This window comes from Coptis chinensis, chromosome 7 (genome assembly GCF_015680905.1).
Source record: "Coptis chinensis isolate HL-2020 chromosome 7, ASM1568090v1, whole genome shotgun sequence".
NCBI lineage: Eukaryota > Viridiplantae > Streptophyta > Magnoliopsida > Ranunculales > Ranunculaceae > Coptis > Coptis chinensis.
Window position 1 is genome coordinate 56,731,884 of NC_141462.1, and position 72,089 is coordinate 56,803,972.

At 37.6% G+C, this 72,089-nt stretch overlaps 2 protein-coding genes, 1 long non-coding RNA gene and 1 pseudogene across 3 annotated transcripts; all 4 read left to right on the forward strand.

Annotated features, from left to right (window-relative positions):
* Positions 1 to 20,721: 20,721 nt before the first annotated feature.
* On the forward strand, positions 20,722 to 21,168 carry LOC147488094 (uncharacterized). The gene has a single exon (XM_086574257.1). It carries the CDS (start codon positions 20,722 to 20,724, stop codon positions 21,166 to 21,168), a length of 447 nt encoding a protein of 148 aa, XP_086430383.1.
* Positions 21,169 to 21,777: 609 nt separating this feature from the next.
* On the forward strand, positions 21,778 to 22,359 carry LOC147488095 (uncharacterized). The gene has a single exon (XM_086574258.1). The coding sequence runs from the start codon at positions 21,778 to 21,780 to the stop codon at positions 22,357 to 22,359; it is 582 nt and encodes a 193-aa protein (XP_086430384.1).
* A 26,583-nt stretch (positions 22,360 to 48,942) lies between these two features.
* Positions 48,943 to 49,037, forward strand: LOC147488096 (small nucleolar RNA R71; annotated as a pseudogene).
* Positions 49,038 to 52,573: 3,536 nt separating this feature from the next.
* Positions 52,574 to 53,399, forward strand: LOC147488097 (uncharacterized). Its single transcript, XR_015201557.1, has 3 exons — positions 52,574 to 52,728; positions 52,772 to 52,876; positions 53,367 to 53,399. It is a non-coding gene; the product is annotated as an uncharacterized LOC147488097 (long non-coding RNA).
* Positions 53,400 to 72,089: the final 18,690 nt, after the last annotated feature.

Sequence of the window (72,089 nt, forward strand, 5' to 3'; positions counted from 1 at the left end):
TCATAGAAATAAATACAACACGCCTATCTAGAATTTCACACACTACACTTGCATCAATGGCTAAAGAACAAGAGACTCCTCTCTCTCGATTTTTATAAAGCCCTAAACGATGGCCCTAAGTCGTGCATCGTTCTTGCAAACCTAGTGGGGATTTTCGAATCCCCCTAATATATTTAACTTGTTACCGGTTTTCATGGTTTAGACCACGAGAAGCCTTACCAGCATTATCATCGTAGGATAGACCAAGTTCTCACTACATTCCATCATCCTAGTGTAAGTCCGATCAAGTTAAACTTAGGGTGTTTCCTTTCACCCTTAAGACAAAGGCTCTTGGTTAACTGCCCAAACGCCAAACTCTGTGGACTCATGGGCTCAACTTGTTCAATTGTTCATGGAACAATTTTACCCACCATCAAGACAGGATGAAATGCTTCACAAAATTCATTTCTTCACCATAATCCTCATGAATCCTTTTGGAGGCACGGAATCGTTTCATCGATCTTCTCATTGAATGCCCAGCATCATAATCTTGCGAAAAGACACGCTTTTGTTCGTTTGCTTTCTTCAAGGGGCTTTCACATTATCATAAGGAGGTTCTAGATATCATGTCCGGGGTAGTTTTCTTAGTAAAGGAGCCTTGGAGGCTTATACATTCTTAGAAGATCAATCTAAGAGGAACAACAATTGGGGAGGTAACGATTCCTCCCGCTCCTCTCCTTCTTCCTCGAGGTTAAACATGATCTCGAGCTTAAAACTCTTATCGATGCCCTCACTAAAAGGTAGATGCCATCTCGTTCAACAACAACCCACTCGGTCATGAACATTAACTCTACTTTCGTTGTAATGTCTGTTTGTAGTCTTGAGCATTCCGACTTCTATTGTCCTCTTGTCTATGCACAAACACCACCACAACCATCACACTTCAACCCGGTTAACTCAACATCAAGGACAAGGGAACTTAGGTGACCAGAATAGAGGTTTAGTACCCATAACCCAGAACTATCAACATCAAGATATGAACGCTCAACAAGCTTTAATTCCAATACAACCATCTACAGACAAAGTAGTAGTGACCTTGTTGGAGAAACAAAATCAAAATATGCAACAAAACTCCAACTTGATGAAAGATCAGCATGATCAAAACTCTAATATGATGAAACAAACGATGCAAATGATGCAGTCTTTGTGCCAAAAGGTTATTGACATGTCTTCTAACCAAAATAATAACCAAACCGGCGTGTTTCCAAGTCAAGCAATGCCTAATCCTAAGTCAACAAACACCGCCGAAATAAAAAGTATTGATGTAATGGTAATATAAACCAAAGGGACCTCTGGTGATCACTACCCCCGTTCGAGGTAGTAGTTGATAACCAAGTGACTATGCCTAAAGATTACCCACAAAAACTAAAAATGAAACCATACCACATACTATAATAGAAACCAAGACCCTACAACCGTAGAAGTACCCGTTAAACCACAACCAAAAAGGGAAAACATTACAAGATCCAATAATAGAAAGTGAAGACCACACCTGTAGAGGTTCCAATATGGATACCTAGATGGAAAAGCGGATAGAGATAAAGCAAAGCCTAATAATACTTTTATCCCTTACATTAAAAAATAGCGATAAAGCACCATATCCCCAAAGACTAGTTGTGTTTAAAAAATGGCGAAATTTTGATGAGATTAGGGAAGTGTTTAAAAATTTGACTATAAACCTACCTTTTCTAGAAGCTATAAAAGTCTACCGACACGCTAAGTTTCTAAAAAGAGTTGTGCACCAAGAAGAGGAAAACCAACATACCCCACGAAGCATTCTTAACTGAACAATATCCCTCTTTATCCGAACATAACGGAATTGTTAAGTACAAGGACCACGGTCGATCCTCTTGTATAATGCACCTTAGGTGATACCTTCATAACAACCTTGCGTTATTAGACACGGGGCGAGTGTTAACTTACTCCCTTATTATTTATATAAACAACTAGGTCTAACAAAACTTCAACCAACTAAAATGACTTTGCGGTTAGCCCGATCGTTCTATTAAGTATCCCAAGGGTGTAGTTGAAAATATTCTCGTTAAAGTTCGGGATTTTTTACTATCCAAACAGACTTTGTTATTCTTGACACGAAGTTGCTCTCATGATTCCATTCCCATCATCTTAGAATGCCCTTTCTTCGCAACCTTGATGCCCAAATCAATTGTCGGGATGGCTCAATGACTCTTTCTTTTGGAAATCTTTACGTAGAAGTTAACATGTTTAGACAAAAACAAGGACAACTAGGTTTGCCTGTAGAAAGGGAAGTGAAGTCCATTGAGAGTGTTGTACCTTACATTAGTCGCGGCCGACACTTTAGTCCCCACACTAGTAGATACCCTCTTATGGAAGAAGACAAGGATCCGCGATTTCTACTCCCTAGGCGTAGATAACATCAAGGAGGATTTCCTTCACTCTTTTGCAACCCTTCTTTGCCTCGAAGTTCTCTCCCTATTGACATCCATTCATCTCTTGGCCATGGCGGAAGAAGAATTTTTGCCCTTTATCCCATGATTCTTCTTACCCACCTATTGAGGAATGTCTTGCATATCTCAAGGCCTCGATGATATAGACTTAAGAACACTAGTTGAACACCATTCACCCACCTCACATCCTCATGTCACTCATTCACCTTCCATCACGCGAATGTTCCCGCCCTCTACCTTTTCAAAGAACCATTAAGTTTGTACTTGACCTTGGCGTTTCTCCTATGCTTCATAACTATCTAAAACCAACTAGTGAAGAAGTAACACCCAAGGACAAGCCACCGGACACTTTTTCATTTTTTCCATTTTTCCTTCTCACAATTATCCACATCCTCACGATCTTCCACAACCATCAATTTTCTCATGTTCATTTACTTGGCATTCCCTTCGTAGGAGGACAAAGAAGAAACTGTATGCTCGATTAGGTTTTAGATCTATAAGGCTTTACTCTCATTCCACTAAGCTACATCATAGGAAATCTTGGTGCTTAATTCTGTTTGATGGTGCTTTCCATGTTAATTATTTGTGGAAAGACCCACAACTTTTTAGATTATTGATATATGGGGAACTGCATGTAAATACATATATATCACTTTAAGTCTAGGGAATCTGACTTTAAAAAGACCCGTTTTTAAAACAAATTTTTACAAACCTGTTTTCAAAAATTTGTTTGGGGGTGGGGTGTTTGGTTTTTCCATTCTTGATCACTCAAATTCCTATTCTTACCCCCACCTCACTCCCTTTAAGAGTAGCTAGATTTCTTCTTGTTTATTGTTTTGATGTTGTTTTTTATTATTTTTAGTATATAGGATGTTACGTTGTTAAATTCCGTAGTTAACTTTGAATTTGGTAGTTAAATGTTGTTTGAATTTCAATTTTAATATAATGTGGTTCTTTTCAAATTGTGCATGGATTTTATTGTTAATCCCACCTTCCCGGAATTGTTTGGGGTGATATTATTTATTATATCATGATTTGTAGAAGTAGTCATTTTTAAGTACCAATACCCACCCTTGGTTGTTTCATCCTCCGGTTGCCCATTTCAGCTCGGGACAAATTCGAGAAAATACACCGAATAGCGCCAAGTAAGCGCGACCAGCTCAAACATAAATCGAAAAATATCAATCCGGCGCCTTTTCAGTAGAGCGACCGGCCAAACATCAAACAATCGGAAAAATTCACTGAAAAATTCCACTGCTTTCTGTAATTCAAAAAACTAAAGAGCGCGACTTCGCTCTATCTGAAGCGCCAGCTTCTCCGATAAGCATGCGAAATTTTGATTTTCTGAGTTTTCTTCCAGGTTTTCGCAGCTGTTCTACAGAGTAGTTTTGAGATGACATCTCCTACATTGATACCGGAACAATCTTTCGAAGATTTGTTTCAAAGCACTACTTATGGTGCTTGGTTTCGCGAGGTGATCACACACGTAGGCTGGGAACCGCTTATGGTTCTTGCTAGCATTTGTTCTTGGACTTGCCATGCCCGCTGAAATACATTACCCATGATGCTATTGGGTAGATAATATGCATGTCTACATTTATGACTTTTTGCATGAGGCTTATGGGTCCGACAATTTCCGTGTAGAGGACCAAGGGACATATAATGTAGCCCTTGGTAACTTGTCCCTTAATGTGATCTGGTAATGTTCTTTATCATGCTAAACATATTAGGGGAGTGACATTTTTCTTCCGCGAATAATGCCACTTGCGATGTTTTCCTTGCTTTAGCCGAGGAACGCTGCTATATGACCTTCCTAAGACCTTAATGTCTAGTTTAGCACGAGCCCATAGCATGAGGCATAAGTATCTTCTTATGCCTATATTAGTTTGCCGTATTATACTATGTTTCTTCCCTCGTGTTTTTGTGCCCGTTTCACGGATTTGGGTTAGGGCTTCGACATTGTGAGACCCACCAATTCTATTATTCGACCTTTCCGTAAATGACTTGGCAAGGGTGGAGGATACAACCTCATCGGGTTGCACCTTACACCCCATCCGACCAAGTGGCTTAATAGGTTAGCAATCATAGATGATAAATGGCGTGAAGCATGGCAAATTATCATGGCATGGCAGGGGCCAAGGAACCTCACTTCTTTATAGAAGAGGAGGATGACGAATGCTTATTTTGGAGTGGAGGTAAGTTTTTAGTTTCAGTTAGTGTCTGCTTATGTCCCAAGCAATTTAATTCTGCTAACCCCATAATGGGTGGAACTCTTATAGAGTTGGGGTCATTTTTTTTTATTTCCTATATTAGTATATTCTAACCTTGTTTTGCAGATGTTCGAGAATTTCAATGCATTTCCATGGTATTTTTCTACCCTCTTTATTTAAATGCTTTGAGGACAAAGCATGCTTCTTGTTTGGGGGCATAGAAACACGTGTAATTAAGACATCTGTTAGGATATAGATATGTATAATGTGCACTTGTTTTCTAGTTAAAATTTCAAAAATTCAAAAATATAAATAAAAAGTATGCTATACACTTAGGAATATTGGTATTGTTTTCTTTCTCCATGCTCTTAACAATCTAGAAGTCTCACGTAGGCTGTTGCATCGAATAATTGTTAGAAACTTGGGTTAATATGTAGGTAATAATCTTTGCATCTATCTATAAATTTATTACATGAGTATCTATGATTGTTAGCGATGAAGTTTCTGAAATCTAGGCTAGAGTACTTATTCTACAAATCCTGTGAGAATATAGCCTAAAAAGCCTTATATGAAGCGAAACATTTGAGAAATGACACAAGGGAGAAGTAAAATCGGATAGAGAAATCACACGTCCACTTGCTTGATCACTAAACCATATCCTAAGCGAGAATTTAGGCCCTCTTTGGATCGATATAGCCGAAATTCAAACCTATGAATTATTTTCCGCTAGTAAGCCCCTCGAGCCTTTCTTTAGCCTTCCATAAACCACAATTCCTTTACCCTGTTACAAAAACAAAACAAAATAAAAAATCAACCTACCCAATTTAGAATAAGTCCGAGAATAGAATGAGGAAGAAAGAAGAAGAGAAAAACACATTGTAAACAAAAATTAGTTAGTTGCTTTCAGAAAATAAAGAAAAGAAGTTTCCATCCAAAGAGAAAAGAAAAAAAAAAAAAAAAAAAAGAAAAAAAAAAGAAAAAAAAAAAAAAAAAATAAATAAAACTCCAAAAAATAGAATAAAAGGGAGTCAAAGGCCAAAGAAAAGAAAAATATGGCTAAGGATGGAAACAAAGTGTAGAAGCAAAAGTAAATAACAAGGTTTTCTCTAGTTACATAATATGAAGACTCTATTATCTCGGACTTGTCCTCTAGAATATCCATTTCCTTCCTTCTTAAACCATCTCCTAATCCCCTGACACCTAATAAAGACCTCTAGCTCAATTAGGAATAGGTTAGTGTGATAGTAAGTGGCGATGTGTTTGATCGACCCGGCTTCCTTGTTGTCATTGAGATTATAAGGTAAAAGTGTGCCCACTGCACTCGGAGTGCTTAAACTTGAGTGGAAAAATCAAAAGTGGTTTTGTCTTGACATTTATGTGAGGACCTACTTAAGGACGCTATTCCGAAGTTTTCAAGGACTGCTATTACATTTCATAGTATTACTCATTGTTATATGTTTATTTTAGATGATTGATTATTATGCATATATTAGCTTAGGGTTCTGACTGGGTTATTCTTATGTAATTGCTAGAGAGATGTATAGATAGTTGAGCATGAATAAGGAAACAATAGTTTTATTTTCTTAGTCGTTGTAGTATAGATGAAGTTTGTGAGTACCTTCATCGAAAAACTCTCACGAGGGCTATAACTTCGTCCACTAGGGAATTCCTAGTGGTTTAAGGCCTTTGCATATGGTCAATGCAATGCGCTCAAATAAAGAGAGTAGTTAGAACTCCATTTTTGGTCACTTATTCTAATTTCTCATATTTGCTTGAGGACAAGCAAAATCTTTGTTTTGGGGGTGGTTTGATAAGAGCCCAAAACTGTAGTTTTAACCCCTTAATAATCATCTTGTTAGACCAATTATGTGAATAATAAGTAAGAGTTAATCTTGATTACGTGTTTTTATGCATTTCAGGCTTCAAAGTCCATTACGTGCAGAAATGTGCCACTTTAGCGAGATAAAGGAGCAAAAGTCAGCAGAACTTCCGAAGGCCGTATCTTTGGACTCAGACCTCGGAATTGGGCCTACCTTATGTCAAAACGACCGACTCGGAAAGAGCTTTCCAATGGTCTAAGCCTTGACCCAATCAGAGGAGCATAAGTGGACGAAAAGTCTGTTGAAGTCAACTGCAGCTGAAGAGGCCATTTTGGACTAAAGAAATTGGGTTTTGGGCCCGATTTTCCGGCCCAAAACATGACTCCAAGCCCATGCACGATTTTTGGATCTGGAAGTATAAAACAAAAGCTTGACTCTTTGTTAATGGCAATTAGGTTAGGAAGCTAATGTTAATGGAGTTTAGGGTTAGAAAAAGATAGATCTAGATTAGTTTTAGATCTAGATCTAGTTTTTACATTCATTCCATTAATTAGTTTCATTCTTTGTTTTAGATTAGTTATTTAAATCATTGAATATCATTCATTAGATAAATAAAATAGTTGTTATTCATTCAATCATGACTTGTTCTTATTGTTTTATTAGATCAATAAAGTTAATTATCTTTATTCACAATCTTAGTTTTAAATTCAGTTTAATTTAATTATGTCTTATTGTTATTATTGTTCTTGTGTTGAGAATGGTAGTATAGAAATTTCACACCAAACACATCACTCTCACCATTGTTCCTTGTGTTGGATCAATTGAATTCTATTTAAGTCTTGAAGGTTTAAGAGTGGAACGAATTCCTTACTCATTATATTGCATGAATATGTTTTGAGAGTAAGAAGAATTGATTTAAACGTAAGAACGGTAGGATTACGTATTAGTGTTCTTGTAGCATTAATATTTAGGGTTCTATTATTTTACGGGTTATCACTTACTGCCACCATTTTGAGCCCTTGCTCGTGTTGTGTCAGTTTTAGAAACTTATTCAGGAATTCCTTTTGGATAGTAGTCTTGCATGAGCATGAACACCTACTTAGTTTCACTCACCGTAAGTCGGGGAGAGTTGAATTTTGGATGATGCTCTTTGGAGTAGTGAGTAAATATAACCTCCGGTTAAGTAAAAGTGTGCGATCGATGCATGCATGAATGAATGACAAAGCGTTTTGCTATTCCATCAAATGCTTCCGGTCAAAAATAGAATCAGATATCATTGTCTTCAAGAATGACGGGCGAGGGAGTATGTCAAGCTTGAATAAAAATTGTAAAATGAACTAGGTAAAAGAGGTCCGAGATTGTTGTGGTTCACTTGAGTATAAACTTGTAGAGATTAATGGTAAAAGAAAATAGTAAGTGTATTATGAAGTGTTCAAGCTTGGTGGAAAGTGTGTAATAGCTTCGTTTTTCGTTGTTAATATAATTAAGTGATAGCTTCACTATTTGAAGAAATAACTATTTGTAAATTTGTACAAACAACCAATAAGATAAATTAAAAGGCTTGCCTTCATATCGGAGGATTTGTAAGCCGTTGAAGGGCATTTCCTTGAAGCCTTAATGGAGATTCATAAGCTTTGCCTTCTCGCAAGTCATGGTGTAAGCCTCCACGCCTTCTAAATAGTTGTGCATTCAATTAAATTTCGACAATACTTGATGGTACTTTCGGTTTTCGAGGAGGTATTAACTATTAACTCACCTATTAAGGAACAGTTTACAACCGCAATTATGTAACGGTTCTCGTTATGCATCCTTGTACACGGACACCTGCACCTTAGTTTCAATTCTTGATTGTGTGACATCTAAACTCTCGGCAACTGGTTTCTACTCGACGGATCGCTGCGTGAAAGACAGTTTGCACAGGGTTGGGACTTGGGAGTTTGGGACATGGGGTTGGCCAATGCTAGGCTTCGAATGCAAGTCTCGCTCGTTGAAATGTGAGGTCCTAGCCCGCCCCAAACAGCGGATAACAACCTTGTATGGATTCAAATCCTTTTACCAACCTTAATAGTTGAAATGGAAAACTACCCTCAAAACCACAAATGAAGTAAAAACAAAGAAAGGTTATATTCATCCGATTGCGATTTCGATGTCCGATTTGTTTTCCTAAATCACGTGTTGGACATCGAACTTGATTTTGTTACAATTCTTGGAAAATGACTTGTTTTCTTCTTTTTGAGTTTTCTTTTTTCTGGTAATCAAGGATCACAATAAACTCGTTTGTTCTGAAAATACAAATTCAGATTCAATTGTAAATTAGTTTTCTGAAGCAATGTAAATTCAGATCTCATTGGAATCTAATTTTTGGTGCATTCTGATTTAAGATTGGCCCCCAAGCTAAATATTTTTGTGGTATGGTTAGAACTTAGAAGAGGGTGACAATGTGTCATAGCATCAAGGTGCACTGCTGTTATACGAGGCTTTCTCTTTTGAGGATCAATACATTAGGGTTATGTATCATAGATCAAAGACTACTTTTCGGATAGGTGACAAGCGAAATACATTAGGGTTATTCTCTTCTTTTGTCTGCTTCTTTATTTCTTATTTCCTTGTTTCTGTTTCTGGTGTAATCTACATGTTTGAGTTTGAGTTATATGTGCGGATAATGAATTTAGGGGGAAAGGTGCTAGTGGTTGGACTTTGCTAGGATTCTTAGTATTGCTAAATTAAGCCACCGCGGCGCAGTTTTGGTTTGCAAAAATTCAAGCCCAAGAACTTATTCGACTTTCTATGTAAAGAAACCTTTTTCTTTGATCATGAATGATGAATATGAAGTTACTACTTGGGGGAAAGCTACTTTGATCATGAATGATGAATGATGTTATAAGAGAAGATACTTTTACCATTTTATGATTAGTGTTTTTCGTACATTACATTTACTCACCTTTCATAATCGCTTATGTTCTTGAAGTCTTGGCTAATGAGTAATGACCTTGATCACATGCAGCTTTTTACGAAGTACTTGCTTAAGGTGCGGATCTGAGGGAACAAAACTGAAGCGGTAAAGCATTATAGGTGAGAAGCTCTTTCTTTGGTTATCAAATTTTACTGAATGTACAATCAAGGTGGTTTTTTTGGGTGGTTTCCCCTATACTTGACGAGGGACAGTCAAGTTCATTTTGTTGTAGAGAGAGTCCAGTTATTTTGTTGTAATACTTGATGTACATAAATGGCGGTTCATACAGAAACAGTCTTATATATATATACATTTTGCACTGTCGTGTAAAAGTTAGGTTATATGTACATATGGTTGTTGGAAGGATGTCATTATTGATTTCCAGGTTATGACAGGTTTAAGTATACGAAATGTTGACCAAACAAAGGAAACTCTGCCCAAAATTCGATAGAATTTGGATAAATATAACTTCATTCTATTTCTTCATATATACTTGGAGTTATCATAGCAAGCTTATAAGTCTATTAGTTTTACGACTGAGATGATCTCTTTTTTCTAGTGGTTTTCTTTGTACATTGTTTATTTAAATATGGTTTACTAATACTTGTTTTATTTTTCTTTGTAGCGATAGGTCCTCGATCAAAGAATATGAAGAATGTAGCTAAAACTACATTAAAGGGTGTTAAGAAATTGTTTGGTGGCGGTTCCTCTAGCGGTGATGCAGTTGGAAGAAAAGACATAGGGCGGACGGCTTTAACGGCATCGGCGTAGAGGGGGACCATTTGGAAAAAGAGGTTCTTGAGGTTCCCCGAGGTTGATTCGTTTAGTGAAGATAGTGTAGATAGTGTAGATAGTGATACTAATGTAGGTTTAGATGTAGGTTTAGATGTAGGTTTAGACAAATGGAAGAGTATAGTAGAAGAGGAGAGAGTGAGAGGAGAGGAGGAGAGTGAGGAGGAGGATGAAGCGGGATGATGATGTTGAAGAATATGTGGTAGAAGACGAACCACCACCAAAGGAAGAAGCACCTCCGGTATTGGATTTCGTAAGAAAATCCAATGATGATTTGGAGTTTCAAAGAGGTGTGTATGGGGGGAGGCCCGTATGAGTCGAGTTGTTGTATGACTATGCGGTGCATGTCGCCGCGATGTTTGGGAGAGAAGGGGTAATATTTTGTTTTTCTTGTGTACTTTGATTTTCTTTTTACAAAATATTTTGTTTCGCTCATATATATCTAATGTGTGCTCGGTTGTTTCGGGAGGATCGCGGGCGTTGAAGTGTGTTTCACACTTAGCGAAGTTATCCCAATGGAATTTCAAAATGAATGTGAAAGGTCTCCCAGATTTGCCGTCGCGATTGAGAAAGGATTTTTGTTTGATCTCGTGGAAGGTTATCACGAGCATATGGATCCACCATTGATCTCGGCGTTTGTGGAGAGATGGCATCCGGAGACCAACACCTTCCATATGCCGTTAAGGGGAGATGATGACTTTGGGCGATGTTGTCCAAATCTGTGGAGTCACAGATTAGAGGAAGAGCGGTGCAAAGGGGACAATGAAATTTGAACTTACAACAATCGATAAATCTCTTACATCTTGGTCTGGGGCTCCCTATTGATTTGATTAGGGCGGAGATGGAAGCTAGCAAGTTCACTTCAAAAGTAAGGCTAGAATTCATCCGGAAGCATTTTGCGAACAAGATTCATGATAGCCCTATATGTGACGCCGGAATAATGTGGTAGAGAAGGCCTCGAGTTTCCAGGATGTTCAACGGACTGTTAGAGCTTTTATTCTGTTTTTCTTTGGATGTGCCGTTTTTACTGACAAGTCTGGGACTGGAGTGCCTATATGTTATCTGAGGCCGTTGTTGAAATTCAGTGAGATAGAAGAGTATGCATGGGGTGCAGCAATTTTGGCGTTTTTATATAGAGGTCTCGGCTGCCACATGCGAAGGTGAAAGGGGTTCACGGCTATATGACTCTTCTACGGGTAAAATTTGAGTATTTTAGAGTTTATTTTTTTAATGTTAATTTTATTACTCTATCAATATGTTAACTATTTGTGTATATCTAGGCATGGATCTATGAGTATTTTCGGTATTCATGATGGTCCCAAATTTCAACTATATCTCGTCTCACCGTGCTCATAGACATATCCCGGTCGCTCCACACTATTACGACCTGGCGTATGCATTGCAGTTTTATCGGCGATAATTGATGATTTGAATGAGTTCAATGTAAGTATTAAATTCAATGACAATTTGGTATTTAAGTTTGTTTATATTTATTTTTAGTAATTGATCATTAGAGTTGTTAATGACATATTTGATTTTGTTTCAGGTTGTTTGGCATCCCTACAAAAATATCAGAGATACAAACCCGATCGATGACATTGCATTTTTTAAGGGATTGTTATGTTTTTTCAACATTGTCGAGCTTTACGCTGTCGCAAGGGTGGTGCGTCAGTTAGGTCACGTGCAACTTGTACCTAAAGATCCTCCAATGCCAAATTGGAGAACAAGAACTGTGGCAGGACGCGGGTATGAGGTGAGCTGGACCAATATTGGGCCACTTTACTGGGAGTCGTGGCAGAATCACGTGATCCAACTCTGCAACCGAGGACCTATTTCATCTTATCCATGGGAGTGTCATCAAAACTACATGACTTGGTATCGAGGAATTCTCATGTAGTTTTGGTGAATCCCGAACTTCTTCCTATTCATCCCTCCCCGGAACAACGCCCTAACCGTTCACCGATTGTAAGTATTGTGATTTTTAATTGAGTTTTCTCTAACCGTGATTTTTGCATTCGATTGGTAACTTATCTTGATTTTTCTTTTTTTTTCGTGAACGGCGTCATCGATGAAACCAGTCGTTTGCTAGAGAGAGGTCTGCAATTGGTGGGAATGATATGCCGGAGGAAGCAAGGTCCTCCTTGAACAGCAAAGTACAACTTGACTAGGTGCAAGTACATTGGTGGGCACTATAGTTGATTTGTTTCCAGTTTAGGGTTTGTAACTTTGTAGTTTAGTTTGATGGATGTAATTCATACATTGATGGATATGATGTTTGCATGAATGTTTGAATGGAATTTAATGTTTAGGGTTAGGGTTTAATGTTTGAATGTAATTTGTTTTAGTTTAAGGTTTAATGTATGAATGGAATTTTATGTATGGATGAATGTTTGATATCTGATGTTTGAATGGAAAAGTGGAATTTGATGAATGAGAGTGTTTGATATTTGATGTTTAAATGGAAAAGTGGAATTTGATGAATATGAAAGTGTTGTAAAACAAAACGAATTTTGAAAAATTTTGCTTCCAAACGCGACCCGCCGCATCGTTTGGCATAAAGGCCAAAACGACCTCGGCAGATCGTTTTGTATCAAAGCTAAACGACCATGGCAGATCGGTCTCTTTTAATCTCAAACGACCCACGAAGATCGTTTGTTCTAAAGGCCAAACGACATGACCATATCGTTTGGTCTAAAGTACAAACGACATGACCACATCGTTTGGTCTAAAGGCCAAACGACATGGCCACATCGTTTGCCCTTTAGACCAAACGATCTGGCTGGGTCGTTTTGTATTAAAGCCAAACGACTTCACCGTGTAGTTTCGGTCATTATTGACAACATACGAACGTTATTTCAAATCACTCGATTGAGGTCCGAATCAACTAGTCGATCACTCGATTGCCATCCGAATCAACTTAGTCGATCATTCGATTTCAAAATCACTCGATTGACGTCCGAATCAACTTAGTCGATCGCTCTATTTCCAAATCACTCGATTGCCGTCCGAATCAACTTAATCGATCACTCGATTTCCAAATCAAATCAAATAAAAGCCCTAACATTATTTCCAAATAACAAAAAAATAAAATAAAATTACATTTGTTCCAAATTACATCAAAATATCAAATTACATCAACATATCACTTAGTCGATCGCTCGATTTCAAAATCACTCGATTGCCGTCCGAATCAACTTAGTCGATTACTCGATTTCCAAATCAAATCAAATAAAAGCCCTAACATTGATAACATAAAAATCAAATCAAATTACACTTGTTCCAAATTACATCAAAATTTACATCAAAATATCATATCGACAACATACAAACAACTTAGTCGATAACATGTACTTTGTTGGGTCTTCAACGAGCTCATTTTCCCATATTAAATTGGGAATGTTCAATGCCATAAATTGCAATTGCCTTCTTCATCAAGGCCAAATTCCAACTTTCAACAATATCATATCGAGCTCTAAGCCATTGGACATTCTTTGGAACCGGACAATCTTCAACAAGTTCAACATTGACAAAATGATTTCCACCAACATAATGCGCTACCCAACACTTGGGTCACTCTCGAGGATTTGCTTGGGTTCTCAGGCATGATGAAAGGAAGCAATCGACGAGCTCCTAAATGCATAAGGACAACATTAAATCTTGAAGCAAATAAGTATCTAGCAAAAGGCATGCTCATCCACTTATTTAAGGGTCGTAACCTTCTTCATGTAGGATTTCCTTCATCGAATAAAAACCTCACTTTGATTGTACAAAGTACAATAAAGGGGAGGTTGTCGATAAGCTCTTCGCATACAACTCCCTTCTCATCTGCAGTGGCCATTCTTCTTGACTTCTTCCTAATGCAATGCAGAAAGCTCTATAACCGCTAGCTTGCCATCGCCAACGGGGTCATGGACTCTAACAATGTATTTATGCATTTCTTCGGAATATCCAACCCGTAATCCTTAGGACCCTTCGTCTTTCCAAAGTCTAAGCCATCTCTCACATTTCGTGGTGTGACCGTTTTGGAGAAGGCTTATTTAAATGGGTGTGGTTGTTTTGGTGTTTTGGGAGAAGGTTTATTTCTTGGTGTGGTTGTTTTGGTGTTTTTGGAGAAGGCTTATTTGTTGGTGTGGTGTGGATGTTTTGGGTTGGTAGTTTTGGAGAAGACTTCTTTCTTGGTGTAGTGTGGATGTTTTGGGTGGGCTTAATGTTTGGTTGTGACGAGACCCACTCTTCATGGTCACGTTGAGAATGTTCAAAATGAGATGGATCTCGCTTTGAAGAGTTATCATCTCCAGTTTGAAGCTTTCTGCTGCAGCTACCTTTCGGCCGACCTTTGGTTTTTGCTTCCTCACAAGGCGGTACTAGCCATGTACTTTTCCGGTACGGCAATCTCCATAAGCTTCCTAATCATAACCCTCTGCTCTTCTTCAGAAACCATTGCAAACCTATTCATGAACAAGTCCATCGAAGGTGCAACATCGGGACCAACACCCACTGACACATTGGGAGAAGCAGACAATGTTTTCCAAAAGGGGTCGATAGCAGTCAAAGGGATGGACCGCTCTTGCTCTTCAAACTCAATTAATTCATGAGCACATGGTAGTCCATGGCTCGTGCCAAAAATAGCACCAACACCTTATCTCTCCATCTTTAACACGCTTTTACGGGTATCTATTTCTTCAAATAACAAGTCTAAACACTTGCGTGAGACAAGGCCTCCGAGTTCCGCGAAACAAAGGAATCCGGTGGTGGTCTTTGAAGTTACAATCATACTTCTCTCGAAAGTAGCTCTAATTTCGGACATCCGGATCTCTAGAATCGGGTGGATTAAGCTAAACATACTCAAAAATCATGACGGTTTGCATTTCCTAGTACACGCTTCACGGCATGAGACCCTTCAACTCTATTGGTCGTTTGTACTCCCAAAGTGAATGTGTTGGTCAGTCCAACAACATACGAATCGATCCCCGTGAGGAAACCAAGTCTCTCGCAAATAACAAACAAAATTGGAGTACTTTCAACCCCCGTAATATTTTTCCAAATCATCCCATCTACTGAAAAATAACCTCTCGTCTTCGATTTGACTACGGTGTTCCACGAACTGGGCCTTCTCTACAAGTTACGTAGTTGGAAAAATATCGTAAACATTTTGAAAGGGCGACGCGTAGCGATATGCCATCTACATAGATGCTTGTGTGCATTAGGAAAAACTCTGTCGGCCGGCACTCATCGGGCTAAGTCCCTGCCGGACCGCGATCCGCGGATGGACTTATGTCACCAAGCAAGCCACTAAAATGATCAGGGGCCCACTCATAGTCGATTTGTTGTTTTTGGTGAGAAGGCTGACACACGGTGAAAGATTTCCATGTTGAAGTCACCCCAACAAACCTATGCGAAGGCCACCGATACTGTTAGTTTTGTAGGTAGCGTCTAACATGAAAAAAAACTGTTGGAAAAGTCCGAGCCAACTTAACACCTTCCTCGATGGGCCCATAACAATCCGTTATCTCCTCGGTATTCTCATCCTGTCTCAACTCCTCAAAATAATGTTCTTTTGCTAACAACTCACGCAATCTGTAATTGTGTGAGACCGCTCATATCCATTTCCTCACCTTCCGCGCTTGCGGTGTAGACTTAGGATATACTAGAGATGTTATCATGATACCTATTCTTGATGGAATCCAATATTTGTTTAGGTTTTATTCCACAGCTACTCATCTATGACAAATACTTTCGAACTCGAAGCGGTTAGTCGAGTAGCAAATGCATGTCCTTCAAGGGTCTTCGCCAATGGATGGTTGTGAACACCATTAAGAGCGACAATTTTCCAACTATCGGCGGTCTTGGCGTTGGAAAATACCTTTTAACTTAAATGGACATCCCGATTTCTTGGTTCCCACCTTCTCTTATTAGCCTTCTCTTAGCCTTCCTTCTTGTGTGACCGATACACACCCGAGCACTCGCAAAAGCCAAATTCAATCTTGCTACTCGGTTTCCTTTGGCACACTCCGACTTTTTCAATGACCACAACAACATTAACTTGTCTTCCTCTAGCGGTTGCCCAATCGATTGCCTCGCCACGTGTATGAAAGACCTAAACACATAAAAAAAACAACTATTATTAATACACTAATAAAATTATATTTAGAAAATTTAAAAAAAAAAAATGAATCAATGCCTACTCAATCATACCTCTTACGTAGTAAAAATTTCTGTTGTATCACTTAAAATCGGTTGACAATCCACATCATTCGAGTTTGCAGAAGATCGGTTCCCGGATAGCGGCAAAGAATTCTACATATAGAAGAATAAAACAAGAGTCTCAAACAATGCATTTAGTTTCAAACGACCCAGCCATGTAGTTTCATCAAGAGTCCAAACGACCCGGCCATGTAGTACTATAGTGTAATGAAACGACCTGGCCATGTAGTTCTATAGTGTAATGAAACGACCCAGCCATATCGTTCTGTAGTGTTCTCAAACTACACCACCATGTCGTTCCATAGTGTTCTCAAACTACACCGCCATGTCGTTCCGTAGTATTCTCAAACTACAGGCCCATGTCGTTTGATAGTGTTCCCAAACGACCCAGCCATATCGTTTGGGCTCGGGTTTTGCATTCATTCATTTTGTATCCATTCATTCATTCATTCAATCAATCAAGTGTTTTGTATTCATTTTAATCAAGTGTTACCTCATTATTTAGGTTTGCATTTTGTCGTCGACGATTTCTCGGAATTTCATTTGCTCGACTTGTCGCATCTTCAAATTCTTCACCTTGACCTTCAACATTTTGTTCCACTTCTTCACTTTCAACATATCTTCTATTTTCTCCTTCTCTAATTTGTTGTTCTTCTCTAATTTGTTGTTGTACATCAAACATTACCTCAAATACTTCTTCTTCATCTTCATGTTCCATTTAGAGAAACTTGAGTGTGTAGAGAAACTTGAGTATGTAGAGAAACTTGAGTATTCTATGTAAACCCTAAACTCTAAACCGAAAGAATGAGTATTCTATATATATTTGAAATTTTGATATATTTGAATAATTGAGTGAAATATATTTGTAAACCCCCAAACTAGTTTATTATTTACAATTGAATAAAAAATGGAAAATAACAAGTTTAGATATAAAACAGATTATTATTTTAGATTTGGATAATTTAGTGAAATATGTTTGAAATTAAATTTTTTTTTATGTCGGTACGAAATTTGTAAACCCTAAACCCTAAACCCAAACCCCAAACCCCCAAACTAGATTATGATTCAAAATTTGAAAAAGAAAATAAAAAATAATAAGTTTATAAATAAAACAAATTATTATTTTGAATAATTAAGTAAAATTTGTTAGCACAAAATTTGTAAACAACTCTAAACCCTAAACCCTAAATCTCAACCTAGTTTATGATTCACAATTTTAAAAATAAAATAAAAAATAACAAGTTTAGATATAAAACAAATTATTATTTCAAATAATTAAGTGAAATATGTTGGTAATGAAATTTCTAAACCTTGAACTCAACTCTAAACCCCAAACTAGTTTATGATTCACAATTGAAAAATAATAATAATAACAAGTTTAGATATAAAACAAATTATTATTTTAGATTTTATAACATGTTTGATTACATGTTTTAACTTGGTTATAAAGATACTATGTCATAACAGATAAAGAGTGTAGAGTGCATGTAGTTTTATTGATGTAATTGTGTTGTTTCTAACCCAATTTTTTAAATCGGATTTCAATTTTTCTAATTCAATTGAAACCGTTTGAGTGCATTTGGAATCGTTTGAGTGCGTGTCCACGTCGAACACGTGACCAAGTCGTTTGAGTGTATACTCAAAAACTACATGGACAAGTCGTTTGAGTGTTACTCACACTAACACACAAACTACTGGCGACCATATCGTTAAGGCGGCCATGTCGTTTGAGTGTACACTCAAACTACGCGACCATGTAGTTTGAGTGTACACTCAAACTACTTTCGCCATGTCGTTTGAGTGTATACTCAAACTACATGAACCCGCCGTTTGAGTGTTACTCACACTAACACTCAAACTTCTGGCGGCCATGTAGTTTGAGTGTACACTCAAACTACGCTGCCATGTCGTTTGAGTGTACACTCAAACTACTAGGCCATGTCGCTTTGAGTGTATACTCAAACTACATGAACCCGCGTTTGAGTGTTACTCACACTAACACTCAAACTACGCGGCCATGTAGTTTGAGTGTACACTCAAACTACGCTGGCATGTCGTCGTTTGAGTGTACACTCAAACTACGCTGCGACCATGTAGTTTGAGTGTACACTCAAACTACTCGCCATGTCGTTTGAGTGTATACTCAAACTACATGAACTCCCGTCGTTTGAGTGTTACTCACACTAACACTCAAACTACGCAGCCATGTAGTTTGAGTGTACACTCAAACTACACGCGACCATGTCGTTTGAGTGTACACTCAAACTACATGAACTCCCGTCGTTTGAGTGTTACTCACACTAACACTCAAACTACTGCGGCCATGTAGTTTGAGTGTACACTCAAACTACGCTGTCATGTAGTTTGAGTATACACTCAAACGACATGGCCGCGTAGTTTGAGTGTAAACTCAAACGACATGGACACGTAGTTTCAGTGTTAGTGTGAGTAACACTCAAACGACTTGTCCATATCATTTGAGTATACACTCAAACGACTTGGCCATCTAGTTTGAGTGTAACTCAAACTCAAAGTAACACTCAAACGACATGGTCACTCAAACGACATGGTCACTCAAACGACATGGTCATGTCGTCTGAGTGTACACTCAAACGACTTGGCCATCTAGTTTGAGTGTAACTCAAACTCAAAGTAACACTCAAACGACATGGTCATGTCATCTGAGTGTACACTCAAACGACTTGGCGAAGTCGTTTCTGTTTTCACTCAAACGACATGGTCATGTGGTTTTACGTTTACACTCAAACGACACGACCATGTCGTTTGAGTGTAAACAAACGACTTCGCCAAGTCGTTTGAGTGTACACTCGACGACACATGGTCGTGTCGCTTGATTGTAAAACGAAAACGACCCGGAGGGTTCGTTTTGGCAATACCGGTTGAATTGGTTGCTGGGCTTGGGCTTTATGGCAAATTTGTAATATGGCAAATTTGTAAAATTTCTTTTTTTTGAGGGGTTGCCCAATCCAATTTGATGAGTGCCCAATGGAATCACCTAAAAAAGAAGTCACTCCGGTTTTGAGCAAAACGAAAGCAAATAAAGCCAAAAGAACTAGTGGGTGGAAGCAAGCTCATGGTTCTCCACCAAATACTAGATCGAAGTTACAACCTAACTAGGTTAGTAACTAAGAGGAGATGGTCAAGATGCTAGAACCTTATGGTGTATGAAGGGCGATCATATTTGATAAAAGAGAGACCCTTCTTTGCGTACTATAGTAGCTTTGATTAGCTTTTTCCCAAGGTGGTAGTACATAATACACTATGCAATTACCCCTTGTTTAACTCGGATTTGATTAGTGCTGTATGTATTTTTTTTTCCTTTCTTTTCTTATTTCTTAATAAAAAAGTTAGCTCAATTAGAAAAAAAAAATGGATTTCTTGCAAAAATTGAGAATGTGGAATTATCTCAAAAAGCCTCTAATGATTGGTTTACAAAAGGTGATAAAGGAACTACTTATTTCTTTAATTGTCTTAAAGAAAAAATAAGCAAGAACTATATCTGCTCTCTTACAGCTATGAATGGTGAACACCTTAACACTCAACAACAGGCGGTTACTGAGATTCTAGACTTCTATGAAGGCTTGTTGGGTGATAGCTTTGAACTGCAGGTATCTTATGAATTCTTTCAATCTTTTAAAGTTACTAATTCTTTACTAACTGATGTGTCTATAAGTCTGGAAGTAGTGGTTACTCCAGAGGAGGTAAAACTTGCCTTGTTTGCTATGGAGGATTCAAAAACTCTTGGCATGGATGGATACAATGCCTTCTTCTTCAAGCATTGTTGGGAGACAGTTGGAGATGACTTCACAAAAGCAATTCTGAATTTTTTTATTACCAATAATCTTCCCAGGGGTGTGAATGCTATCTTAATGTCTGGTTCCCAAGACGAAGAATCCTACAAGGGTTGATGAGTTCCGGCCTATAGCATGTTGTAACATCATTTGTAGGTGCATCATGAAGATTCTCACTAAAAGGCTCAAGAATGTGATTGATTTCTTGGTAGCTCCAAATCAAACTATCTTTATTCCAGGCAGAAATATTCAAGATAATCTATTACTATCTTCATGAACTCCTTCGAGGTTATTGCAAGAAGAGACTCTCTCCTCGGTGCTCTATCAAAGTTGATCTAAAGAAAGCCTACGATATGGTTAATTGGGATACTATCTCTGCTATGCTGACCGAGTTTGGATTTCCTGAAAAGGTTATCCAGTGGATTATCATTTGTATCACCACTCCTCATGCCCCTATCATGGTCAATGGGTCAGCAGAAAGTTTCTTTAAAGGAAAGAGGGGACTCGACAAGGAGACCCATTATCTCCTTACCTTTTTGTGCTTGTAATGGAAATTCTGGGAGTCTTCTCCAAAAAGGCATTGATTCAAAAAATGTTAATATGCATCCTAAGTGTAGGAAAATAAAACTTTCTCACTTGTGTTTTGTTGATGATTTGTTAATCTTTGCTAGAGCTGACCATGATTCTCTGAGGTTGATTAGGCACATTCTGAATGAGTTTAGTTCTGCTTCTGGCCTCCAAGTTAATAACTCAAAGACAACTATCCTTAATGGTGGCTTACAAGACAGAGATGCTGAACTGTTAGCAGACAATGCCCAGTTGAAGCTTGTTACTCCTCCTGTAACTTATCTCGGTGTTCCCCTTGTCGCCTCAAGACTCAGAATCAAAGATTGCCTTCCCTTAGCTCATTGAGAAGGTGACTAGCAGAATCACCGGCTGGAAAGCAAAAATGTTGTCTCATCCTGGAAGTGTTCACTTGGTTCAAGCTATTCTCCAATCTTTCCATGTGTAATGGGCAAAGTCTTTTATTCTTCCTAAAACTAAAACGGTATTGGACAATATTACTTGCATATGTGCCAAGTTTATCTGGAGTGGCCCTGAGATGGAAAACAAATTGCACCAAACTAGCTAGGAAACTCTAAGTAAGCCCAAAGATGAAGGTGGTTTCAATCTTAAGAACTTGTACAGATGGAACCAAGCTGCGTACATGGGCTTGGTATTCAATATTGCAGCGAAGGAAAAAAACTTGTGGGTTCTTTGGGTTTATGAACAACATATTAAGAACAAAAGATTTTAGACTATGAACTGTCCAAAAGACTGCTCTTGGACCTGGAGAAATGTTCTTAAATCTAGAGCTATGGCTGCCAACTTCATAAGGTCTAGGATAGCAAATGGTCGAGACACTCTTCTATGGCACGACTTGTGGTGCTCTTCTGTCCCTCTTTCTCTTAATACTCATGCTTAGCTTGCCTGGAGCACCTTCTTTTCTCTCGGACGCCAAGGTGAGTGAGTTATTGAATAATGACCAATGGAATCAGCACATCAATTTTGTCTAAGATCCAGATTCTATCTACTTGCATCCATTCTCATCTCCCTGAGGATACCGTTGTTTGGACGCCTAGTACCTCTGGTAAATTCTCTACTAAGTCGGCATATGCCGCTATCTCAAGGACACAACAAAAGGTCAGATGGGCTTCTCTTACGTGGGGCAAACTAGTCCACCCTAGGCACTCTCTCTGTGCATGGCTATTATTTTTTGGGAGCCTTCAAACTCAAGATAGGCTCATGTACAAGAAGGTATTAACTCACTCTGAATATTGTCTATGCCATGGATCTCGGGAAAATTCTAAGCATTTGTTTTTTGAGTGTCCGTATCCGAAAGAATTTCTTAAAGGAGTGAACCTTGTGCTCAATGTCACGAAAGACTCATCCAATGCCAACAGAGAATGGTCAAGCTTCTTCAGGTTATGCAAAAGGAAAAAGGAGCTAGCTGATGTATATAGAGCCTTCTTTTGTGCAACAGTAAGTGGCATATGGACAGAAAGGAATCAGAGGAGATTTCAAAATGTTCCCCAACTCTCGCCTGACAAACTTACTCAGTAGATTATAAGTGAAACAAGGATATACTTACAAGCTGAAATAAAGGAGAGTATCGACACACTTGAAGTTAGAGTACTAATGGCTAAACTGAGAATTCAAATTCCATTGGTAAGCAAAACTGTTAGATATTGTATATGGTCAAACTCGGAAGAGGGGATAGCTAAACTGAATGTGGATGGATCGGTGAGTGACAATGGAGATGGGATTGGGGGTACAATCAGGTTGAGAAATGGTGTAACTGTCTTGGCTTTCTCTGGCAGTAGCAACAAGGAGTCGGTTCTTTTCCAAGAGCTGAATGCATTTCTTATAGGTCTTCGAGGCTACCTTTTGGTTGATCAAAAGAGGGTGCTTGTTGCATCTGATAGTTTGAGCGCTATCAAGGCTATAATGAGGATTGAAAACCCTCCCTGGTAGTATTAGAGTTTGGTAGTTTCCATTCAAAAGATTTGTCATTTGTTTGATTCAGTAGAGTTTAAACAAATAGGGTGGCGGACTATTTGGCTTCCCTAGCTGTCCCTAATGATAGAAATGAACAAGATGTTATAACTTATTTCCTTTCACCTCTCACTGAGCGCCTTCAGAATATTGTAAGAGAGGATGTAGAGGGAAAAGTTTATATAAGATGATATATGCAGGTTAAGGGTATGCCATAACCCCAGCTTATCTTTTAAAAAAAAGGGGATTGCTATATATAGACCGCATATCTCTCAAGGCAGACCCCATTTAAAAAAATTTAAATACCGGATATGTCCCCAAATAATCTCTTAGGGCAGACCCCACTTAAAAAGTGAAAACACTCAAATTTCAACTTTTGTCTTTTTTACTCTCTCTCAAGAAACCTTTCTTAAACCCACACTTTTTTTTTTTTTTTTTTTCCACTCTTCTCATTTTCCAATCCAAATAAACTTAACCCACACATCTCTTCTTTCTTTACACATATTCATCTTCCTTTTCAAGTTCTTTTGTTCTATTTCTATTTACAACCCTAAAACCCATCTTTTTGTTTTTCATTTTTTTTATGACATTGAGTGAAATGGAATGGGCATATGATGCTTGAACTATTTAATGAAGAGAAATTTCAATCAAGTGACCAAGATGGCGACCAAGACGAGGTAACTCCATACACAACTATTGTCCATAATGATTCTAATATCAATTTATTATAAGATCATTATGAGGACGACTTGTACAAAATGTGATTACAAAGTATTTATGCAAACTCAATTCATGAGGACGATCTCTTCCGTTTATGGTTGATTTTAATAGTGAGTGTTGGGAAATGGGAATAGTTTTACGTTCGAGACGTCCTAGGCCAACTAACTTTCTAAGACTCCGGCGCCTCAACTGGAGCGACCTATGAAGCATTAGACGGTCTAATTTGGCCGTCTCTTAGTTACTTTGATAAATATTTTTCTTGTGACAAATTTTTAGCTAACATTATAATTCACTATAAATGTAATATGATCCTTTATACAATCACAATGAGGTACCAATTGATGCATTTCAGACTTCACAAAATTCAAATGCATCTTCGGAGGAGCACTACATAGATCAAACTGAATATTTTAACACCAACATGGTATGTATGGATGAATATACGTTTTGAAACTTACTTATTTGATTTAATATCTTCTTACCCATGGATTAATGAATACTTAAATTGATTTATAGGTATTTGATAGTCGTCAAGATTTGATTGATTGGACACAACATAAAGGAAATGAAGTGGGAGCTATTATCATCACTAGGAAATCTCAAAATGCAATTGGTGGGAAGGCTCATAGACTTATTTTGATATGTGAGCGTGGTGGTAAATTTCGATCTCATAAAAAGGTAGAAGCAAAAGAGAAAGACTAGAACAAAAAAGATGAATTGTTCTTTTAAATTAAAAGCGTGTTTTGAACGTGGTAGTTTAGATAGATGGACACTAAAAGTTAATTGTGGTTGTCATAATCATGGGTTGGCAAAAACTATGGAGGGTTGCTCTTATATAGGAAGGTTTAATAAGATGGTGATAAGCACCCAAAATTGCAATATGAACCCTGTAGAGACATTACATATTGGTTAATTTTGTGTCTAATAAATGCAAATTAATTGTATTTCCATGCTTTTGCAGGTTTCAACATGTAAATGATGAAATTTCAACAAAACCTGCATTTTGGCATGGAAACAAGGTGAATATGCTAATTGGAAACAAAGCCTTTTTATCAAGTCCAAAAGAAGCCATTGGAAGTTGAAAAGATCATAATCAAGCCCATGAAGCTTGGTCAAAATAGTCAATTCCGGGTCAGTCCTGGTCAAATCTTGTAGAAAAGTCAACGAAACTTCAAAAAATCATATCTTTTGACTCCGAACTCTGTTTTGGGTGTGTGACCTGTCAAAACAATCAGTGTGACAAAATCTACATAATGGTATATAGGTTCTATCAATTTACTAGATTGAGAATTAAAACAGGTCGGAACCAAGACAAAGTAAAAATCCAATTACTATTCATCATGATATCATTAAGTGGAAGCTTATGTAATCACCCACTTTCTCCATTTAATACATGCACAAACCACTCCTAATTATTTATCTTGTAATGGGAATTACTATTTACCCACTTTCTCCACTTAGATTAAATAAATTCTATTATAAAAGTAGATTAATTTGTAACCTTTGGATTTAAAATGTAAGATGTAATCTTGGCCACCCATTTCACTCCCTTGAAACTATAAATAGGAAGGCTGGTGCTCTAAATAAGCTGGCCAGTTCACTTAAGGCCTTGTAGCCAAATCTTATTTCATTCTTCTCTTTCTCTAAATTAGCAAGTAGCAGTAGGATTAAATTAGTTGTACAAGTAGTTGTAATTTTAGTAATAAAACTTACTTCTTCTTTTTCCATTCTCATTCTCTTTTCATGTTTACTCATTTGTTATTGATTAACTTCCAATGACAATGGGATAATACTCTTAATTGGAGAGTTAAATGAAACCCTAAGAGGAAGTTTGATGTAATAGATTTAGCTAGTTTGATTTCATTAGGAATTATGACATTTTTATGTTTGGAACTAAAAGAGATTTTATTTTCCTCATAGAAATGCTAGGGATTTTATTGCATACATATAACTATGATGTTAATGGAGTTCCATATGCTTGTAGTTGGTTAGTAGAGATGATAACACAACTATAAGGGATCAATTATAACTAGTTGTCTATGATTAGTTACTGAAATCAAATTAGTAACATTTATTGCATTTGAAAGAATCTTAAGGTAGAGTTTAATTTCTTTAATCTCTATCACCTTCCATAATCTAAACCACCTTCTTTTATTTATTTTTTAGTAATTAGATTTATTATCTTTGTAGTTTAAAGTAGTATAAAACAAACCACAAAAAAAATCATTCTCTCATCCCTAACTATTTGTCTTCAACTTGATTTCTTTTCCACTTGTTTTGAGCGTGTTTGATATCCCTCACCAAATACTAAACATCAGATGGAAATGATTCTTGTATCTGAGATGAGTAGAGTTCGAGTCAAACCAAAAGAGGTTATGAATGTTGTCAAAGCAAGAGATATATTAAACTTGTTCTCCATGAGACAAATGTATAACACAAGACACAGAATTAGACTTGATGAAATGGAAAATAGAACACAGTTGCAAAAGTTGGGTAGATTGTTAAGGGAAAATGGATATATGGAGTACAGTAAACGTCGAGAAGGTAGCAATGAGGTTTGTGAATTGTTTTGGGTCCATCCGAGTTCGATCCAAATGGCTAAGACTTTTAACCAAAATTTTCTCATGGATTGTACGTATAGGACAAACAAATATCATTTCAAGTTGTTGGAGATTGCAGGAGTGACATCGACCAATATGACTTTCACTGCATGTCATGTGTTGATGGAAAAGGAAAAAGAGTATGACTACACTTGGGCATTGGAAAGGTTTCGAGAGATACTCATGCCTGAAGTTCCAGTGTTGATTATGATTGATAGGGAGCTAGCTTTGAAGAATGCAGCCGATGTCGTCTTTCCAAATGCAAAGAAGCACTTGTGTCGATGGCACATTTCCCAATGTGTCTTGAAAATGGGAAAAAACATTCTCAGTGATGAGCAAAACATAAATAAACTTTGTGCCATGTGGACTAATGTGATAAAGTCAAAGACACATGAGGGTTTTTTGAGAAAGTTTGCTTCTATGGAATTAGCTTTTAAAGACTATCCTGTGCTCATCTAATATTTGTGTAAAACATGGTTGCCTTACAAAGAAGCATTTGTTGCTTACTGGATAGACCAACAAAAGCACTATGGAAACACTATGACGAATAGGGTGGAAGGATTACATGCTCGATTGAAGTCGAGCTTGAAGGGGACATGCAAACATGATTTTCTTGGAATGTGGAAATTGATCCATCCAGTTATCAATATTGAGATGAGAGAAATTAGAGCCTCTTTTGAGAGGAGTTTAACTAGATTTCAGCACGAGCATAATAACGAGTTTTTTAGTAAGCTCAGAGGATTTATTTCAAAGAGAGCTTTAGATTTGATTTTGGAAGATATGGGACGTATAGATGTCATTGGGGTAGATGATAGTGTTTGCGACCACACTTTGAGTACTTCACACGGTTTACCGTGTGCACATGAGCTAGTGATACGCAAACAAAAAGGGTGCAGAATACCTCTTTCTGAAATTGATGAATTTTGGAAAAAGTTGTCTATTGAATCGAGAGCCAGTGATTCCATTGGTGTTGATTACAAACAAGTTATGAATTTATTTATTTAACGACTAGGATCGACTTCTGAAGACTAGCAGAGATTTATGATAAAGATGCTCATGGAAATTGCAACGCCTGAAAGTTCATCATTGGAGCCACTAAAGGAGGATGTTACACCAAAGGGCCACCCTAAGGGCAGTACTAAGAAGAGGCTAGCAAAAGAAGAGTGGTCAACTACCCGAGATCCATCATGTTTTGAGTACCCTCCGGATGCTCCACCCGTGACTCCACAATCCATAACGAAGCCCAAGGCCAAACCATTTGTTCCGAAGAGGAAGAAACCAAATGTTGATGTTGGTTGCTCCATTAATAAAACTCAACATCCTCCAGATGCTCCACCCGTGACTCCACAATCCATAACGAAGCCCAAGGCCAAACCATTTGTTCCAAAGAGGAAGAAACAAAATGTTGATGTTGGTTGCTCCATTAGTGAAATTGAACATCCTCCAAATGCTCCACCCGTGACTCCACAATCCATAACGAAGCCCAAGGCCAAACCATTTGTTCCAAAGAGGAAGAAACAAAATATTGATGTTAGTTGCTCCATTAATGAAATTGAACATCCTCCAGATGCTCCACCTCTGACTCCACAATCTATAACGAAGCCCAAGGCCAAACCATATGTTTCAAAGGGGAAGAAAAAACTGAGTTTTGATGTCAATTGCTCCATTGCTCAATCTGGATATAAAATGTGTTTTCTGCGTGAATTGCTATAGTTTATTGTTGGTTTTGAAGACCCTGTCCGCGATGGAAATTGTGGTTTCAGGGCTCTCTGCTTGGCTTTGGGAAGAAAACAAACATACTGGTTTTGGATGAGACAAGAGTTATTAAGTGAGTTAATGTCAAATGAGGAATATTATGTGAGGATATTTTCCCAGGAAGCTGTTGATGGATTAAATAAAAGGATAAGGAAAAAGAAGAGAGCTCGTGCCAAGAGAAACAAATGGATGGATATGCCTATTACTGGGTATTTGTTTGTGTCGAGATTTGACGTTGTGCTTGTACAGTTCTCTACATTATATTGTTATACCTTTCTCCCTATGAGATCCCCAGTGGATCTAAACAATGTTAATGTGCTTGGGATCGGTTATGTTAATAGTAATCATTACATTAAACTAGATTTGGAAGATGGTTGCCTGATAAGCACCCAAAACTGTAATATTAAACCCCGAGAGACATAGCATTTTGCTCGATTATGTGTTTAATAATCATGTAATAATTATATTTTCATACTTTTGCAGGTTTCCGCATTTAAAATGAATATAATGATAAAACATGCATCGAAGTACGGGAATACTGAAATATTTGAAGTTTCCCACTCAACCCTAGTGAAGCCCAACAAAGCCTGACTAGAGCCGAAGTTTCCAAAAGAACAAAACCAGTGCATAACGGGTCCATATATAAAGAAGCAGCAAACTTCCAAAGTTCACATCTGATAAATCTAGATGCCGACGTTGGCTAGTGAAGCTGCCATAGCGACCCGGGCGACAAACTCTACGCAAAGACAGAAAGTTATAAAAATGCCAAAATTAGCGCCGCCACTGGACACACTAAGTGGACCCACTCTGCGGGCCCAAAGGCATGACGAGTTAGCATAGGCAGGTGGCAAGTGATGGGTTCAATTTGGTGCCACCTTGCAAGAGGAAAGACACATACCAATTCAATGTTTGAATTGAATTGGGCTAAAAGACGAAACCAAAACATAAAAAGACAAAACCTTATAAAGAAAAAGACAAAGCTAAATTAAACTGGGTAAAACCAAAACTTTGTATTTCAAAGTTTTGAATCTCTCAATTCAACAAAAGGCCAAAACTCAATTAAACCGTCTCCAGTCTCCAGCCTATATATATGAGGGGGTAGCCTTCATTATTTTTCCTTCAGCATTTTCATGCTTTAGCTTCTGTTTAGCAGATAGTTAGTTTTATTTCAGCACTTACATTCCGTCATTTTTATTCCAGCAGCTTAAATACTGTAAGTCATTTTACCTTTAATAGCAGTCAGTTCTTTTCTAGTTTAATCTCTGTCCTGCATTTATTTACTTAATGTATACAGCAAGTTTTATTATTCCTTCTATGACCATGAGCTAATCCCCCCCCTCAGGGGGAGGGTTATGCTGCTCGTGTGAGAATCCGGATTGACTCTTTAATATTCTAGAATCACTGCTTAGGAATTAGGCACAGGTTAGACATCCGATCCCAAAATGATTGAGACTGTAAAAATTTGGAGTGCTGATGCTCCAGAACAGTCTCGTGCGCGACTCTATGGTGTCAGACACCTCTCCAATTTGTCCAGCTGATGTGGAATCCAGCCAGGAGCTGAAATGATATTCCAGAGATACAATATTAGTTCAATTCCTTATGCTAGTGCGATGCGGCTCAGAGATGTGGGCATGCGCTAGGGATCAATACTCGATGTCGTCTCTGAACACGAGACAAATTAGAGATGTAGTGATGTTGTAATATAAACTGTTGAAAAATGATTCTTGCATGAGTATGATTACCCCTCTCCCTGTTTCTCTATTTTGTTTATTCACCGTTAGTAATTTACATTATTTGCATTACCGTTAATTTAATTAAACCAACTAAAAAACCTAAAATCCTACTCACCAAAAGTTATAATTCCAGTTGTGAACCTTTTCCGAGCCCTAAGGTTTGGTCGATCCCTTACTCGACCTATCCTACCAAATCCACGTGAGTAAGGTAACTTGACTAAAACGTACGACTAATACGGACTTTGGACTTTGGACTTTGGTCTTCGGACTTCGGACTGTGGACCTCGGACTTAACTAAGTATAAAACCAATAAACGTATTAAGAGCGTTTTTATCATTGCCCAATTCCAAAAATAGTGTTGTTTTGGAGCAGGAATAGTCTAGAAATAGCAAAAGGCTGGGAAATTCTAGTGAAAACCCATGTGGAGGCATTCCAAGGGTTGAATGTTCAAGAGATTGCTCAAGCAGAGGCTTTTGAAGAAGATCCAATTTTTGTCGATTAGTGTAGTTGGGCAAATGGATGTTTGAAATATTTTAAACTTTTACAGAGGATACATGAAGAAACATTTTTTGTGATGAAGAATTTTTGTAAAGACTTTGATAGAATGGAATTGAGTTTCTTATATATTTTGGAACCAAACATTTTACATGTTTTAATTTTGATGTTTCGACTTTCATTGTTTACATGTATTGGTCTTATAAAGAGAGAAGATTGTGTTGGACCTGTATTAAGAACGGTTTATTGGAACCAACTTTAAAATAAAAGACATTCAAATTAGGCTATCTCTGTCTGCATTGGATGGTTGGATTGGACCGTCTTATAAAGAGATGAGATTGTGTTGGACCTGTATTAAGAACGGTTTATTGGAACCAACTTTAAAATAAAAGACGTTCAGATTAGGCTATCTCTGTCTGCATTGGATGGTTGGACTAGACCATCTTATAAAGAGAGGAGATTGTCTAAAGACTAACCTATCTCGTTTTGGATAGCTGATATGAACCGTTTAATTGGTCAAAATTGGGCAATTTTAGTAATTCACTAAAATTTGGTTTATTGTGGCTGACAAAATCTTGATTTTAAGACAATAATTAAAAAAACATTACTAACCATTGTTTGTACACCTAAATGTTACATATTCATTTTATGGTCTTCCCCACTATACTATATGAGTTCAGGGTTTAAGGTTTATGGGTAAAGTTTTGTACTTTACAGAGATGTGAATGAAATTGAATTTGAACACATATTTTTTTTTCTTTAATTCAAAATTTATTATTTAATTTTGGCTCTCAAATTTTTTTTTGGAATTTAAATACACGACTCAGTTTAGGGTTTTGGGTTTATAAACCATTTAGTTGGTCAAAATTGGCCAATTTTTTAGTAATTTACTCAAATTTGGTTCACAGTGGCTGACAAAATCTTTATTTTAAGACAATAATTGAAAAAACATTACTAACCATTGTTTGTACATCTAAACGTTACATATTTATTTTATGGTCTTCCCCACTACACTATAGGTGTACATATGAGTTCAAGGTTTAAGGTTTATGAGTTAGGTTTTGTACTTTACAAAAATGTGAATGAAATTGAATTTGAACAACATTTTTTTTTCTTTAATTAAAAATTTATTATTGAATTTTCTCTCACAAAATTATTTTTAAAATTTAAATACATGACTCAATTTAGGATTTAGGGTTTAGGGTTTTGGGTTCAGAGCATATAGTGAAGGAAAAATTTGATTCAAATTTTTTGGTAAATTAATTTTGTAGTTTTTGTTTGTTTGTTTGTTTGTTTGTTTGTTTGTTTGTTTGTTTGTTTTTTTTTTTTTTTTTTTTTTTTTTTTTTTTTTTTTTTTTTTGTTTTTTTTTTTTTTTTTTTTTTTTTTTTTTTTTTTTTCATATGAAGTCTTGAAGTCTTGAATATGAAATTTAAATTGAAATTTCCCACCCAAATTTTAAAATTTGAAATTTAAATTTTAGTAAAATTTCAAACCCAATATTTTGGTAATTTGGTTTGTATTCTTCATTTCATGTTCAATACAATATGAAAACATGAATTGAATTGAAATTGGAGTTAGTGATAACACAAAACCAATTTGAAATTCAAAACATAAAATTTGAATTGAAATTTCTTGCCCAAAATTTCAAATTGGATTTTAAATTTCGGTGAAATCTCGAATCCCGCCCAAAATTTGAATTTGAATTTTGAAATCCGACCTTTAGTAAGTTGGACTAAAATATTTTGTCAAAATTTCGTTAGAATGGTTCAATTTAACTAACTTAAAAAGAGTAGATGTTCACATTGGGCTATTCTATGCCCCCCTTTGTTAGTTGGAATGGACTGTTTTATACATAGACGAAATGTGTAGGTCCTGCATTAGGAATGGTTTAATTAAGCTAACTTATAAAAACAAAAATGTTCCAGTTAGACTATCCCTTTATGCCTCTATTAGTTGGACTGGACTGTCTTACACTTATATTAGATTTTGCTGGCTAGCCTTGTTTGCTTTAGTTGGTTGGACTGGACTGTCTTATACTTATATGAGATTTTGCTAGTCCTACATTAAGATCGGTTTAAATAAACCAATTAACTTAAAGCGAAAAGATGTTCTTACCAGGCTAGTTTTTTTTGCTTTAGTTGGTTGGACTGGACTGTCTGACATTTAGATTAGATTTTGCTGGCTAGCCTTGTTTACTTTAGTTGGTTGGACTGGACTGTCTTATACATAGATTAGATTTTGCTAGTCCTACATTAAGATCGGTTTAAATAAACTAACTTAAAGCAAAAAGACGTTCTCACCAGGCTAGTTTTTTTTTATTTAGTTGGTTGGACTGGACTGTCATACACTTAGATTAGATTTTGCTGTCCTTGTTTACTTTAGTTGGTTGGACTGGACTGTCTTATACTTAGAGTAGATTTTGCTAGTCCTACATTAAGATCGATTTAAATAAACTAACTTAAAGCAAAAAGACATTCTCACCATGCTAGTTTTTTTTGCTTTAGTTGGTTGGACTGGATTGTCTTACGTTTAGATTAGATTTTGCTAGTCCTGTATTAAGAACGGTTTAACTGAACTAACTTAAAGAGAAAAGACGTTCTAACCAGGCTAGCCTTTTCTGTTTTAGTTGGTTGGACTGGACTGTCAAAAATCCTTACCTTTTCAGTTTATCATACAACCTCAGAGGCTGAGTGGCAATTTACTTACCAAAATTTCTTGGACTTCATTTTGTGACTAGCTTTATTTTTCTTAAGGATACCTGATAGTCTAAATCATCTGAATTCAGTTAATTAATTGTCTGACTTGAAGTGGCAAGAGTCTAAAAGTCAGCAGAACTTCCACAGGCCATATCTTTAGACTTAAACCTCGGAATTGGGCCTACCATATGTCAAAACAACTGGCTCGGAATGAGCTCTCTAATGGTCTAAGCCTTGATCCAATCGGAGGAGTAGACGTAGACAAAAAGACTGTTGAAGCTTTTTCCAGCTGTGAACTGAAGTAACGAGGTTTTGGGCTCGATTTTATGGCCCAAAACATGGCTCCAAAGCCCATGCACGAAATTGTAAGACCTAGCCTCTCCTATATAAAGAGGACTAAGACTTAACCCTTAAGTATCTAGTTTTAGAGTGAGTATTGATAGGAAATTAACCGGCCTAAATAAATAGACTAATTAAACCCTACTTTAATAATAATAATACTCGTAAGCGCACGAGGTCTATTGTAATAGGTGCGCAAGAACAAGGTCGATCCCACAAGGATTGCTATCAAGGGACAATTGAATACTAAAATATTACCTAACTTAATTCGAACAATATTTGTTGATTTGAATTAATTACTACTAATTAATTGGGTCTAAAAAAATATTACCTAACCTAATTAATTACTATTTTACTTAACTACGGTCTAAAATGGAAATAAACTAAATAATTGGGTTTCTGTTACGTGGAGAGAATACTAGGACTATGACTCCATCTTAAACCATTATTTGTATTTGTATGATTGGATTCTCTATTTCAATTTTTATACGAGCGGCATTGGCAATGAGTATTGACTGCCGTCTCGATGATATGAACGTGGTAACTCTTAATCGATAAGTGTCTTTTAACGGTTCAACACTAAGGTCAAGGTCACATAAATATTCGTTTTCTTACAGCACGAATAGTACACAATCTGGACTTAAATAGTAAAAACGTGTTTAACTAATAACAAAAGTGACCAAACAATATCGCATGCATCGAATACCACATGAAAGACTAAACCTTTTGCTAATTAATCATGAACAGTGAAGAGTTCATATAAATATGAAGTATACTGAAAATCAGAGAACCAATCCCAAACACAAACAACTGGGTTCGGACTTCGGCCGCATCCTAGTCTAGAGTTAGCTACGCATGGTATTTCGAACAACCAGGATAGAAGAAAATAAAGTCATTAGTAAAACCGATATCCTGATGTGCTCATCTGGCTTCGTCCTCGTCTATTCTCGATTTCGATCCTAAAGCGACTCTAATTTTTGGTGTTTTGTTCTCTGTTCTCCAAAGATCGGTCCCCCCCTTTTTTGTTGTGTCTTTCCCTGCTTATATCGTCACCTTTTAGGTCACCACCAGTCGTCCCCTTCGAATTTGGAAAGTCGAATTGAAAAAAGGAAGGTTTCCTTCTGTTCGTGAGATGGAGAAGGAAGGAAACAAAAGTCTGATCCGGTGCATCCCGGGTGGACAATGAGCGGTGTGCCCTTTAGCTTGTGGGTGTGGGCTTTTAATTGGTTTATTGGTTGGTTCGAATTTGGAAGCTTGAATTGCTTTGAATGGAAGGTTTCCTAGTTCTGTTCGTGAGAATGGGAGAGTGGAGACTGATCAGGTGGTCCAAGTAGCTGGGTTCATAATCAGCATATGATTTGGTGAGTGCGGGCTTCAATGCCTTGGGTGCATATGGGCTGATGGAATACTCAATTTAGGCCCATATTCCCACTATCAGATCCTTGCCTTCTTTTGATCTAGCCATGTAACTTTGAGCACATGACCATAGCTTTGTTTCTCTATTACTGATAAGGCGCTCCACTGAACTGCACAATCAATTGCCCGGCCAACCAACATAGAATTCCCGCATTGATTGGAGTTCCAATCTATATGCAAAATCTCCACATTTACGCCATTTGAATACGTTGTGCCTATTTTCTGCACATTCACATGAAACATTCTAACTAAATGAAACAAATAAAATAAACGGACTAACTGATATAAAATTGGGCGTAAATAATGTAACATTTATGTGCTTATCAAGTATCTAGTTTAGAATCCCCTTAGTTAGTTATTCAAAAAACTTAGTTTTGAATTCAGTTTTAATACAGTTTGAATTCTTAGACTTTTTCAATTAGTTTAATAAAGCAATTATTTTTCTTTTCAGTTTTATAATTGACAACTTTCATTATACTTTTTTTTTTTTTTTTTAAGTGGAAATTTTATTGATACTGATAAAGAATTTTACAAATAATTAGGACATGCGTGCAACAAGCTGCGCCGCAAGTCCTTTCTGAATAGCAAATCCTATTCTTCTAAAAACAAACTCGTTAGAACCAAATGTCATAACATTACTCATCCCCATAACTTTCTCAAGTCTCTTGAGAAGCTCAATGATCATGTTGTTCCAAGAAACCGAAAGTGTCGAAACTAAACGGAATGAAACAATGCTTTGGTTAGCCGTGCAAGCTTCCTCATGCTTCTCCATCTTCCCTGCCGCTGCTCTCTTAGCTGCTCCCCCCGCCTCAAAGACTCCATTCCCAAGCCCTACCAACGGAGAGGCTCCAGTTACATCAACACATGCATGTCTCCCCTCGGACCAATCAGATATCAATATATCCGCAGTCGGCGTGTGGATCTTCCCTCATTCGGATCAGTGAGAAAATTCACAGGAGCTTCCTTCTTCACTTGTACCCCAGCCCTCCAAAATGCATCACATACAATATCTCTGACATGATCATGTCGGTATTTGAAACCTGGAAAATATCTACGATTGTCTTTGCATGGTCTCCAAAAGCATCTAGTCTACTTTTTTGCAAACAGGGCATAGACCACCATCGAGTACAAAGGAATCATGAGACGGTATGCAGGAGAATAGAACGATACTCTACATCGACGACATATGCTTTGCCCAAGTCCCTCCATCGAATAGCAAGTAGAAAGTCCTTTTATGCGTGTTCTCGATTTGCAAGCATCCAATGACCGCTTTTACGAAAGCGGATAACACAAACTCCCTCAAGAAGACCCGGCCAGAAATCTTACTATAGAACGCTTCCGCCAAAACTTTTTGTGGTTTTGAGGGGACGGTAGCATTCTCAGCCATAGAACTGAGGTCAAAATCGGGTAGACAAAGACTCATTGCACTGCTAGCAACATCAAGAATCTCATCCAAAGGCACTGGCCCACAACTCCTAAGAATGTGGTTCTGAAGCTCAGACGTCTGACAACGGGAGGCCACAAAAGCAAAAGTAGAAACATCAGTGGCACAATAAATACCTAACCCACCCAGACGTAATGGGAGTGTCGATAAACGCCACTGCAAATCACCGAAGTTAGGACCATCAGAAACCACAATGCCCTGGAGAACACTGCGGAGATGCCGATCAAACGTCTTAGCTGCCTCTCTAAAAAGGGATGGTGGACAAGTACGAATCGCAAATACCAACTTAGAGAGCCCAGCACAAGCCCGTAAGAGAGCTAACTCACACTGTGGATCGTCTAATATAGCTAAACGGTCCATCAAAGTCACAACCTTTTCAACACGCTTGCAAGCAAGGCCCCTAACAAAGGATGGATCAAGATCGATCGCACCTCCAAGCAACCGACTCCTGGCGGGACAAATCTGAAAGAGACCAGAGTGGAGGGCGGCGTGGATCCAATGATGGCCAAAATAGCTCGGGTTTTAGCCACATTAAGAACCAGCCCATAAGAAGGTCCTTCTTCCCCGATCATACTCAAAGCTGCCGCCACTGCTCAGATCTCCAATCGAGTCCCATCATCTAGATACCAAGCATGTAGCAACAACTGACAACCGGACTGATCCGCTAGAATCGGGGATGCAACACCGGTGCAAATAGAAGGGGACCCAAAGTGGTCGCCTTTGTGAACCCCATGAGCGCACCATATGTAGCTATCCCCATATATAACCTCGCAGTTGACAATACAAGTACTCAACCCAAGGGAAATAGTTGGGCAACGGATACGAACCTCTCTCAACATAGTAGTCCGATCAACCATGTTAAAGGCGTTCTGAAAATCTACAAGCAGCATCGAAAGAGAGGTACTGTCACTGTTAGCATACACTATGCGGTTGACAGCGTGCAAAATCGCTTCTGCACCACCAGAAACACCAACCCCATACTGAAAATCCTGTAAGTATCCTACCACATCTTGGGAAACTCCTTTCATTGCAATCTTGGAGACCAAACGGCGCCAAACCATCCCTACAAACTATATAGATCTAATACTATTATCCGGCGAGAAGTGGAGTAAGCGGAGCACTCGCAATGAATTCCGCTTAACGGTGTGGACATCGTCCCTCAGAATCCAAAGATTCACCACAGGGGTCAATGCATCTAGCAAATCGAGAAGATATAGTTGCAAAATTTTCCCACTCATGGCATCCAACAAATGCCGAGCTCGAAGACCATCACGACCACAAGAAGTACCCTTTGGAAATGACCGAATACATGACAATAGGGCATCTCTCTCTACCACTAAAAGGAGGCTCAAAAAAAGGAAATCTCCGGGTGGTTGTGGTTGTCGGTGTTTCTCCTCTAATGCACATATAGTCTCTCGCAGTATTGAGGCAACTCTGGCGATGATAACACTTTGACCGCTGCAAAATGAAAATGTCCATCGCGAACTTTCTAAAACAAATGACTCACATTCTAAAGTGGAGGCAGATTTCCGGTCGGTCGGATTTGGGGAGACTCGCTTCGGACTCTAAGAGACGAAACATACCGCCAGGCTCATTCCATGTCGTCAAAGCATGGAGAATCTGTTTTTGCTGAAAGTTTTTCCTATTGCCAGAACGACGTTCCTGACGATTCTGTGGTCGGAAAACTTGCAGAGTGCAACGCGGCAAGAGGAGGAGACGAACCCAAGACATAACTGAACTAGGATCAGTTGTAATATCCCAGAGAGCCGATTTCAGTGCACCTGAAAATGCCAATCGACAAGCACGTGGTATACTTTTCACGGTTCGGAAAGGTATACGAAATGCATTATCCAGTAATTTCTCATTAAGAGAAGAAGGGACAACAAGCGGATCAGGGGTATCACCAACACCCCTCTGTGTCGTGGATGCAAGATCTGTAGTGTCGGGCTTAGGAGGCGGCTGTGGTATGCCCACAATGAAACATGGGGATTCCCCATTCTCCAACAAAATAGGTGGTGGTATGATAGCATCAGGAGATTGATTATGTAAATGAAGGGGAAAAATCTGCCGCCATTCCGCCGGGATTTCGCGAATGTAAAAAGTGGGTCCATGTACCGGTATGTAAGTAGTCAATTTATTGGATCTAACAACTCAATAGTGGAAAATTTGTTAAAGGGAATATCACAAAAGGCATCCTTTTTCTGGTGTTTCTCTTGTAGGGGGTCTTTTGGGATTATACTGCCACAAAAGTTTTAACCTTGGAGTATGTTCCAGGTTTCTTTCTCAAAACTATATACCTGTTTGTTAGTGTTCTTGTTGTGTGCTTGTTGCAACACATGTACAACATGATTTTAAAAATTAAGTTTCAATGGCTTTTCCATTGTTTGTGTTGATTTTGAACTTTTTGCTGGCACTAACAGTATTCCTTATTGGCAAATCTTCTAATAGGCATCAAGATTAACAATTTGGAAATTATTGATGCAAGGGGATACAACCGTTCTCTCATTTCTTCATCGTTATTGAAGCTTACTTGATTGTAAAACGGACTTCCTTATTTCAAGAAAATTGAGCCGCTTTGTTAGCATATGGTATAATAACAACCTTGAATGAGATAAACCGACTCCAGTTTAGAATATTAATAGTCTAAAGAAGTCATCCATAAGCTTTAATGCTTAACTACTTTTTCTCATGATTACCTTGTTTACCGTGCATGCAATTTTTGTTTATTGACATTTCACATGTGTACTATTTTAGATATTGCTTAACCGATTCTTTCATCTTGATCCACATCCCGAAATCTTGCTATCGACCGGATGGGGCACTAATTTACTATGACTTTGGTATGATGGGAGAGATCAAATCATTCACTAAGAAGAGATTGCTTGACATATTCTATGCCTTGTATGAAAAAGATGCAAAAAGGTTGGTAGCTCCCCCACCCATTACAATAATGCACACTTTCGCATTTTGAGTGTCTTATTCATTTTTCATGGGCAACGCTCAATGCGTCTAGTACAACTTCCTAACATGGGTAATACCCACCTATATCCTGACCAGTAAGGTACGTAACTCGGGATTAAGTTTTACTCATGTGAACCTTCCTTTATTTTTCATGAGTCTTGATAATCAGAAATGTATAGTTTACCTACTTAAATGAACTACTTAATCCAAAACGCAAGTAAACTAAACTTAATGATGATTGATGCTCTCTTGTTTATCAAAGATTTATTTCTACTCTCAACCAATTGAGATATAGGTGAGTAGATAGAGTTCGTTCCACTCCTAGTACTCTAGCATGGATGTTTTCTAATCTAACTAGTCGCTTTTAAGTCTATGAGAGTTTTACTTAAGGGAATTATACTACGGTGCAACTACCCACAAGATGCAACTAGTCGGGTTATCTAATACTTAATGAATGCTACGCTGATTCTATGATAAGGAGTTAGAGGGGGATTGATTCCACCTTAACTCAACTTAATCCACTAACGACGACCGTCAGAAATCCGAATTGAATCGCTGGCGAGAACAATTGGTTATTCCTAATCCCTAATCATACATGGCATTTCTACCAATTTATAACTAGCATGTGAACAATTAAACCCATTCTCATGGTGAACTAATCATTTCTAGAGTGGAATGGAAATTACTTACTTTACTACGATAATCGAATCAAGCTTTCATCAAGGCTTCACAACCCCTCTAATGGAGGTTTAGCCTTGAATCATTCCTAATCATTTCCATTTATATTAAAACTAAACATAATATAAAGCATTGAAATTTATTTAATTAAACAATAATGAAATCTAATTTAATGACTAAATTGAACTAAGGACATAAATTGAAATTAGATCTAGAATTGAATTGACAAAATCGAAATGGATAAAGAATACTACTTTATTGATCTAATCAAATGAAGAACAAGATTCAAAGGTTTAATCTAATGAGGGATTTGAAACTAAATTAAACTTAATTAATCTAATGAAAACTAGATCTAGAATTAAGGTTTAATGGAGGCTAACTAATCTAATTTATTTTCTAACCTAACTATCTACTATATGCTACCATTAACAAAGACTTAAGCTTTTGTTCTTATACATTCAGATCCAAAATTCGTGCATGGGCTTGGAGCCATGTTTTTGGGCCGCAGAATCGTGCCCAAAACCCAATTCTTTTCAAATTCAAAAGGCCTCTTCAGCTGCAGTTGACTTCCACAGACTTTTCGTCCACTTCTGCTCCTCTGATTGGGTCAAGGCTTGACCATTACAAAGCTCTTTCCGAGCCGGTCGTTTTGACATAAGGTATGCCCAATTCGAGGTCCGAGTCCAAAGATACGGCTTTCGAAGTTCTCACGACTTTTGCTCCTTTATCTCGCTAAAGTGGTACATTTTCGCACACATAATGGACTTTGAAACCCGAATGCATAAAACGCCATGAATCAGTGTTAACTCTTACTTATTATTCACATAATTGGTCTAACAAGATGATTATTAAGGGGTTAAAACTACAGTTTTGGGCTCTTATCAAACCACCCCCCAAACAAAGATTTTGCTTGTCCTCAAGCAAAGATGAGAAATTAGAATAAGTGACCAAAAATGGAGTTCTACCTAATCTCGCTTTTATTGAGTGCGATTGCATTGACCATATGCAACAAGGCCTTAAAACCACTAGGAATTCCCTAGTGGACGAAGTTATAGCCTCGTGAGAGTTTTCCAAAGAAGGTACTCACAAACTTCATCTATACTACAACGACTAAGAAAATAAAACTATTGTTTCCTTTATTCATGCTCAACTATCTATACATCTCTAGCAATTACATAAGAATAACCAAATAAACCCTAAGTTAATATATGCATAATAATCAATCATCTACAATAAACATATATACAATGAGTAGTACTATCAAATGTTAGCGTGTTTGTTTCTCGGTGAACTCTAATAGCGGCCCTTAAATAGGTTCTCACAATAATAGTCAAGAAACAACACTCTGATTTTTGCACTCAAGTTTCGCTACTCCAAAGGTACAAGCAAGGCACACTTTTTACCTTACAATCTCAATGACAACAAGGAAGCTCGGGTCAATCAAACACATCCGCCACTTTACTATCACACTAACCTATTCCTAATCGAGCTAGAGGTCTTTATTAGGTGTTACAGGATTAGGAGATGGTTTAAGAAGGAAGGAAATGGATATTCAAAAGGACAAGTCCGAGATAATAGAGTCTTCAGATATGTAACTTAGAAAACCTTGTTATTTTCTTTTGCTTCTATACTTTGTTTCCATCCTTAGCCATATTTTTTTTTTTTTTCTTTTCTTTGGCTTTTGACTCCTTTTTATTCTATTTTTTTTTGAGTTTTTTTTTTTTATTTCTATTTTTTTCTTTTCTTTGATGGAAACTTCTTTTCTTTATTTTCCTCAAGCAAGTAACAATTTTGTTTACACGTGTTTTTCTTTCTTCTTCTTCACTCATTCTATTCTCGACTTATTCTAAATTGGGTAGGTTGATTTATTCTCTTTTTTTTTTTTATTTTGTTTTTTGTTTTTTTGTAACAGGTAAAGGAATTGTGGTGTATGGAAGGCTAAAGAACAGGCTCGTGAGTGGTGACTAGCGAAAATAATTCATAGGTTTGAATTTCTGCTATATCGATCCAAAGAGCGCCTAAATTCTCACTTAGGATATGGTTTAGTGATCAAGCAAGTGGACGGTGATTTCTATCCGATTTTACTTCTCCCTTGTGTCATTTCTCAAATGTTTCGGCTTCATATAAGGCTTTTAGGCTATATTCTCACAGATTTGTAGAATAAGTACTCTAGCCTAGATTTCAGAAACTTATCGCTAACAATCATAGATACTCACATAATATATTTATAGATAGATGCAAAGATTATTACCTACGATTAACCTAAGTTTCTAACAATTATTCTCGATGCAACAACTATGTGAGATTTCTAGATTGTTAAGAGCATGGAGAAAGAAAACAATACCAATATTTCTAAGTGTATAGCATAAACTTATTTATTTATATTTTTAAATTTTTGAAATTTTAACTCAAAACAAAATGCATATTATATATATCTATATCCTAACAGATGTCTTAATTACACGGATTCTATTCCCCCCCCCAAGAAGCATGCTTTGTCCTCAAAGCATTGTAAATAAAGAGGGTAGGAAAAATACCATTGAAGCCAAGGAAATTCGTAAACATCCGCAAAACAATGTTAGAACGCACTAATATAGGAAATAAAAACCGACACAACTCTATAAGAGTTCCACCCATAATGGGGTTAACATAATTAAATTGTTTCGGGACATAAGCGCATACAAACAGAAACTAAAACTTACCTCCACTCCGTTGTTATTCGTCATCTTCGCCATCCTCTACTTCTATAAAGAAGTGAGGTTCCTTCGGCCCCGCCATGCTATGATAATTTGCCGTGCTTCACGCCATTTATCATCTATGGTTGTTAACCTATTAAGTGCCACTTGGTCCGATGGGGTGTGGGTGCAACCTCGGTGAGGTTGTATCCGCCACCCATGCCAAGTCATTGCACGGAAAGATCGGATAATACTATTGGTGGGTCGCACCGTGTCTACCTTTAATCCAATCCGTGAAACGGTACAAAAACAGAAAGAAACATAGCATAATACGTGAAATTAGAACAGGCATAAGAAGGTACTTATGCCTCATAGTATAGGCTCGCGCTAAACTAGACATCAAAGTCCCGGAAGGTCATAGCACCGGGCGCCCATTGGCTAAAGCAAGGAAAACGCCGCAAGTGGCGCCATTCACGTAAGAAAAACGCCATTCCCTAAAATGTTTAGCATTATCCAAAACATAACAGCCTCCTATGTTCATGGACAAAGCTACCAAGTGGCAACGCGTTATAGTCCCCTTGGTCCTCAATACGAAAATGCCCCCCCCATAAGCCTCGTGCAAAGACTCATAGGTGTAGACATGCATATTATCGAATCTAATAGCACCATGGGTCTTGTATCTCAGCGGCATAGCAAGTCCAAGAACAAAGGCTAGCAAGAACCCGGTAATCTCCATTGGTTCATCGTCAATGTTGATGGAGAACACTTGTTCTCCATCCGGTCTCTCAAAGAAAATGCGCTTATTATAAAAATAAGATGCAAGTGCCGGAGAATAAAGTTCAGCCGGTCTTACCATAAGAGGTTCCCAGCCAACATATGTGATCACCTCGCTAAACCAAGCACCGTAAAGTAATGCTTTGGAACAAATCTTCAAAAGATCGTTCCGTATCAATATTGAGATGTCATCTCTAAATTACGCTTTGGAATAGCTGCGAATGATCCGAAAACTACGTGGCTGGAAAATTTCTAGTCCAGAAGAAGTCGTATGCTGGCGCCACTTAACTTAGCTTAGCGCGCTGCCTTTTTGTATTTTGGAATTCCAGAACTTAGCGCTGGTCGCGCTCGACTAAAGCGCTGGGCGCCGCTTCGACCAAATTTTTCTCGACAGAATTTTAGGGCGGCGCTCAACTAGGCGTCGCGGCGCCTCCGAAAGTTGCGTAATTGCGAAAATGAAGTCGAACGGGAATCGCTGGTTTGAAGGGTGAGTGATGGAGTTTAGGTGTAATGTGAGTTGTGAGGATAGATTGTATCAAGTTTAAATAGGCTTAAAGTTGCTAGAATGGATCGGAAAGTTGCCAAAACTAATTTCGCAGGTTCGAAATCCTAAAATCTCCAAACTCGAAAACGGAAACAACTCATCTCCCCGGATTCTAATTCAAACCCAAGATTCTTATTTGGATTTTATGACCGAATGTACCTATTTAATCTAGATTTCATCTTACAATGATTCTCAATCACGATATGCCTATACGCCATATTTTCACCTTACTCCGCAAGATAAATTCTAACACTAGGGTTTTATAAAAAAAAAAGCGTGAATGATCAAACCACCCCCAAACAAGTTTGGAAGGTGGGATTAATATGAAACAAGCACACAAACTGAAAATAACCCCTTATATTAAAATTTTCATTCGAGTATCACTACAAAATCCACATTATCAAATAAAAATACATTACAATAAAGACAACAAAAGTAAATAAAACAACAACTACTAAACATAAATAACAGACTATCATCACTGCTCATCCTCTAAACACCTCGCCACCGGTGGCGGAGGGTACAGCCTTCTCGGTGGTGGCTCCCGAACTCCGAAGGTCCAAGCAGCCAGCCGCCCTCCGCCGACGACGCCATGCCTAGCAGCCGTGGTCCTCGTGAGGCGAGTCCGTATGAGGTGGGAAGCGTGCTAGCATCTCTACTCTAAACCGACGGGCTTCCATCTCAGCCTCGCTTCCCCCCATCTCTCATCCTCCCTCCGGGTGCGGAGCTCGGTTGCGATGAATAGTCGCCTGTCGAGTCCGAGGTCGGCACAGAGAGTGTTGAGTGAACGATGCCCCTATGTAGCATAGTCATGCGCCAAAGATCGCATCAACACCTCCGAAGGCATCCGTGACAAAAAGCAGGTGCCATCCTCCTCATCCTCCTCCGACTCATCCTCATCTACCCTCCGCCCTCCTCCTCCTTGTTCCCTATCCTCCTCGCAATTTCCAGACTTGTTGGACACACTCTATAGATATACGCGGGTTCCCGCGGGGTAATGTAAATCCTCCCGTAGTCGGAGTTGCCTTCATCTTCAACATGATCTTAGTGATAAGCACAGAAGAGGTGCCAACGACCGTCCAACCTCCCCGATCATGTTCAAAAAAAACTCCGTGATACGAAAATCGCATTCCGCCTCTGGAGTATCCATAGGACGATGGAGGCAGGTCGACCGATGTCACCGACCTTGTCCTTGCCTAGGACATTCCGACCAATCCACCGGGTCAGAGCGGTTGGTTGGTCCTCGAGAAGCCTCGCGCACACAATGGGAGTTTGATTGTAGCTCCCATTGATGACAAGAACGCCCATCAACGGCTCAACCCCCCATCAAAACCGGGCCCCCAGAAAACGGCATCAGATTGATTCTAGGCGGAATGCCTAGAATCTCACCCAACAACCGTAGTCAACTCCCTCCTCTTCTTCCTCACCAACACAAAAATCTTACTCCCTCCAACTCCCCGGTGTTGTAGAACCGTCCCACCAAGTCTTCATGGTAGAAGTCTTCGTCGAGTACCGAGACTATTCCAGTCTCTACTAGCCATTTCACACCGTGAAACGGCGCGAAATGGTCGGCGTGAAAATCTGCTCCGATAATAATACGCGTTGAGCCATTTAGAGTTTGATTACGGTTTGGGGTTTGTAGAGGGTGTTGTAGTTGTGGTTTAACTTGACCGACCTAAAGAAAAGTGGTGGTGGTGGCGGTGGCAGCACCAAAAAATTTTTTTTAAATTTCGTGGTTTTGATAATAGAAATCGGGTGGTGGTAGTGATGGTTGGTGTTTTGAAGTCGATTTGAGGTTTGGATTTGATTTTTTGGCGTGGGTTGTTTGTATTTTCTTTTTATTTTGATTTTCTTTTAGGTTTGGAGCTTGGTAATGGCGTTAATGGAAGATGAAACGATGAACTGGTCGCGGAGAATGTAAGAGCCTGAAGCCGCTTCTCCATGGGCTGGTGGCTGAAGTTGGGCCCAAGCCCAAAATCAAAATTTTCGATTTTTTTCGATTTTTTTCGCTAATTTCAAATCAAAATTCCCGCCGTTACGGGTCCGATATTTGCGAATGAGATATGGAAATGATCAGAGAGAATTTCCTATCCAATGATCCATAAAACACTCTATTCCGACTTTGGATGACATATGAGATAGTGGAAAACGCCTCAAGTGCGTGCATGACGAAAGTTATGCGCGACGAATGAACTCTAAATTAATAGATCATGTCAATCCGAATCGTAATACAATAAAACGGCCTAAGCAACTCTAGTGGGACATAAAACATTTAGTATGGAAACATTTAACACCCCCCCCAAACAAATTTTTACAAGAATTTTAGAAAATTTGTTTTTAGCAAATGGGTCTTTTAAAGTCAGATTCCCGAGACTTCCTAGATTACTATGTTTATTTTATTTTTTTTTTTTTTATTTTAGTTTTAGAAGGAAAAACAATAAGCAATAAAGACATAATTCACACCATAGAGAAACATGACTCAAAAATCCGAGAAAACATGCAAGAGTGGAAAACGTGAACTATGTGAACCGTGGACTTAGGATCCGTACTTACAGCCACACACTCCATAGGGAGGGCCCGTTACCTTAATGGTGCACTCACCAATATATTGAATGAAAGGAAATGCACCAACACAGAAATTGAGTCGCTTATAGTCGATACTCAAGACTTTATCTAAAACATATGTATGAACATGCAGTTGATCATATATCAACAACCGAAATAGTTGTGGATCATTCCATAAATAAATATCACAGCAAACATATCCAAATACAATGAAACACCAAGATTTCCTACGACTCAGCCTAGTGGAATCCAAACGAAGTTGGGTAACCCTATTGTGTAACCTATCATGCACCTTCTTTTTCATTTTTGAATGAGTGGGTGTTCTAGTAAATAAGTGTGGAAAAGTGAATGGTTGTGGAGAATATGGTAGGTATGGATAAGTTCTAGAAAGACAGCCCTGCATTAATAATGAGGATTTGGTTTTAGCACCGAACTCATTCATTGTGTGGTGTGTAGGACTGCCTCAATTTTGAAAATGAAGGTGTCACAAAGTTTGTCCTTCAAGTATCCGCTTTGTTAGGAGGATTTAAAAAATTATAGAGCACGTAAGAAACAACAGGATCGAAAGTGCAAACTCGGGGTTCCTTTGAAAGGGTGGAAGGAGGGGAATCAAGGTGGATGTTGTGGCTAGTTAGTTCTTGATAGGGTGAATTGTCACCTACTCAAGAAACTCATCAAATTCCTCATCTAGATTGGTCATATCCACATTACTATGGTAGTCCTCTACGCTTTTTGAGAAAGTCATCTATCCCATCCTCGCCAATAACATGTGTATCGACTAGTGTAGGAAAGAAAATATTGAGTCCGACTTTCCAAAGGAAAGAATTTTGGGCATATGACTATCGTGGAACGTGTTGTTTGAAATAATCTCGAGCAAAGCTCTCGATCATGCTAACCTCTCCATCCATAGATCTAATCGGGTAATCGTGTCCTTGTTTTAAAAACATTGACCTCAAACAAGAAGATGGCCAAAAGACATGGACATTGAACCATCACGGCAATTAATGAGCGCATTGGCAGCTGCCAAGAAAGGACGCCTCTAAAATGATCGACAGAGTCGTTAGCTTAATTTCCTCGTATCGAGGACTACAAAATCAGCCGGATAGTAGAAATCCTGAACTTTTACCAACACATTTTCGACTACACCCTTAGGATACTTAATAGACCGATCAGCCTAATTGCAACGCCATTTTAGTGGGTTGCATTTTGTCTAGACCTATTTGTCTATACAAATAAAATGGGAGTAAGTTAACACTAGCCCCCGTGTCTAATAACGCTGTCGTCAGATAGGAATCTCCTAAGGTGCATTGTACAAGAGGATCTACCGTGGTCCTTGTACTTAACAATTCCATTATGTTCGATAAGGTTGGGAATTGTTCGTTAAAAGGCTGCCTTTTGGTATATTGGTCTTACCTAGTAGTACACAATTCCTTAAGAAACTTAGCATGATGTGGTAGCTTTTAATAGCTTCGAGGAAGGGAAGGTTTATAGTTAGATTCTTAAAACATCCCTAATCTCCTCATAATTTGTATCCTTAGTTAACATGGCTAATTTTTGTGGAAACGGTGGTTTCGCCTATATTTAGCAATGGTATCTCCCGGATGTTTAACCGTAGCTTTTTCGTTTCTTTGGTTGTGTTGTAACCGGTACCTCTACAAAGGGTAGGCTCTTCAGTTTCTATTTCAAGATCTAGTAATATAGCAGGTGTAGGGTTATCGGGTGGGGTAACTATAGGCATAGTTACCTTGTTATCAACCACTGCCCGAATCGCGAGAGTGGTGATTGCATTTATCTCACCTACATTTTCATATTCATTACTAGTATTATCCGTTACCCCAAAGGTCGTGTTTGTTGTTTTAGGATTAGGTATTAAGTGACCTCGAAACACACCTTTGGTTTGGGCTTTATCTTGAGCCAACCGTTGGGTTAAATTAGTTACGGATTGTAGAAGCCGCTGGTTGGATTGAGCCATGGTTTGGAAAAGTTTTTGCTCACTTGTATAAAGGTGTCAAGACGATCCGGTTGGGTGGGTGTAGTGTTCACGGGTGGTGTTACCGAACTATTTCCGTGAATTATTTATCAGTGGATTTTGATAGTTATTATTTACCTAACGATACCTCTATTAGCATTATAATTATTATAATTACCTTGACCTTGTGCTTGACCTTGTCGAGGGTTGCACTTGGTTGTTATAATTATTAAAATTACCCCGACCGTCCTTGTCGTGAGTGGGGGGCTTGGTTAAAGCTTTGCGTGGGGCCTAACATATTGATGATTGTACCCTCGAGGTGTGACGCTTTGGTTATTTCTCCAACCGGTTGGGATTTTGTCTCCCCGGGGCTTAGGTTCACTATTAATGGAACAAGCCCGCTCATAGGCTATAGACGATGGGATTCGGATGCTCGTGGCTCCAAATGTAAACTACATGGATTTGAATTTACATTCATAACGGGATTGGCTTTTGTTGTACGTAAATGGCATCTACCTTTTTGTGAGGGATTCAATTAGAGTTTTAAGCTCGTGGATCCGATTTAACCTCAAACATACCGGTAGCCTTAAATCGGGAAGAAGAACTAGCGGAGCCGAGTAATCGCCACTACCCCCAATTATTATTACGCTTTAGTTTGGTCCTCTAAAAATTTATAAGCCTCCTCAGGCTCCTTTGTTTAAGAAACTACCCCATTCATTATGTCAAGGACTTCTTTATGGTGATGTTGAAGTCCTTTGAAAAGGCACGAACTAACGGTCTTTCGCTAAGTTATGATGTGGACACTCTATAAGCAGATCGGTGAAACGATTCCAAGCCTCTCAAAATGTTTCATGAGGATTTTGTCGAAAAGAAATGAATCTTAGAAAGCATCTCATCCGTCTTTTTAGGGGGGGTAAAATGTTCCATAAACAAATACAAGTTTAGCCCACGAAGTCCACGTAATTAGGCGCTTTGGGCGCTTAACCAAGACGCCCTTATCGGCTAAGGTGAAGGGAATAATACCCTTAATTTAATTTGTTCAACCAACCGTAGGGATGGTGGAATGTTGTTAGGACTTGTTCAATCCTACGATATAGCCGGTAAGGTTTTTCATGGTCTAAACCATGAAAAACGGGTAACAAATTAAAAATATTTGGAGGGATTCTCAAATCCCCACACCGGGTTTGCTAGAACGATGCAAGATTTGGGGCTATCGCCAAGGCTTTGTAGAAGTCCGAGAGAGGAGTCTCTTTTCTTCCCCATTATATCGTATGGTGTGTGTGATAGTAGTTAGAGGTGTAGTGTGTGGTATACTAGATAGACTTGATTGTTGATGTTGTTGTGTATTTACGCTCGTGTTTTTGCGACCGCATCTTTAATCTCATGCAAGACTAAGTCGAGCTTAACTACACATGCAACACTCCAAACAATTTCGATATACTAGTATAAACCTCTAACAGAGATGCGAGGTGTGGAAGAAAGGAATACCTGATTAAGGCCCTTGCTTCGCTTTATGAATAGCGTCTTGGAGTGCGTGTGTTCGTTTATAAGAGAATAGAACACCGAAAACTTGACAACTCGAAGTTTGAATCACCCCGTGGAAATCCGAATTTTCAGTGGAAGGCGCGCCGCTTATCTTGGTAGCGCCAGGCAAAAAGTCGAGGTCCAAGAAGATAGCGGTCGCGCTTTGTTGGCGTTCAAAAGGTGTAAACGAAAGTCCAGAAGATAGCGCTGGTCGCTCTTTGCGGCGCTCGGCACAAGTAGAAACGAAGTCCAAGAAGATAGCTGGTCGCGCTCTTTGAAGCTGGCGCTCAGTCGTTTTCTCGCGAATTTTTCCAAAATGAAAACGGCAAACACAAAAGATGAATCAAACAAGGGTGGGTGGGTGAAATGGTACTTAAAAATTACTAATTCTATTATGAAAACAATGCTAAAGTGCAACTAAGATGGCAGCGGCGCCATTTGATAACTGTAAATGTATAGTTTACCTACGAAATGAACTACGAATCCAAAACGCAAGTAAACTAAACTTAATGATGATTGATGCTCTCTTGTTTATCAAAGATTTATTTCTACTCTCAACCAATTGAGATATAGGTGAGTAGATAGAGTTCGTTCCACTCCTAGTACTCTAGCATGGATGTTTTCTAATCTAACTAGTCGTTTTTAAGTCTATGAGAGTTTTACGAAGGGAATTATACTACGGTGCAACTACCCACAAGATGCAACTAGTCGGTTATCGGAATACTTAATGATGTGCTACGTTGATTCTATGATAAGGAGTTAGAGGGGGATTGATTCCACCTTAACTCAACTTAATCCACTAACCATTTAATCGTCAGAATCCGAATTGAATCGCCGCAACAACAATTGGTTATTCCTAATCCCTAATCATACATGGCATTTCTACCAATTTATAACTAGCATGTGAACAATTAAACCCATTCTCATGGTGAACTAATCATTTCTAGAGTGGAATGGAAATTACGACGACTCTACGATAATCGGAATCAAGCTTTCATCAAGGCTTCACAACCCCCTCTAATGGAGGTTTAGCCTTGAATCATTCCGCAATCATTTCCATTTATATTAAAACTAAACATAATATAAAGCATTGAAATTTATTTAATTAAACAATAATGAAATCTAATTTAATGACTAAATTGAACTAAGGACATAAATTGAAATTAGATCTAGAATTGGAATTGACAAAATCGAAATGGATAAAGAATACTACTTTATTGATCTAATCAAATGAAGAACAAGATTCAAAGGTTTAATCTAATGAGGGATTTGAAACTAAATTAAACTTAATTAATCTAATGAAAACTAGATCTAGAATTAAGGTTTAATGGAGGCTAACTAATCTAATTTATTTTCTAACCTAACTATCTACTATATGCTACCATTAACAAAGACTTAAGCTTTTGTTCTTATACATTCAGATCCAAAATTCGTGCATGGGCTTGGAGCCATGTTTTGGGGCCGAGAATCGTGCCCAAAACCCAATTCTTTCAAATTCCAAAAGGCCTCTTCAGCTGCAGTTGACTTCCACAGACTTTTCGTCCACTTCTGCTCCTCTGATTGGGTCAAGGCTTGACCATTACAAAGCTCTTTCCGAGCCGGTCGTTTTGACATAAGGTATGCCCAATTCGGAGGTCCGAGTCCAAAGATACGGCTTTCGAAGTTCTGCTGACTTTTGCTCCTTTATCTCGCTAAAGTGGTACATTTCTCGCACATAATGGACTTTGAAACCCGAAATGCATAAAAACGCCGTAAATCGTGTTAACTCTTACTTATTATTCACATAATTGGGTCTAACAAGATGATTATTAAGGGGTTAAAACTACAGTTTTGGGCTCTTATCAAGTCTCAACAGCTGTCCGCCACTTCCTTTTGTGCTAATGGAAAAAGTTTGGTAGCTTTTCCAAGTACAACATGAAATCGGTTTTGTACTAGGGAAGGAAGTTTAACAATTTTCTGACTGATAAATCATCTCCTACTAGGCGTACAACGTTTCCAATACTAGCTTCATGACCCTTGAGATGGCACTTCTTGAAAGGGAACCACATGTGGAGTATGTGACACCTTTTGTAATCTTCTGCAGCATTTGGTTGGAAAAATATATGAAACATAGTAAAGGGGCTATGGAGGAGGTGATCATGTCTATTAAAGGTTGTTGTTCATTTGGTCAAAAGTGCATGAGGAGAACTGGGATATACTGTTTAGCACTTCGTTTATAGATGGGAATATATCTTGAGTTGAGCGTGGATGTATCTTAGGGAGAGGGAGGATGGGTAGAAAATATTGAGTTATTTATGTACTATTTTTTTCCTCTTTAAGTCATGTGAGTTGCTACTTCCCATTGAAGTGAAACTTCCCAGTAGATATCTATGTGGAGTTGCTCTCAGTTTTGTGACCATTTTCGTTTCCATGGTGTACAGAATGACTCATATCTGGAGAGCTACATCAGCACCATTGGAGTTGATTTTGTAAGCAGTTGTTACTTATGCAGATATTATTTTTTTTTTCATTTTTTCTTCTGTGAATGTGCATTAACAGTATTGCTTTACTTGTCCTTATGTAGAAAATTCGCAATGTTGAGTAGGATGGCAAGACCGTTAAACTTCAGATTGTAAGTTATTTTTGTTAACTTTAAAATGTATAATCTTGTGATAATTGCATCGATGGATATAAGACTATTCACATTCAAGGTCTGTATCGATGAAACTACTGCGTTTTGTGCCTTTCTTTATCATGCAGTGGGATATTGCTGGGCAAGAACGCTTCAGAACAATCACCAACAACTATTATCGTGGTGCACATGCCATTATAGTAAGTGAATCCCGCAGTTTTAACCTTACTTTGGATATTCTTACGATAGTACTGGCTCATTGTGTTTGTATTTGTTTTCAGGTAGTTTATGACGTTATAGACTAGGAGAGCTTTAACAATGTTAAGCAATGGTTAAACGAAATCAATCGCTATGCTAGTGAGAATGTAAGCAAGCTTCTAGTTGGTAACAAGTGTGACCTAACTGATAAAAAAGTGGTGTCCTATGAGACAGGCAAGGTAGAACTTGTTATCCATCACATCTATTCTTATACGTGTTTAGGCTTTTGCTGATGAAATTGGAATTCCATTCATGGAAACCAGTGCCAAAAGTTCTACAAATGTAGAACAAGCTTTTATGGCCATGGCTGCTGAGATCAAGAACCAGGTACTTATTTTCCTTTGCATTTTTATATTTGAGGATGAATGTTTAACTGAAGGGCTAATCTACATTACTCATTCTCAGAGTTTTGGGTTTCACTACTAGATACGATGCTTTTGTGGATTTTTCATTAATTTAAAATTATTTTTCTTAAAAAAAAAAATTGATTGACTTTTGAGATCTCCATCCCGGTCTTTTCAAGCAAAGTAGATATATGATATTTCCGATGAGACCTGGGAATCTGGGATGTGGTAGACAATAATCATGGCAAATGGTCAACTACTGTTTATGTTTACAATTTAATTTGTTGATGCATTTACATGTTCGGAGTACTAATTCAATGTAAATAAATCACATTGCAGTTCTAGTAAGTGTGGTAGTAAGTGTTTAAGTCGACCATGTGTTTCCTCAATGATAAATAATACTGTTATACCCACATAAATTTGTTTGTAACAATATGTGTCTATGTATATTTATGATTCTGATTGCTTTCCAGAATGGCAAGTCAACCAGGGTTGAACAATGTTAGGTCTCCCTCTTTGTTGATCCGGGACAACTTGTTGACGTGAAGACTAGTCATTGCTCATCTTAAAGGAAGTATAAGCAGGAGAATACAGATTTCTGTCTTGACCATTTGCATTGTCATGGCATGTAATTCTACCCTAGTTTACTGGGATGAAAGACCGGTCAAGCCTCACCTTGATTTATGTTCTTTCTTGTTATTTCAAATGTTATTGAAATTCAATTTTTTGTAGGTTATTTAATTTTTCAATTTTATGGGTATTCAGTGACATAAAATTGTGGATGCCATTCATTTTTTTGTAGGTTTAGCTAGTCTCGCTACAAAATATGAGATTTTTTTTTATCAACAATACATTAGCAACGGTTTATAACCGTTACAAACGATTTTTAAATTAATTTTTTTTAAAATTAACTAACAATTTTGCAACGGTTAAGAACCGTTGGTAATATTTTTAACAAATTACTAATGCTTAGAAAGCGTTGCAAAGGCTTTAAATTTGTGTACACACTAGTTATAAAAAGCATTACAAATCATGACTGCAACGATTAATAAGCGTTGGAAATTTCTGTTTGCAACGGTTAATAACCGTTGCAAAATTTTGTTTGCAACGCTTATTAACCGTTGCAAATATTTCCAACACTTTACCCATGCCATATTTGCAACGCTTAAAAAGCGTTGTGAAAATTATTAGCAACGGTTTTTTGCCATTGCAAATAGCTTGTTATGGTGTAGTGATCTCCATTATTTCATTAAGATTAGAACCTTTCTTAGCCTGAATCAAACATTGGGGAAAAGGAGCTTTAGGTATATAAGATGGCACAGGGTTAGTCTCCACAACAGTAGGAGGTTCTACACCCTTCCTAGAAGTATTATAACTATTGGATTCACTCACCTCACTCTCCTCCTGCTCACACTCTATAGGATCAGATCTGACCTCAGCGTCCTTAGACATCTCAACCCTATTATCAACATGTTTTCCACTCCTAAGAACAGTGATAGCCTTGGCTTGCTCCTGGTGAGCATGGTTTAAGTTAGAACTTATTTCCAACTGACTTCTTGGATTAGCCACTGGTTGACTAGGAAACCTACCCTTGTCCCTTTCATTCAAAGTATTAGCAATTTGACCTATGGTGATTTCAATCTTCCTAATGGCTTGAGCATTATCCTGAGTAGGCGTTTGACTAGCTTGCATAAACTATTGCATTGTGTCCTGGAATTTCATGGTGTTTTGTGTTAATTGGGCAATGGCCTCTTCTATAGGTGAAAGTTTAGGTGGTTGAGGTGCATACTGTGGTACTGGGTTTGAGTTACTCACGGGGCCTCCCTGATGTATACCCTTAGACCAAGACAAATTGGGGTGGTTACGCCATCCAGGGTTATACGTGTTAGAAAAAGGATTATTGCATGGCTTTTGGTATGAATTAAAAGCATTGACTTGTGCATTTACGCCAGGGCAATTATCTATAACGTGGTCAAGACTTTCGCACAAAAGACACCCAGAGGCATCGACATTGTTAACTGGAGCTAGAGAGTTTGCCGCTTTTTCTAGCTCGAGAGCTTCAACTCTTCTAATTAAAGCGGCCATCCTAGCGTTCGTGTCAAATTCCTTGTCAACGTGGAACAAACCCTTCTGTGTAGTACTACTAGCCACCTTCTTAGGCTCACGACTAGTTTCCCATTGCTGGACATTCTCAGAGATTTCTTCTAAGAAGGTCCACGCTTCTTCTACAGTCTTATCACAGAAATCCCCAGTACTCATGGTCTCAATCATAGCCTTAGAATTAAAATCGAGACCCTCATAGAGAATCTGCACTAGCCTACCATTCCTTAGGCCATGGTTAGGACACTGCAATAACAAGTTATGGGTACCTCTAACTCGGGATGCCTACTTTTCCTAAGAAGAGTGCGTTCAATCTCAGGATCAAACGGTGTAACAGGTGTGTTATCAGACCGAGTTACTACCATAAACTACTTCTAAAACCTAAAACTCTAATAAAAGATGTAGATGATTCACACACAAACAATACCAAACAAAAATTCTAACCCAGATTGAATTTTAAAACTTGTTTAATATATATTTGCTCCTAAACCCAAATCACACGATTCCCAGTTCTTGTGCAAAAAGCAACGTCACTCGATCCACGCGTAAAAAAAGGTTTTCCTAGTGAGCGGGCTAAAACCTGTCCTAATGCAAGATGCCTAAGGCTGGTCAATGTGATTTAACCTTCCTAAATGCAAGAAACAATAAAACAAGCACAACCCACGAAACAAACAAAATTCAACCCCACAAAGGAAAAAGGCGTACCTCCGGCGTGAGCCTCGAGGGCTACTTGCGATTTCGGGTGACGACAGCAAGCAACTTCACAAAGTCCACCATAAAGTCACAACGATCAGATTTGTAAGAAAAATTCTTTGCTTATTACCTACGAAAATCAAAAGTAGACACGGAAACTAAGAAATAATAAAACTATAACTAAACTTAAACTACGAATTACGATAAATAAAACTTTAAAACTCAATTTTACTACTACAATCCCCGGTAGTGGCGCCAAAAACTTGATAAGAAATTAACCGCCTAAATAAATAGACTAATTAAACCACCCTACTTTAATAATAATAATACTCGCAAGCGCATGAGGTCTATTGTAATAGGTGCGCAAGAACGAGGTCGATCCCACAGGGATTGCTATCTAGGGACAATTGAATACTAAAATATTACCTAACCTAATTCGAACAATATTTGTTGATTTGAATTAATTTCTACTACAACTATTTTACTTAACTACGGTCTAAAATGGAAATAAACTAAATAATTGGGTTTCTGTTACGTGGAGAGAATACTAGGACTATGACTCCATCTTAAACCATTATTTGTATTTGTATGATTGGATTCTCTATTTCAGTTTTTATACGAGCGGCATTGGCAATGAGTATTGACTGCCGTCTCGATGATATGAACGTGGTAACTCTTAATCGATAAGTGTCTTCTAACGGTTCAACACTAAGCTCAAGGTCACATAAATATTCATCTTCTTACAGCACGAATAGTACACAATCTGGACTTAAATAGTAAAAATGTGTTTAACTAATAACAAAAGTGACCAAACAATATCACATGCATCACATACCATATGAAAGACTAAACCTTTTGCTAATTAATCATGAACAGTGAATAGTTTATATAAATATGAAGTATACTGAAAATCAGAGAACCAATCCCAAACTCAAACAACCAGTTCCAGACTTCGTCTATCCTAGTCTAGAGTTAGCTACGCATGATATTTCGAACAACCAGGATAGAAGAAAATAAAGTCATTAGTAAAACCGATATCCTGATGTGCTCGTCTGGCTTCGTCATCGTTTTTTCTCGATCTCGATCCTAGAGCGACTCCAATTTTTGGTGTTCTGTTCTCTGTTCTCCAAAGATAGGTCCCCCCTTTTTTGTTGTGTCTTTCATTGCTTATATCGCCACCTTTTAGGTCACCACCAGTCGTCCCCTTAGAATTTGGAAAGTCAAATTGAAAAAAGGAAGGTTTCCTTCTGTTCGTGAGATGGAGAAGGAAGGAAACAAAAGTCTGATCCGGTGCATCCCGGGTGGACAATGAGCGGTGTGCCCTTTAGCTTGTGAGTGTGGGCTTTTAAATGGTTTATTGGTTGGTTCAAATTTGGAAGTTTGAATTGCTTTAAATGGAAGGTTTCCTAGTTCTGTTCGTGAGAATGGGAGAGTGGAGACCGATCAGGTGGTCCAAGTAGCTGGGTTCATAATCAGGATATGATTTGGTGAGTGCGGGCTTCAATGCCTTGGGTGCATATTGGCTGATGGAATACTCAATTTAGGCCCATATTCCCACTACTAGATCCTTGCCTTATTTTAATCTAGCCATGTGACTTTGAGCACATGACCATAGCTTTGTTTCTCTATTACTGATAAGGCGCTCCACTGAACTGCACAATCAATTGCCCGGCCAACCAACATAGAATTCCTGCATTGGTAAGCCCATCTATTGGAGTTCCAATCTATATGCAAAATCTCCACATTTACGCCATTTGAATGTGCCTATTTTCTGCACATTCACATGAAACATTCTAACTAAATGAAACAAATAAAATAAATGGACTAACTGATATAAAATTGGGCATAAATAATGTAACATTTATGTGCTTATCAAGTATCTAGTTTAGAATTAGTTAGTTATTCAAAAAACTTAGTTTTGAATTCAGTTTTAATACAGTTTGAATTCTTAGACTTTTTCAATTAGTTTAATAAAGCAATTATTTTTCTTTCAATAATGTTTTGTTCTTATTGTTCCTATTTTATAAATGATAGTTTCATGACTTAATGCTAACCTCCATTAGAGGGGTTTGAGGAAGCCTTGATGAAGACTTGATTGTGTTAGTATAGATATAGTTGTGATAATCTATTCCACTCTAGAAAGTAATTAGTTCACCATGAGAATGGATTTAATTGCTTCACATGCTAATTATTAGTTAGTAGAGATTGCCATGAATAATTAGGGATTAGAAATATCCAATCTTTACGTGAAAAACGTAAGGATTAGGATTACAACGAATTCTATGCTAGTTTATTAAATCGAATCAAGGTGGAATCAAATTCCCCTAATTCATTCTCATATTGTCATCTTAGTACTGAATTGCCATAGTTTGATTTATAACATCTTGATTAGTTAATTCACCATCTTAGTTAAATTTCAAATCTATTACTCTCATCGTTTTGTTAGAATTAATGAACTAGGAAATATTACGTTTAAACGAACTAGGAGTGGAATGAATTCTCTACTCCAAATATTGCATTGATAACGATAGTAGAACTTTGATACATTAGCGTAAAAACCATTTAGTTTTACTTATTCTTGAGTTTAATTAGTTAAGTCTAGCTAGGTAAAACTATACTTTTTATGATTATCAAATGGCGCCGCTGCCATCTTAGTTTTGTTTAGATTCAATTCCTTTAGTAGTGTTAATCCTACAAAAATCCCATTAAACCCACCCACCCTTGTTTTGATCTAACTGTGTTTGTTTGGTTCAGAAACTAAATTTTTTCATGGAAAAAGCAAGAGCGCGACATGCGCCCTCTATAGCCAAGATTGGAGCACGACCCACCCTCTATTGCCTGGACATTGAGTCAGGCAAGATTGCAACCCGCGCCCTTCACAGGAAAATTCTGAGCGCGCCCCGCCCTCAAGTGCCTAGAAGTTGAGTACAGCAAGAGCGCACCATGCGCCCTTTGTAGGCAAATTCTGAGCGCGCCCGCGCCCCATACTAAACTAGCTTGATTTTCACTGGTTGTTCAAAGTTATTCAGTGTTGCTATCTACTTGAATACACTGAAATCGCGTATACAAGACGCTATTCAAACGCGTAGCAATGAGACATTTAGGTACTCATTCTTCCACTACTCGCCTCTCCTGTTAGAGGATTTATTCTAGCATATCAGGGTTGTTTTGAATGTTGTCGTGTTCTTTAATATTGGACTTAGCCTTGCATGAGATTAAGGTTAGGTAGGAAAAAAACAACCAACGTAATCTATCGTGAACGTCAACACACACCTATCTAGTATACCACACACTACACCTGAAATAATGGTTGAAGAAAGAGAGACTCCTCTCTTTGACTTTTACAAAGCCCTGAACGATAGCTCGAAATCTTGCATCGTTCTTACAGACCCAGTGGGGGATTTCCAAATCCCCCCAAATATATTTAATTTGTTACCAGTTTTTCATGGGTTAGACCATGAGAAGCCTTATCAGCATATACGTAGGATTGAACAAGTTCTTACCACATTCCATCATCCTACGGTAGGCGCGGAACAAATTAAACTAAAGGTGTTTCCTTTCACCCTAGCTGAGAAGGAGTCATCTTGGTTAACTGCCCAAGTGCCTAATTCTGTGGACTCATGGGCCAAACTTGTTCAATTGTTTATGGAACAGTTTTACCCACCACTGAAGACAGATGAAATGCTTTACAAGATTCATTTTTTCCGCTAGAATCCCCATGAATCCTTTTCAGAGGCCTGGAATCGTTTCACTGATTTTCTTATAGTGTCCACACCATAGCCTTGAGAAAGACACGTTAGTTTGTGCCTTTTTCAAGAGGCTTTTACACCATCACAAAGAGGTCATTGATATAATGAATGAGGGTAGTTTCCTCAATAAAGGAGCTTTAGAGGCTTATAGGTTTTTAGAAGATCAAACAAAGCGTAGTAATAATAACTGGTAGTGATGATATCTCCCGCTCCGCTAGTTTTTCTTTAACAGTTAAGGCTATCGGTAAGTTTGTGATTAAACCTGATCTTGAGCTTAAAACTTTAATTAAATCTCTCACTAAAAAGGTAGAAGCTATTTCTGTTCAACAAAAGCCTACCCCTGTCATGAATGTCAACTCTATTCCACGTAATTTCTGTTTGAGTCTTGAGCATCCCAACTCCTATTGTCCTCTCGCCTATGAACAACAACCATCACAACCAGATAATGTTTGCTCCATTAATAGCTATCCTATTCCTAACGCCCCTTCGAGACAAAATCTTAATTTCAGTTGGAGAAATAATCAACAAGTTATACCTCCAGGGTATAATAATCAAAACGTTAGACCAGCAAACAATTACAACCAAGCTCCACCATGACAAGGACAAAGACAAGGTAATTATAATAATTATAATAATAATAATTATAATGCTAATAGAGGTATCATTCTGGTAAATAATAACTATCACAATCTACCCATTAATAATTGATAAGAGCCCAAAACTATAGTTTTTACCCTTTAATAGTATTTCTATTTAGCCAATTATGTTATTAATAATATAGGTCTATCACTAATTACGTGCTTTTGAGTATTTCAGGCTTTAGAGTTGAATAAATGTCAATTCGTTACTAATTAGGCGCTAAAAAGAGCTAAAGTGATTGCTAGAGAAGTTCCATGAAGAAAGCCCAAGTTTCATGGAGAAAAAGCCATTAAAAAGCCCAAGTCAAAGCTGTTAAGTGAAAGTCAAACCGGATTAGAAAGCTGAAGAAAAGTCAATAGAATTTCAAAAAGCCATATCTTTGGACTCAGACCTTGGTTTTGAGCCCATTTTATATCAAAATGACCGGATTTGAAAGCTATTTCCAATGATCTAGACCTTGACTCGATCAGAGTAGTATAAGTTGTTGAAAACTCATGCTACAGTAACACAACCAAAATTAGAAGTCTTAGATTCAACAAATTAGGTTTTGGACTTAATTTATGGGTCCATAACCTAGCCTAAAAGCCCATGCACAAAATTGTAACCTAACCCTCTCCTATATAAAGAGGTTTAAGGCTAAAACAAAAATGAGCTACTCCCCTCTTAGTTTAATTAAATTAGCTCTCTCTCTCTCTCTCTCTCTAGTATAACCTAATTTATATTTTCTTTAGCTTAGCCACCATTACTTTAATCCAATTCAAGTTATTATTATGGCTTCTTTTTCTTTATTTAGTTTAATTAATCTAATGATATTAGGCTACTCCCCTTTTTAGTTTAGTTTTAAATTAGGGTTTTCTCTCTTTCCCACTTTAGTTTAAATTAGGTTTAGTTAACTAGTTTAATTTGTAGACTCCATTAGATTAATAAAAGTCAAGTTATTGTTCTTCATTATGTCTTCTATTTATTATTATGTTTATGATAGACTAATGAATTCTAGCTAAACCTCCATTAGAGGGGTTTGATGAAGACTTGATATGTTAATTAGAATTATTGCTTGTTAAGAGTTTCACTCTAGTAGGTTAGTTGATTCGTCATGAGAATGGGTTGAACTTCCTCACATGCTAATTATTAGTTGGCAGAGATTGCCATGAATAGTTAGGGATCAAATACTTAATCTTAATTGGTTAGGATTGCAATAATTTACACTAGCATATTAGGAATTTATCTAAGTGAAATCAAATCCCCCTAATCTCTTCTCCATATTCTTCTATATATTTTATTCAATTCATATTTAATTTCTTAGTCAAATTATTATAAGTAAATTCATATAATTAGTTTCATAGTGTAAATTTACCTTTATAAATTTTGCTCTCACCATTGTCTCCTTATGTTTGATTAGCTGAATTCGTTTAAGTCTAGAGAGTTAAGAGTGGAACGAATCTTGACTCTTTATATTACTTCATTATTATTGGAGAGTAGGAATATTGATCTAAACACTTGTTTATGTGATTGATTATTTGTGTTTACGCATAGATAGTTAGTCACATAAATTTGTCTTTATCAAATGGCATCGCTGCCATCTTAAACTCTTTCAGGACAAGAATTCAATTATTTGAATTCAAGGGACAATCCCCCATTCTCAACCCACCCACCCTTTTCATTTTTTATTCTTATTTCTTGCATTTTTGGTACTGTTCACTGTTTTAGGCACAGGGGCTGTGGATTCACAGAGAAGAACACTGTAGCAAAGGTATTTGTAATTTTCAATTTTTTTTGAAAATTTATAGGCATAATCCTTTGATTTATTGAAATATTTTCAGATTTTTCCAAGTTATTTTACCTAGCGAACTAATACCATCTTTACAGTGCTGCATTTCAACTTTCAAACCATAAATTTCGGGAAAACCTGACGAGTAAGATTACTTAGGCAGTTCCAAAAATTCTAAATTTTTTATAGGAGTAACTATCATAAGTCAGGAGTTTTCAGTATATATTTGATGAGTTTTTGATTTGTTTTGACCACCTAACTAGTGGATTGTTTCAAGTGTGTTTCTGCAGTTTTGCAACACTTAATATCTAGAACAATAGCCGATAAGGAGGGTTTGTAGAACTCAAATTGCTCTAAACCTTTTACAAGAACAAACATGATCTGTCAGGAGTCTCTAGTAAAATTTTGGCGATTTTTTGCTCTGTTTTGATTAGTTAACCATTCGGTTGTTTGTATTGTGTCTGAAAACTATTTCACAAACTTTGCATGGCACTAGAAGGACTTTTATAACTCTGATTGATCTGAAATTTTACAGGCAAATTACTGGACGTCTTAAGAAATTATTGTAAAAATTTCAAACTTTTTGGAGCTCGCACCCATGCCCTCATTAGCCTATTTCTAAAGTGCGCCCCGCACCCAAACGCCTGGACATCGTCAAAGGCAAGAGCGCGCCCCGCATCCTGTTTAGACAAATTGCAAGCGCGTCCCATGCTCAACCACCTGGACATCATCGAAGGCAAGAGTGCTCCCTGCACCCTGTTTAGGCAAATTGCAAGCGCACCCTGCGCCCATTTATGAATAAGCCCGATTTCACAGGTTAGTTCAAACTTTCCATTTGTTCAAATTATTTTATATTCAGTGATTCCAACTTCTTAAATACATTGAGATTACGTATATAAGACGCTATTCATATGTGTAGCAAGGAGACATTCAGGTACTCCTTCTTACAGTCCTTGCCTCTTCTGTCAGAGGGGTTTTAATTCTAGTATAATCAGGCTTGTTTTTTATAGACGTAATATCACACGTCTATCTAGAATTTCACACACTACACCTGCATCAATGGCTAAAGAACTAGAAACACCTCTCTCTAATTTTTATAAAGCACTAAATGATGGCCCTAAGTCGTGCATCATTCTTGCAGACCTAGTGGGGGATTTTCGAATTCCCCCGAATATATTTAACTTGTTACCGGTTTTCCATGGTTTAGACCACGAGAAGCCTTATCAACACATGCGTAGGATAGAACAAGTTCTCACTACATTCCATCATCCTAGCGTAAGTCCGGATCAAGTTAAAATTAGGGTGTTTCCATTCACCCTAGCCGACAAGGCGACGTCTTGGTTAACTGCCCAAACGACAAACTCTATGGACTCATGGGCTAATCTTGTTCAATTGTTCATGGAACAGTTTTACCCACCCCTGAAGACAGATGAAATGCTTCAAAAGATTCATTTCTTCCACTAGAATCCTCATGAATCATTTTCAGAGGCCTAGAATCATTTCACTAATCTTCTCATTGAATGCCCGCATCATAATCTTGCGAAAGACACGCTTGTTCGTGCCTTCTTCAAGGGGCTTGTACATCATCATAAGGAGGTTCTAGATATCATGAATGGGGGTAGTTTTATTAGTAAAGGAGCCTTAGAGGCTTATAAATTCTTAGAAGATCAATCTAAGAGGAACAACAATTGGAGAGGTAATGACTCTTCCCGCTCCACTCCTTCTTCTTTTGAGGTTAAACATGTTTCCGAGCTTAAAACTCTTATCGATGCCCTCACTAAAAAGGTAGATGTCCTCTTTGTTCAACAACAACCCACTCTAGTCATGAACATTAACTCTACTCGTTGTAATGTCTGTTTTAGTCTTGAGCATTTTGACTTATATTGTCCTCTTGTCTATGCACAACCACCACTTCAACCATCAAACTTCAACAAGTTAACTCCACATCATGGACAAGGAAACTTAGGTGACTAGAATAGAGGTTTAGTGCCCATGACCTAGAACTATCAACATCAAGACATGAACGCTCAACAAGCCTTAATTCCAGTCCAACCATTTACAGACAAAGTAGTAGTGACCTTGTTGGAAAAACAAAATCAAATTATACAATAAAACTCTAACTTGATGAAAGATCAGCATGATCAAAACACTAATATGATGAAACAAACGATGTAAATGATGCAGTCTTTGTGCCAAAAGGTTATTGACATGTCTCCTCACCAAACTAATAACCAAACAGGCGTGTTTCCAGGTCAAGCAGTGCCTAATCCTAAGTCAACAAACACCGCCTTCAAAATAACCAGTATTCACTGTAATGGTGATATAAACCAAGGGGACCTACATGCAGTCACTACCCTTCGTTCAGGGAGAGTACTTGATAACAAAGTGACTATGCCTGCAGATCGCCCGCAAACAGAAGCTGAAAATAAAACCATATTGAATACTGTCATAGAAATTAATGATCCTACACCTGTTGAGGTTCTAATATGGACACCTAGATGGAAAACGGCTAAAGATAAAGCAAAGACTAATAATACTTTGGAATCTTATGCTAAATATAGAGATAAACCATCGTATCCTGAGAGACTAATTGTGTCTAAAAAGGACAAATTTTTTGATGAGATTAGGGAAGTGTTTAAAGATCTGACTATAAACCTACCTTTTCTAGATGCTATAAAAAGTCTACCTAGACACGCTAAGTTTCTAAAAGAGTTGTGCACCAAGAAGAGGAAAACCAACATACCCCATGAAGCATTCTTAACTGAACAATATCCCTCTTTATCTGAACATAACAGAATTGTTAAGTACAAGGACCCTGGTCGTTCTATTGTACAATGCCCCTTAGGTGATACCTTCATAACAACTGCTTTATTAGACCTGGGGGCGAGTGTTAACTTACCCCCTTTTTATTTATATAAACAACTAGGTCTAACAAAACTTCAATCAACTAAAATGACTTTGCAGTTAGCCGATCGTTCTATTAAGTATCCCAAAGGCGTAGTTGAAAACATTCTCGTTAAAGTTCAGGATTTTTACTACCTCGTTGACTTTGTTATTCTCGACATAGAACCTGCTCATGATTCTATTCCCATCATCTTAGGGCGTCCTTTCTTGGCAACTACCAATGCCTAAATAAATTACCAGGATGGCTCAATGACTCTTTCTTTTGGAAATCTTTCTGTGGAAGTTAACATGTTTAGACAAAAGCAGAGACAACTAGGTTTTCCTGTAAAAGGTGAAGTTAAGTCTATTGAGAGTTTTGTATATCACATTAGTGCTTCCAACGATCTTGTCCCCACACTAGTAGATACCCCTCTTACGGAAGAATACAAAGATCACAATTTTGACTCCTTGAACATAACTGAACTAGAGAAAGAATTTTCCACCCTGCCTTCCGACCCTACAAGAGATGGAGTAAACCTCACAATAGATGAGATAGATAAATTCCTCAAAAATGGAGATGAATACCATAATTATATGGATGCGAACAACCTAGATGAGGAATTTGACGAGTTTCTAAGAGCCTGTGATGATCCACCCTCTCAAGAACTACCTAAAAAGCCACCTGATACCTTCATTTTCAGATGTGTGATAATACAAACCCATGCCACCAATAAGTTTTATGCTAAAACCACACACTCCTTTTTTCCATTCCTTCAATCTAAAACTTATCCATATCCTACATATCTTCCACAACCATCCATTTTCTCACGATCATTCACTTGGACACCTTTTCGTTCAAAGAAAAAGAAGAAACTGTATGCTCGATTAGGTTCTAGATCCATCAGAATTCACTCCCATTCTACTAAGCCATGCCATAGGAAATCTTGGTGCTTAATTCTGTTTGATGGTGCATTCCGTGTTAACTATTTATGGAAAGATCCACAATTATTTAGATTATTAATATATAGAAAACTGCATGTTAATACATATATATCACATTAAGTCTAGGGAATCTGACTTTAAAAGACCTAAGTTTTTGTACAATACCACCTTTATGGAGTATAGGCCAAACAAAAAATTTCAAACTTAAAAAGAGTTTTCCAATTTTGTTTGGGGGTGGTGTATTTTGGTATTTTATTTCAAAATGTTTTGCCACCCTTTGTCTGTCATGTTACTCCAATTTAGTTAGTATGTAACAGTTTAATTGTGCTTCATGTTATCATATCATCTTTATAATATTTATGTTACAGGTACTGCCAATTTTTGCCACGTTTCTATGGTAAATTCTTTCCTTATCTCTTCACACTTTAAGGACAAAACATTCGATTGTTTGGGGTTGGGATAGAAATATTTGCAAAAATTAAGCACTTTTAGGATGTAAATTATACAATTTTCTTTATAAAATATTAAAAATAAAAAATATTGTTTATACGAAGCACTTAGTGATAATGGTATTGTTCCCTTCTCCATGATGATATTAGTCTAGAAATCTCACGTAGTACTTGAATTAGGATTTAATTTTTGAAACTTAGATTAATATATAGGTAATAGTCATTGCATTTTTTCATGAACATCTTGCATGAGCATCTTTGATTGTACTTGGCAGTAATTTTCTGAGACCTAGGTTAGAGTACTTAATACATATCCTGCCTCATAAGATTGAAATATCTGAGTGATGACACAAGGGAGAAGTAAAATATGAGTAGAGAAATCACATATCCACTTGCTTGATCACCACACCATATCCTAAGCGAGAATTTATGCCCTATTTGGATCGATATAGCCAGAAATTCAAACTTATATAAAATTTATTATCCGCTAGTAGCCCCACAGAGCCTTTCATTAGCCTTTTCACAAACCACAAATCCTTTTACCCAATAAAATAAAATAATAAAAAATATATACAATCAGCCTACCTATCTGGATAAGTATGAGAAATAAGATGAGTGAAGAAAAGAGAAGAGAAAAACCTGTGTAAACAAAAATTAGTTAGGTTCTTCAGAAAAGAAAAAGAAAAGAAGTTTCCATCCAAAGAAAAGAAAAGAAAAGAAAAAGAAAAGAAAAAGAAAAAGAAAAAGAAAATAAAAACTCCAAAAATAGAATAAAAGGAGTCAAAAAGCCAAAATAAAAAGGCTAAGGATGGAAACAAAGTGTAGAAGCAAAAGAACAAGGTTTTCTCTAGTTACATAATATGAAGACCCTATTTTTTCAGACTTGTCTTTTTGAATATCCATTTCCTTCCTTCTTTAACCAACACATATGCCCCGTATCACCGAATAAAGACCTCTAGCTCAATTAGGAATAGGTTGGTGTGATAGTAAGTGGTAGATGTGTTTGATCGACCTTGGCTTCCTTGGATTGTCATTGAGATTATGAGGAAACGTGTGCCCACTGCACACTGGAGTTAGCAAACTTGAGTGGAAAAATCAGAGTGTTATGTTTTTTGACACATTCCTTGTGAGAACCTACTTAGGCACGCTACCCAAAAGTTTCAGAAATGGACCTGCCATTGCATTTAATATAATAGTTCATTGTATAGTTGTTTATCTTAAGATGATTTGATTATTATGCATGTATTAGTTTAAGTTTTAGAATGATCATCATTGTTTAAATACTAGTGAGATGTATAGATGCTGAGATAAAATTAGGGAACAATTACTTTTATTTCTTAGTCGTAGTATTTATGAAGTTTGTGAGTACCTTATCTAGAAAACTTTCACGAGGCTATAACTCGTCTACTAGGGAATTCTAGTGGTTTAAGGCCTTATTGCATATGGTCAATGCAGTTGCACCCAGTGAAACGAGACTAGTTAAAAATACATTTTTAGCTACTTATTTTAATTTCACATATTTGCTTGAGGACAAGCAAAATGCTGTTTGGGAGTGGTTTGATAAGAGCCCAAAACTGTAGTTTAAACCCTTTAATAGTATTTATATTTAGCCAATTATATTATTAATAATATAGGTTTATCACTAATTACGTGCTTTTGAGTATTTCAGGCTTCAGAGTTGAATAAATGTCAATTCGTTACTAATTAGGTGCCAAAAGGAGCTAAAGTGATTGCTAGAGAAGTTCCATGAAGAAAGCCCAAGTTTCCTGGAGAAAAAACCCTTAAAAAGCCCAAGTCAAAGATGTTAAGTGAAAGTCAAACTGGATTAGAAAGTTGAAGAAAAGTCAACAAAACTTCAAAAAGGCCATATCTTTGGACTTAAACCTCGGATTTGGGCCTAGTTTATATCAAAATGACCGGCTCAGAAAGCTCTTTCGAATGATCTAGACCTTTACTGGATCAGAGAAGTATAAGTTAGTGAAAACTCATGCTACAGTAACACGACCAGAATTGGAAGTCTTGGATTCAACAAATTAGGTTTTGGACTTGATTTACCATAACCTAGCCTAAAAGCCCATCCACGAAATTGTAACCTAACCCTCTCCTATATAAAAAGGTTTAAGGCTAAAACAAAGATTGGCTACTCTCCTCTTAATTTAATTAAATTAGCTCTCTCTCTCTCTCTCTCTCTCTCTCTCTCTCTCTCTTTCTTTCTTTAGTATAACCTAATTTATGTTTTCTTTAGCCTAGCCACCATTACTTCAATCCAATTCAAGTTATTATTATGACTTCTTTTTCTTGCTTTAGTTAAATTAATCCAATGATATTAAGCTACTCCCCTCTTTAGTGTAGTTTTAAATTAGGGTTTTCTCTCTTTCCTTCTTTAGTTTAAATTAGGTTTAGTTAATTAGTTTAATTTGTTGCCTCCATTAGATTAATAAAAGTCAAGTGATTGTTCTTCATTATGTCTTCTATTTATTATTATGTTTATGATAGTCTAATGAATTCTAGCTAAGCCTCCATTATAGGGGTTTGATGAAGCTTGATGAAGACTTGATATGTTAGTTAAAATTATTGCTTGTTAAGAGTTTCACTCTAGTAGGTTAGTTGATTCGCCATGAGAATGAGTTGAACTTCCTCACATGCTAATTATTAGTTGGCAGAGATTGTCATGAATAGTTAGGGATCAAATACTTAATCTTAATTGGTTAGGATTGCAATAATTTATACTAGCATATTAGGAATTTATCTAAGTGAAATCAAATCCCCATAATCTCTTCTCCATATTTTATTCAATTCATATTCAATTGCTTAGTTAAATTATTATAAGTAAATTCATATAATTAGTTTCATAGTGTAAATTTACCTCTATAAATATTGCTCTCACCATTGTCTCCTTGTGTTTGATTAATTGGATTATATTATGTCTTGGTAGTTTAGGAGTGGAACGATTCCGTACTTTATATATTGCATAAATCTATATATGAGAGTAGGAAATAAATAATTGATACCGTAAGAATAAGGTTAGAGTAATCTAGTTGAGTTTTTATGGGTTATCAATAATCAACGTGACATAGTTCCTATCACACAACCTGTAACAACCATTCCTCCACAACCGGATCGTTTCGACGCCTTTGTGCAAACCCAACAAAAGATTTTATAGTCCATCCAACTTTCCTTATAGCAGTTAACCCAAGAGAAAGTACAACCAAAAGGTGTGTTTCCAAGTCAAGCTATACCTAGTCCTAAAACACCAAACACAGCCTTTGAGGTAAACGATAAAACTAGTAATGAAAATGGAAACGTAGGTGAGTTAAATGCTATCACCACTCTCCGTTCTGGCAATGTGGTTGATAACACCGTAAATATGCCCATTTTTACATCACCAGTAGTCATAACAACTGAAAACTTACTAGATACCGAACTAGAAACTGAAGATCCTATCCCTGTAGAGGTACTAGTTAAACCACAACCTAAGAAACAAAAGGCCAAGGTTAAACATCTTGTTGATCCATATGCTAAATATAGAGAGAAACCACCGTTTACCCAGAGATTAGCCATGTTAACCAAGGATATGAATTTTGAGGAGATTAGGGAAGTTTTCAAAAATCTAACGATAAACCTACCTTTCTTGAAGCAATTAAAAAGTTACCTCACCATGCTAAGTTTTTCAAAGAGTTGCACTACTAGGCGTAAGACAAATATTCTTAAAGACGCCCTTTTAACTAAACAGTTTCCAACCTTATCCAAACATAATGGAATCGTTAAGTATAAGGACCTCGGTCGTACTACTGTATAATGCACCTTAGGGGATACCCATACGACGACCATGCTATTAGACCTGGGGGTGAGTGTTAACTTACTCCCTTATTATCTCTATAAATAAATAGGTCTACAAGATGCAACCAACTAAAATGGCGTTGCAATTAGCTGATCGTTCTATTAAGTATCCTAAAGGTGTGGTTGAAAATGTGCTTGTTAAGGTTCAAGATTTCTACTATCTGGCTGATTTCGTTATCCTCGATACAGAAGTCGCTAACGACTCTGTTCCTATCATTTTAGGGCGTCATTTCTTGGCAACTGCCAACGCGCTTATAAACTACCGCGATGGTTTGATGTCTTTGTCCTTTGGCTATCTTTCTGTTGAGGTAAATGTTTTTAAAATGGTGCAACAATTCCCAGATACGACTATCGAAGGAGAGGTTAGCATGATCGAGAGCTTAGCTCAAGATTATTTCGACCGCACGTTTCCTGATAATCAGATGCCCAAAATTCTTTCCTTCAGAAGTTCTGACTTCGACGATAACTCCCTGGACGTAGATGTAATTGAGGAAGATTTCCTTCAACTCTTTTGCAACTCTTCCTTGCCACCTCGCGAGTCCCCCCTGTCAATGCCCATTCATCCATTGACGCCATGATGGAAGATGAATTTTTCACCCACTATCCCAGTGATTCTTCTAACCCACCTATTGAAGAATGTCTTCCATATCTACAAGCTTCTAATGATCTAGACCTGAGAGCTCTAGCTGAGCACCATTCACCCACCTCACATCATTCTGTCACTCATTCACCTTCCATCAATGTTGCCCACCGTCCACCTTTTCAAAGGAACCTTGAGTTTGCATTTGACCCTCTTGTTTCTCCTGTGCTTCATGATTTTCTAAACTCTCCTAGTAAGGAAATACTTCCTAAAGAGCCATTTGATACTTTCATTTTCAGTTGTGTGATTATACCAACCCACTCCACCACTAAATTTTATGATAAACCCACACTCTCATTTCTTCCAATTCTTACTTCTACAATTCATCCATATCCACTATATCTTCCACAACCATCCATTTTCTCACAATCATTCACTTGCCCACCCTTTCGTTGGAAAAACAAGAAGACTTTGCGTGATAGGTTAGGATCTAGAATCATCAGTATTCACTTTCATTCTGCTATGCCACGTCATGGGAAATTATGGTGCTTGATTGTGTTTGGATGTGTTTTCTGTGATAATTATTTATGGCAAGATTCTCAACTATTTCGGCTGTTGATATATGGTAAACTGCAGGGTATGTATATATATCTATTGATTTGTTAAAGTCTCGAGTATCTGACTATAAACGACTTATTTTATTCTTCGGTTTACTCCAGTCCAATCTTATATATTGGTAAGTGCACCATTAAGGTAACCGGGCCCTCCTTTTGGAGTGTGTGACTATAAGTACCGGATCCTAAGTCCACGTTTAACATACTTCACACCTTCCACTCTTGCATGTTTTCTCGGTTTTTTGAGTCATGTTTCTCTATGGAGTGATTTATGTCTTTATTGTTTTATTGTTTTTTTCATTTATATTAAACCTTATTCATAAAAATTAAAAAAAAATATTAAAACCCTATAAACAGTAATCTAGCAAGTCTTGGGAATCTGACTTTAAAAGACCCACGCTTTTAAAACAAATTTTCTAAACTATGTTTGCAAAAATTTGTTTGGGGGTGGGGTGTTTGGTCTTTTTATTCATGATCTCTCACTCACACCTTCCACTTGTATTTCCCACTTTTATTTTTCACTTTTGCAAGTCAGAGCACTCAAGGTACACGGAGCACGCCTCACGCTCTTCATAGGCAAAACTTGAGCGTGCCCCGCGCTAAAGTGCCTGGAAGTCGAGTAAGACAAGAGCGCTCCCCGTGCCCTTCACAGCCAATTCTTGAGTGCGTCCCGCGCCTTGGACTTTACAGCACTTCCATTTATGATTTTTATTTGCGTGTTCTTTCGAGGATAATTCTAGGAGTTTAGTAGTGTATTATGTTGGATAGGAGGTAAGTTTTACTTTTTCTTAGAGTCTGCTTATGTCCCAAGCAAGTTGACTTTTGTTATCCCAATAACGGGTGGAACTCTTATAGAGTTGCGTCTGTTGTTATTTATCTATAGTAGTATGTTGTAACTTTGTTTTGCAGCTGCTCTTAAATTTCACGCGTTTCAATGGT

Bases quoted from the DNA above. Each gene is read 5' to 3' on its own strand.
- LOC147488094 (XM_086574257.1), top strand. From the start codon at position 20,722: ATGGGTCAGCAGAAAGTTTCTTTAAAGGAAAGAGGGGACTCGACAAGG.
- LOC147488095 (XM_086574258.1), top strand. From the start codon at position 21,778: ATGACCAATGGAATCAGCACATCAATTTTGTCTAAGATCCAGATTCTA.